This window comes from Elaeis guineensis, chromosome 5 (genome assembly GCF_000442705.2).
Source record: "Elaeis guineensis isolate ETL-2024a chromosome 5, EG11, whole genome shotgun sequence".
NCBI classification, from domain to species: Eukaryota; Viridiplantae; Streptophyta; class Magnoliopsida; order Arecales; family Arecaceae; genus Elaeis; species Elaeis guineensis.
Window position 1 is genome coordinate 112387389 of NC_025997.2, and position 69444 is coordinate 112456832.

Below are 69444 nucleotides of genomic sequence, written 5' to 3' on the forward strand. Positions count from 1 at the left end.
AAAAATATGTTCATAGAGAAATATTTTTAGATTTACCTTCAAATAAATTTTTAAGTATATAGTAATATATTTTTATTTTTTTGATAACATTATTTATTAAATTTTTAGTTTATGTACAGCTTATATTATATTATTTTTACTAATAGAATGAAATATAGTTTGCTATCATATCTGACATTCAAACAATGGAGCTTGAAAATAAAAGTTAGGATTGTAAAAATTTGGGATTCAATAAATTCCAATGTTGATAACCTGCCACTGAGTGTTGATTGTTTCTTGATCTACGAGGAGGTTATGACAACTCTTTTATATTTTTAATCTTTTTTATATCTATAAATTTTAAACTTATATCTTGTATATATTTATTTGATATAGAAACTATTATTCAAGCATCAATCTGCAAAGAAAATGTTGCACAATTCAGGAGTTTGTTCATTGAAGGAAATGTATATATTGTTGAAAAAGTTAACATTGCATCGAAGAAAAAAGTTTTCAAGCCGCTATACATTACTGTATTATTAGACTAATAGATGGACAATCATACAATAAGTTGGTGATGATGGTAGTTCTATACCTCTTTAGAAACTTAACTTTATCAATTTCAACAAACTACTAGATAGAAATTATAACGATTTTTATTTAACAGGTTTGCATAAGCTTTATTCATCATTATTCATAATTTAGGAAAAATACAATTAGATTATATTCTCATATTTGTTTTGTAGGGTCATGTCATAGTTGTTGGACCTCTCGATTAGACATACGTCAAGCAAAAATTGGTTTATAAAAGAAACCTAGAAATAAAAAATTTGAAGTCATGTATATTGACTTAAGTTTATTTTTTTTGTTAGATACAAATATGGACACTTATAAATATTTTTTATTTTTGAATTACATAATATTATTAAATATCTATGTCTATTTTTGTCACGGCTTCGATCCGAGATCATGAGCTAAGGGTCATGGCAACCACCGCATATGTATAGAGAACTTTTTTCATAAACATGCAAGGTATCTCATCACAATATCATAAAGCAATAGCGAAATCAAATTCAAATAATTTATGTTCAACTTTATTTTTAAATAACTAAATCAAATATCTTACAAAATAATATTTCATTATTTTTCATCAACTTTCAATAAATTTTAATTTAAAATAAAATATCAAAATCTACCTATAACTCACTCTCCCATATTGAATCTCCGAATCAAGCTAATCCTCTGAATCTATAAAAATAGTAAAACATATAATAATGAGCTAGACAGTCCAGTAAGCAATATACACTTTAGCTAGATAAATTTAACAATAATAATATACTAAAAATAAGCATACAAGTTACATCAATTCAAAATATACAACACTAATAAATTCATGCAAATACAGTCTTTTCAAAATTTATTTTCAAATTTGTTTCTATTTATAAATCGATTCCTTTCAAAACATCACACGTATCTCGACAGATATGAACTAAATCAAAATACCACTGCATAATCCTCAATAGCAGGATATCAAAGTATCAGTACACAATCTCTACTGGCAGGATATCAAAATAGCAGTATATAATCTCCACTAGTAGGATATCGAAGTACTAACGCATAACCTTCACTGACAGAATTTTGAAATATCAGTACATAACCTCCACTGGTAGGATATCAAAATATCAGTATACAATCTCTACTGACAGGATATCAAAATATCAACGCATAACCCCACTAACAAGATATCAAAATACCAGTATACAACTCCCACTGATAGGATATCAAAATATCAGTATATAACCATTACCGACAGGATATCAAAGTATCAGTGTTTAACCCCCACTGACGAAGTTTGAAGCATAGTCAGACTGCGAGTCAAAATCAATCTCATATCAAACATAAATGCACATTCTAATTCGAAAAGTCATAAACTAGACGACATCGAAATCAAATAATATAATCGATATCAAAATCAATACGATCAATCACAAATTATTTGACATATCGAAAAAAATATATATATTCAGTAATTCAAAATACAATGATCGAATTTATAAATCATAAATAATTCAATATAAAAAATATTTTATAATTTAATGATAAATCTAGAAAAAAAGTTGCATTACTTACCTCACACGTATTCCAACAAATCCACACAATTTCATATTTTTTTCAAAATTTTTAATTCATAGATCAGATCATAGTATCCCTCTGCTGAATATTTTCTTGTTGAGACAACTACACTCCTAAATATAATTGAGTCCAATAATCAGAAACGACATAAATAATTAAGGAAGACATGATGAATCATAGTCATATCCTATTGTTAGGATTGGTCCAATCATGTTAACTTTATCCAATCACAGATGATCAAATATAAAGAATTCTGATCCAATCAAAATAGATGCCAGTATGCTGTTGACGGTCATGGATCTAAAATCTTTACTAAATTAGATCAAAAATTATTAAAATAAAATTTTTTACTCGATCGATCTTAAAGAGATGATTTTTAAAAAGAGAAATTTATAAAAAAAAAAATGAATAGTCTAAAGATATAAAATTTTAGAAAGGGAAAGTAAAATATCTGAACAAAAAAATTGGAGACTAAACTTCAAAGGAGAAAAGGAGGATTTTTTTTTTTCTTCTTGTTTTCTTTTTTTTTTGTTTTTTTGTTTTTTTTTCCCGGGAAAACAGGAAACCCGCGCGTCCTCTTCCCTTCCTCTTCTTCCTTCATGGAAGAGGGGTTCTTCTTCTCCTTGTTCCCAATGCCAAATGGTCCCCCCTCCCAGCCGGTGGCGTCCCACAACCGGAAGAGAGCATCACGACGACACAGGCGGCTTTCGTCCGGTGACCGGCGGTGGTCAAACGGTGCCCAAAAAAAATCAAGAATAAGCCAACACGGATGGTGAATGCAGGGGAACCAGTGAATCAGAATTTCTAAGAAATTTCTATCAAAAAGTTGGCAAAGATTCGAACTTAGGAACCATAGAAGATTGAGAAGAAAAGGATTAGAGTGATTTACCTGGTCTTCGACAGAAATTTCTCCGATTTCTACCGGCCAAAACAAGGTTAAACCGCTGATAATCCACGAAGAAAAGAAGAGGAAAAAGGGCAGCAGATTTTGGAAATTTTCTGGTGAGGAGGAAGTAAGGGATTGAGCCTTTAAATAGATCTCTTCATAGGAGAATTTGAGAACTTTTTTAATTCAAAATCCGAGTGCTTTTAGGTCTCCCGATTGGAAGAGAACTCCTTTGGGAGTTCTTTGTGTGAGCTCCCAATTTCCCAGTGTTCCTAGCACATGCATTGCATGTGCTGGCTATTTTTTTCTATTATTTTTTTTGCTGCTTTGAAATATGTGCTATGGGACTGGATATTACAATTTTTCTATTTTATGGCTTGCAAGATGTATCCATTGTATTTGGGGCGAAATTTGCTGAAGAAATTGATATAAATGCTATTCATACAAAGAAAAGGAAAGGACCAATTATTGCTATTTAGATAGACATGAAATCAAAAATAAAATTGATATTATAATTATCAAAATATAAAGATAATCTTTTCTTTGCAAAAGTATGAACATATAAAGATAATCTTTTCTTTGTAGTATTTTGTACTATGAAAATGGATATCATAATTATCAAAATATTTTATATATTTTATATATATGAAAAATTTATGCTTATTGACATATTCAACATCAAGATTCTACATGAACATAGAGATGCTAGAAATAATAAAGTATTGAAACATGTCAAAACTAAAAAATTTTAATGTTATATTTAATAAAAAAAGAATTATCCATTATACACTAAATGTACTTATAAATTCATGCATAGAACCAAAGCATTGGTTGCTCCAATTAGATTTATGGAACAAGAGTAACAAAATATTATTAATCCTTAGCATGTAATTACCACCAATATGAAAATAAATGAAGAATTATTGAAATTGAATCCGCATGATTTCCAGATATAATCTAATATGCTTATGAAATTATCATATTGTTTTCTAAGAAACTTGAATTATTCTTGTTTTATTTTAGAGGATGAAATTCACATGTAAAGCAAATAAAACGGAGCTGAAATGATTCTTATGATTTCAGATATAAAGGATACTACAATAACGGAGCTGAAATAAAACTTTGTGGTGGCACCTTTTGGTGTAGCCAATACAGTAAAAACGATCAACCTCCAGTACCATAGTAGGACATGATGTCTTCTTAATTATCATATTTTTTATATAAATAAATATAATTTTTTAAATAAATAAAAATAATATTAATCAATCAAACTTTGATTGGTATAAATTGAATGCTATTGTTGAAGATGGTACTAGTATCGCAAATTTTATTATATTCAAAAATTAGTGCAGCAGCTAATTGGTATTCAACTAGAATCTTGTAATGGATGCAAGATCTGATAGATTTATTTTTCCGGTTGTTATCAAAAAAATCTTCAGCAGCACCTACATCTTTCAAATTATATTTAGATCCAAAGTTTTAATGATAACAGCTATAATTTAAAGGTGATGAATATTTTTTAATAAAGTGAATCTCAATCAAGTAATTTATATGGAAGTTCTCCATCCAAATCTTCTTCATCTCAAATTCTGGGAGAACTTATTTCTTCAACTCCTAAAAAGGGAAATTCAGCATGAACTTTTCAAAAGACTACTCCATAAAAAAGCCATCAAGCACAACCTAATAATATATTTTAATTATTAGACTCTCTTTTTTTTTTTCCTTTCCAAAAGAAGAACAATAAATAATTTTATATCATAGAAAACCAATGACAGTGCCATTGGTGAAAAGATTAAAGCCAAATAGGTAATACATTGCCTAGCCGACTTATGACCTTAGGCATCAAAGTTATATGTGATATTGTTGAGGCCACGCGCACCGGATTGGATCGACCTAGATTTTTGATCTAATATCTAATCTCTTTGAGATAATTCACCAAACACATTGCAGGCATAAATAAATAAAGACAAAGAAACCAAGATTTACGTGGTTCGGCACAAGAGGCCTACATCCACGGAGAAGAGGAGCAATCCACTATAAATCCATCCCGAAAAATAGGTACAATATGAGGTATAAGATACCTTTAATCGAAACCAACAAGAAGGCAACAGAGTATCGAATAGAAGGCAACCAAGATTCAATCGGATCTACCAATCTCAGCCTCGGCAATATATCAAGGTAAGATAATACCTGAGGTGAAGATACCTTTCTCAATCCTCGATAAAAAATCAAGATGAATACCTCCTTACCAACCGAAGAAGCATTCAATCATCAGCATAGGGCATCCGTGAAATCGAGAAGGAAGAAGACAGGTAGAACACCAGCAGAGCATCAACGGGAGAAAGTCAGGAAGCAAACCAGCACAAGAGCACCAGCGGGAGAAAGTCAGGGAGCAAACCTGCACAAGAGCACCAGCGGGAGAAAGCCAGGCCAGGGAGCAAACCTGCACAAAAGCACCAGCGGGAGAAAGCCAGGGAGCAAACCCGCACAAAAGCCCCTGGAACCTCTTCCGAGCACTCGCACCCTCTACACAAAGAAGGATGCCGCGGCCTTCTTTTAAAGGAAAAAACAAACTCGAAATAGAGATTCACCATAATAAGAATTCTAAACTGTCACGGGAGATAAATAAGGAAAGAGTAATTTTGGAGTAATATATATAACAATCCTCCTCCTTACGACAAATATTGTACCTTTTATATCAGATGTGGATTTAAAAAAAAAAACTTTTATAACCTCCTCCTCACCACAAGCCCCGCAGGGTATTACCAAATGCTTATACCAATCAAGTTCAGGAAATTCCTGAACTTAATTGCAGGGATTGGTTTAGTGAACATGTCAGCCGGATTATGGGCAGTGTATATTTTCTGAAGCCTGACATCACCTTTCTCTACCAGATCTCTGATGAAGTGATATCTGACATCTACATGTTTTGTTCGTTCGTGATACATCTGATCTCTGGCAAGGTGCAAAGCACTCTGACTATCATAATGAATGTCTAAACAATTCTGTTCAAGACCCAAATCCTGTACTAACCCTTTTAGCCAAATAGCTTCCTTTGCTGCCTCTGTCAATGTCATATATTCTGCTTCAGTGGTAGATAAAGCAACTGTAGACTGCAAAGTAGCCTTCTAACTGACTGCACATCCAGAAAGAGTAAACACATATCCGATCAAAGATCTTCTCTTGTCCAAGTCACAAGCATAATCTGAATCACAAAATCCTGTAACTATGCAATTACTTTGTGCAGTGAATATTAATCCCAATTTAGAAGTGCCTTTTAGATATCTAAGTATCCATTTCATGACCAGTGAGCCTTTCCAGGCTTATCCATGTATCTGCTTACAATGCTTACTGCCTGTAAAATATCAGGTCGAGTGCAGACCATCGCGTATATGATGCTGCCAACTGCGCTCGCATATGGCACTCTAGACATATATCTCTCCTCATCCTCAGTCTGAGCAGAATCTCTGGCAGAAAGTCTAAAATGACTGGCAAAGGGGGTAGTGACAGGCTTAACTGTAGACATACCAAATCTGTCCAAGACTTTTTCAATATAACTATGCTGAGTAAGAAAAAATCTACCTGACTGCCTGTCACGAATAATCTCCATCCCAAGTATCTTCTTTGCCGGTCCAAGGTCCTTCATATCAAATGCAGTACTGAGCTCGACTTTCAGTTTCTGGATGATTGACATGTCCTTGGCTGTAATTAACATATCATCCATATATAATAACAAATAACAAAAGGACCCATCTGAAAGCTGCTGGTGATACACATAACTGTCATATGGAGATCTACTGTATCCATGGTCGACCATAAATCTATCAAATTTACGGTACCACTGTCTTGGAGACCGCTTGAGACCATATAATGATCTCTTGAGTAAGCATACATGATCTTCTTTGTTTGGAACCTCAAAACTAGGTGGTTGTTGCATATAGATCTGTTCCTCTAAATCACCGTGAAGAAAAGCTATCTTAACATCTAGTTGTTCCAGCTCCAAATTTTGAGAAAAACAAAAGCAAGTAACACACGGATAGAAGAGTGTTTGACTATAGAAAAAAATACCTCTTTGTAATCAATACCCTCCTGTTGACTGTATCCCTTTGCTACTAATCTGGCCTTATATCTAAAATCTTGAGGAGTGACTCCTTCTTTCCTTTTGAAGATCCATTTGCAGCCAATTGCCTTCTCATCTTTTGGTAATTTGACTAACTCCCAAGTCTGATTCTTTTCTAGAGACTGAAGTTCTTCAACCATAGCCATGGTCCATTTATCAGCCCGTGAACTACTAATAGCCTCCTGATATGTGGTCAGCTCATCATCAATGGTGTCTGCAATACTCAGAGCATAATAGACTAACTCAGCACAAGCAGAATCCTCAAAATCATACCTTTGAGGTGCTCTGATCTGACGCCTAGGTCTTCGAGTGGCAATACTATCAATCTGATCCTGATCTTGTAATGTCACCTCCTCCTGAGTCTGAATCTGTGCATCTGTCTGTTATTGTTGTTCATTGTAAGTATCTTCACTTGACTGCTGCTATTGTGATTTAACAGTCTGATCAATATCTACAACAGTCCTATCCTGCTGACCCCGATCCTGATCACTTTGAGAAGAATTAGGCTGTAGCTACCTTGAAGCAGTAGCTGTCTCATGAAATGTCACATCCCTGCTGACTAAAAATCCTTGAGATCCAGACTCTATGCACCATAATCTATAGCCCTTTACCCCATATGCATATCCTATAAATATGCACTTTTTAGCCCGAGGGTCCAACTTTTCATCTCTTACATGTGCATAAGCTGGACACCCAAAGATTCTGAGTATTGAATAGTCTGCAGGTCTTCCTGTCCACATCTCTTTCGGAGTCTTCATGCTTAATGCTGATGCTGGAGATCGGTTTATAATATAGCAGGCTATGTGAGCGGCCTCTGTCCAAAAATCTCTACTTAATCCAGAACTAGATAGCATAGATCTGACTCTCTCTAATAGTGTGCGGTTCATGCGTTCTGCCACACCATTCTGTTGAGGTGTACCCACTGTTGTTCTATGTCTAATAATGCCTTCTGACTTGCAAAAGTTATCAAATTCTGTAGAACAAAATTCTAAACCATTATCAGTCCGAAAAATTTTCACCTTTCTTTCAGTTTGTCTCTCGACCGTAGACTTCCACCATTTGAATGTTTCAAATACATCACTCTTATTTTTAATGGTGTATATCCAGACTTTTTGAGAGTAATCATCAATGAAAGTAAGTATATATCTTGATCCACCCTTGGATGTAATTGGGGCAGGTCCCCATAGGTCAGAATGAATATAGTCTAATATACCAGTTATCCTATGCACGCCTGTAGTGAAGCTGACTCTGTGTTATTTTTTAAATATGCAGTGCTCACAGAATCCAAGTGCACCAATCTTCTGACCACTCAGCAGCCCACGTCTGCTCAGCTCCTGTAGACCTCTGTCTGAAATATGTCCTAGTCTCTGGTACCATAAATGTGTCAACTGCTCAAGAGAAGATTGTGCTGCTGATGCCTGACCAACAACTGTACTGCCATCCAGGTAGTAAAGGGTGCCACTTAATTTATCTCTCAATAAAGTTAATACCACTTTATTGATAGTTATAGATCCTCTACCCCATCTGCCCTCATATCCTGCTCTGTCAAAGGCATGTATTGAGAGAAGGTTCTTTTTTAATTTAGAAACATATCTGACATCATCCAATATCACCATGGTATTTGAATTAGATTTAATTTGTATCGTTCCAATACCTTCTATATTACAGATACCATTATCTCCAAGAAGAACAGTACCACCTTCACAAGATCTAAAGGAAGAGAACCATTCCTTGTGAGGTGTCATGTGGAAGGATGCTCCAGAATCTACGATCCAAGTATCAGCATGACTAACACTGCAGGCAGCTGTAAACACTGCATCATCTGGTATACTGCTATGACTTCCTGAAGAAACTGCAATTGATGCTGTATCAGAGATTGTTCCTTTATCTTTTTGTTCCTTTTCCCTTTTAGATTGTAGAAGTCTACATTCAGATTTCCAGTGGCCTGGCTTTTTGCAATAGTGACAAATACCTGATCTTTTGGGCCTAGACTTTGATCTATTTTTGGACTTACTTCTACCCTGTCCTCTCTTTTTCTGTTCATCTCTACCTCTAACAGTAAGACCTTGAGCTAGAGTCTGAGCCTGATGCTGAAGCTGTACTTTTAATCTAAGTTCATTGGATAACAAAGTAGCTTCTACTTTTTCAAGACTTATTATTTCTCTTCCATAAAGCATAGTAGTGGTAATATGCTCAAAGGACTTAGGCAAAGAGTAAATTAGAATCAAAGCCTTATCTTCTTCATCTACATCGACACCAACATTTACTAGATCAAGCAGGAGCTTATTATACTCATCCAAGTGATCCTTAAGTGAAGTTCATTCTATCATACGGAATGTGTGTAATTTGCCCCTCAAATATAATCTATTAGTCAGAAATTTTGTCATATATAAACTGTCTAGTTTTTTTCATACACTTTTGATTGTATCTAGTTCCACAACATTGCGTAGGACTTTATCACTTAAACCTAAAAACAAGGTTCCTAGGGCTCTCTCGTTAATTTCTTCTTTAGCAGCTTCATTATCTCCCGGAATTGAATCCATACCCTTAAGGGCTTTTGCAACACCTTCTTTAACCAACAAATATTTCATCCTTACCTTCCATAGTGAAAAATCTCCCGTGCCATCAAAGACGGCCACTTCATGCCTGATGATGGTGGAGTGAGAGATGGTGGATCATTAGCCATTGAAAAATTTTGTTTCTTATCACCAGCCATCCAAGTGCTCTGATACCAATTGTTGAGGCCATGCACACCGGATTGGATCGACCTAGGCTTTTGATCTAATATCTAATCTCTTTGAGACAATTCACCAAACACATTGCAAACATAAATAAACAAAGACAAAGAAATCAAGATTTATGTGGTTCGGCACAAGAGGCCTACATCCACGGGGCGGAGGAGCAATCCACTATAAATCCATCTCAAAAAATAGGTACAATATGAGGTATAAGATACCTTTAACCAAAACCAACAAGAAGGCAACAGAGTATCGAATAGAAGGCAACCAAGATCCAATCGGATCTACCAATCTCAGCCTCGACAATAGATCAAGGTAAGATAATACCTGAGGTGAAGATACCTTTCTCAATCCTCAGCAAAAAATCAAGATGACTACCTCCTTACCAACCAAAGAAGCGTTCGGTCATCAGCACAGGGCATCCATGAAATCAAGAAGGAAGAAGATAGGTAGAATACCAGCAGAGCACCAACGGGAGAAAGCCAGGAAGCAAACCAGCACAAAAGCCTTTGGAACCTCTTCCGAGCACTCGCACCCTCTACACAAAGAAGGATGCCGCGGCCTTCTTTTAAAGGAAAAAATAAATAAACTCCTCGAAATAGAGATTCACCATAATAAGAATTCTAAACTGTCACGGGAGATAAACAAGAAAAAAGTAATTTTGGAGCAATATATATAACAGATACAATAGGCCCAATTAATAAAATATTACTTAATAATATACCTAGTGCTCTTTTTTCAAAATTCAAAACCTAGCCTACAAACATAGTTCCATATGCTTCACATTTGGTTTGGCTTATTCCAAAAATTATTGTTACTCCATGAATTGATTTTGATGATTACAATACATTTGAGAGGATTACTAATGATTTTGGCATGAAAAAAGATTTATTGTATTTCAGGAGCAAAATCGTAATTTTATCAAGTTCTGATTTGAAAGTCTCAAGAGCAAGAACAGAAAATTTGTGATCTATTGGAGGCAATTTCATACTTTTTGGATGGATATGTTGAGAGAAATTCGAGTTTAAAAAATTGGATCGACCCTATGAGTCGACTCCTGTCAAAAGGGGCTGAACGACACGCTATTTTTGACTGGAACACCCAAAGGGGTCGACCTCATGAGTCGACCTCTGTTGCTGTGTAGGCCAAAGATACAGAATAGTGATTTTCTATTCTGTACCACAGAGGTCGATCCCATGAGTCGATCCCTGTGCAGAGGTCGACCCCATGAGTCGATCCCCTGTGACGGAAACTTCTGTAACGGCTAGTTTTTAGCTCTTTTTGGCAGTATTTAATACTCTTTTAATGATCCCCAATGGCTCTATTTCAGCCTCAATTTCTCTCTACCATCTATTGAAGCTATAAAGGCACCTAAAGGAGAGAAAAAGAAGCAAGATAAAAGAGACTCAAGCATTCATTTCAGCCCGAAGCAAAAAGACCTCTTCAAGAAAAAGAAGCTTTCAATTCAAGTTTATCAACCCCTCTAGAGCTCATTCAAGTCTTCAACCACCTTGAGAAAAATTAGAAAGGCTTTCTTCTTATTGTGCAAAGTGCATTTAAAGTTTTATTTGCTCATTAAAGGAGCTAAATTTATATTTTCGTGTGATTAACTCACATACTCTGTTTTGTCTTGATCTTTAATTTTGGAAGATTCTAAAACTTAAAAAGATTGGTCCGAACCTTGAATCGGATTGTATTGAATTGATTTGTATCTGAAAAATAAGTGTTCTAGCTTGGGATAGCTAGAGTCGGAGGTACCGATGTTGTATTCGTGTTGAATACAGTTTAATGGATTTGAATTCTCAAGTAGAAGCTTGGGGAGTGGATGTAGGTGCAAGGTTGGCACCGAACCACTATAAATTTTGTTTGTTTGTGTTGTGCTTACTTGCTCTCTTTCTAAATTTTCTTATCTACTTGCATTCTTGCATCTAATTTTTACACCTTGCTTAAATCACTCTCTACATATATCCTGCTCATTGTTATTTAATCCTCATAGTTCTAAATTAACGTTAAAATTTTAAAAACCCAATTTACCCTCTCTCTTGGGTTGCATAGCTGGGCAACAAGTGGTATCAGAGCTCGACGCTCTAGTCCTACTTTGATTTAACCATCAAAGAGCTAAAGATTTTTGGCAACTCAAGTTGGTGCTTCACTAGCCGAGGGGCAGTCTACAAACTGATCTCCACTTTTCAATGGGTCAAACTACACCTATTAGAAAGCTCGGATGAAAATTTTTATTCAGGCACTTGACTATGATATGTGGAGTATCATAGTTAATGGATCATACACACCCATTAAGATAATTGATGGTGTAGAATCAACCAAATCCGAAAGAAAATGGGATGAGATTGATAAGAAAATGGCTTAACTCAATGCTAAAGCCATGAATATTTTATATTGTGCTTTAGATGCTAATGAGTTAAATCGTATTTCAACATGCATGTCAGCTAAGAAAATATGGGATAGATTAGAAGTAACACATGAAGGCACTAATCAAGTTAAGGAATCAAAAATTAACATGCTTGTGTATAAAAATAAACTCTTTAAAATGGAGCATGATAAATCAATAACTGAAATATTTACTCGCTTTACAAATATTATTAATGATCTAAAAAATCTTGATAAGTCTTACTCTAACAGTGATCTTGTAAGAAAGATTCTTAGGTCTTTACCAAGGACGTGGGAGGCCAAAGTGATCGCAATCCAAGAAGCCAAAGATCTGAATATTTTATCCTTGGAGGAGCTTCTAGGATCACTAATGACACATGAGCTAAGCATGAAACAACATTAAAAAGAAGATATCAAGAAGAAGAGGACAATCGCCCTCAAGTCCACTACTCAACTCGATGAGAAATCTGAAGAAACAGAAAATGAAGAACAAGATGAAGAAATGGCCCTCATCACTAGAAAGTTTAAAAGATTGTTGAAGAAAAGAAAATAAGAGATGAGGAAGAGGCCACCTACCAAAGGGGAGCATAGCAAAGAGAAGGATAAGGAGCAACCCCTTATTTGTTATGAATGTAAGAAGTCGGGGCACTTCAGGTTTGAATGTCCATAACTTAAGAAGGGCTCCAAGAAGTATAACAAAAAGGTTATAGTGGCTACATGGAGTGATAGTGATGAGTCAAGCTCCGAAGAAGAAGATTCACATCAGCAAGCCAACTTATGCCTTATAGCACATGAAAATGAGGTAAACGCTAAAACTCCTGATGACTTTACTTTTGAAGAACTTCAAAAAGTATTTTATGATCTAGTTAATGATCTAAAGAAGTTAGAGGTAAAAAACAAAGAATTAAAATTAAAGAATCAATCTTTACTAAAAAAAAATAAAATTATTTCAAATGAAAAATTAATCTTGACACAAGAAAATCTAAACTTAAAAAATAAAATTGCTAAGTTAAAATCTATGGTAGAAAAATTCACTCTTAGTTCAACTAAACTTCAAATGATACTTGATAATCAAAAGGCCGTTTATGATAAAGCCGGTCTTGGCTACAACCCTTTAAAGAAATAAAAATTTTTGAAAAATATCTATGCGAACTCATCAAGCAATAAATTTTCAAATATTGCTTACTTTAAATGTGGTAAAGTAGGACACAAATCCTATACTTGTTTCTCTAATAAATCTAAAAATTCTAATGTGAAGAAAATATGGGTTCCAAAAGGAACCACTGTGACTAACCAAAAAGGACCCAAGAAAGCTTGGGTACCTAAAGTAAAAACTTGATTTTTGAATGCAAGTGTGTCTTGCATCCCAAGAAATAAATCGAAAATGGTATCTTGATAGTGGGTGCTCAAGACACATGACCGGTGATGAATCTCAATTCATCACACTTGATGCAAAAGATGGAGGGATGGTCACCTTTGGAGACAATAGCAAAGAAAAGATCATCGGTATAGGTAACATTGGTATCACTCTCTCCAAGTATATTAAAAATATTTTATTAGTAGATGGTTTGAAATATAATCTATTGAGCATTAGTCAATTCTGTGATAAAAGGTACAAAGTCATTTTTGAATCTTCATTATGCATAGTAACTAGTCCCAATGAAGAAGGCATTAAATTTGTTGGGTATAGACATGATAATATTTATATGGTAGATTTGAATGATCTTTTCAAGATAAACTTGCAATGCCTAGTAGCCTTGAATGCTAAAATTAATGAGACTAGTTGGCTTTGGCACCGTAGGCTTGCACATATTAGCATGCATTCACTTTTAAAACTTATTAAAAAGGATTTGGTTATCGGTTTACCTAAATTAAATTTTGAAAAGGATAGAATTTGTGATGCATGTCAACTAGGTAAACAAACAAAAGTATCATTCAAATCTAAAAATATTATTTCAACTTCTAGGCCATTAGAATTATTGCACATGAATTTATTTAGACCCACTAGAACTACTAGTTTGGGTGGAAAATGATATAGCTTTGTAATTATTAATGATTTCTCTCATTTTACATGGGTTTTCTTTTTGACACATGAGGATGAAACTTTTCATGTGTTCTCAAAATTTTATCGAAAAGTTACTAATGAAAAAAAAAATTTATTCAATATATTCGAAGTGATCATGGAATCGAATTTGAAAAATAAGATTTTGAAAAATTTTATGATGAAAAAGGTATTGATCATAACTTTTCAGTATCTAGGACACCCCAACAAAATGGGATAGTAGAAAGAAAAAATAGAACCCTTGAAGAAATAGCCCGTGCCATGCTATGTGAAAGCAACCTCCCAAGGTACTTTTGAGCGAAAGCAATTAACACGGTATGTTACATATTAAATCATGCTTTAATTAGACCAATTCTAAATAAAACACCTGATGACCTTTGGAAAGAAAGAAAATTAAATATTGCATATTTACACGTTTTTGGTTGCCGATGTTTTGTTTTGAACAACAGTAAAAAAAGATTAGAAAATTTTGATGCAAAATCCGATGAAGCTATTTTTCTTGGTTATTCCTCTTCTAGCAAAGCTTTTAGAGTTTTCAACAAAAGAACTTTAGTAGTAAAGGAGTCAATACATGTTCTTTTTGATGAGACTAATGATCTTCCCTCAAGGAAGAATGAAGGTATTGATGATGCAGATCCTCTTATAGAAGGGATGAAGGAGCTCACCCTAAAAGACTCAACAATTCAAAATGAAGAAGAACATAAAACAAACAGGATGATGAAGATGAAGAATAATAAGAACAACCTCAAGGTATAAATGATCTACCCAAAGAATGGAGGTATGATCACAATCACCTCAAGAAACTAATCATTGGTGATCCTACACACGGAGTAAAAATTCGTTCTTCACTTAGAGATGCATACAATCATTTTGCATTTGTTTCTCATCTTGAACCTAAAATCATAGATGAAGCTGAAAAAGATTATAATTGGATAAATGCAATGTAAGAAGAATTTAATCAATTTGAAAGAAATAATGTATGGACTTTAGATTAAGATCTAAAAATTATCCAGTAATTGGTATAAAATAGATATATAGAAATAAACTGGATGAACATGAAAATGTAATTAGGAATAAAGCAAGATTGGTTGCAAAGGGTTATAATCAAGAAGAAGAAATTGATTTTGATGAGACCTTTGCATCTGTTGCTAGATTAGAAGTAATTAGACTTTTACTTGCATATGCATGCTTTATGAATTTTAAATTATTTCAAATGGATGTCAAAAGTGCTTTTCTAAATGGTTATATTGCTGAAGAAATTTTTATAGAACAACCTTGCGATTTTAAAAATCATGCTTTTTCTAATCATATTTTTAAATTAAACAAAGCTCTATATGGTCTAAAGCAAGTACTTAGGGCTTGGTATGAAAGGTTAAGTAAATTCTTGCTTAACAATGATTTTTCAAGAGGAAATATAGATACAATCTTTTTCATTAAAAAAAATTATGATGATATCTTAGTTATACAAATATACATTGATGACATTATTTTTGGATCTACTAATGAAACTCTTTGTCAAGATTTTGCTAAGCTCATGTAGGGAGAGTTCGAGATGAGCATGATGGAAGAACTTACATTCTTCCTCGGACTCCAAATCAAACAAATAAAGAAAGGTATCTCCATCACCCAAAGCAAGTACACAAGAGAACTACTCAAAAGATTTGGAATGGAGAGCTCCAAAGTAATTGGTACACCCATGAGTCCATCATGTAAGCTTGACAAGGATGAAGGAGGTAAAAATGTAGACTCAAAATTTTGTAGAGAGATAATTGATTCTTTATTGTATTTAACTGCTAGTAGATCAGATATTATGTTGAGTGTTTGTTTATGTGCACGCTTTCAATCAAATCCAAAAGAATCATACTTAAATGCAGTTAAAAAAAAATTTAAATATTTAAAAGATACACAAACTCTAGGATTATGGTATTCTAAGGACTCATCAATTGACTTAATAGGATATTCAGATGCTGGTTTTGCTGGATGTAAATTAGATAAAAAAAATGCTAGTGAAACTTGTCAATTTTTTGGAGTTAACTTAATCTCTTGATTTAGTAAGAAGTAAAATTCGGTAGCACTGTCTATGGTCGAGGCCGAATACATTGCAATCGAAAGTTGCTGTGCTCAAATCCTGTGGATTAAGCAACAACTTGAGGACTTTAGCATCAAACTCAATGAAACTCCCATAAGATATGATAACACTAATGCTATTAATCTAACTAAAAATCTAATTCAGTATTCTAGATCAAAATATATTGAAATTAGACATCATTTCATAAGAAAATATATCCAAAATAAAGATATAATTCTTGATTATGTTTATACGAAAAAATAATTGGCTGATATCTTTACCAAAATCTTAAGTGAAGTCAGATTTTGTGAAATTAGAAGAGAATTAGGAATCCTTGATCCTTCAGCTTGAGTATCTTTCTAATTTCAAGTTCAATTTGTCAAAAATTTATTGAACTAAATTTTTTTTTTGAGCTAATTTTACATCTTTTCTTTCTTAAAAGCTCAAAACTATCCTTCAAATAATCAATCTCTCAAATAGACACCCTTCTTTCAAGTTTCAAGCTTTTTTGAAATTTCTCCATTATTTTTTTTTCTTTCTTACCATGAGTCGACCCCTAGGGTCGATCCTAGGATAAACTTATAATTTTTTTATTAAAATCAATCGGACTCTGTTTTATTGGGATTTCATCGATTGCAAAGAGCCGACCCCTTTATCGTTCGTCTTCCCCATTCCACCAAACAAGATCACCTCCCTCTCCACTCTCATCTCAAAATCCCTCTTCTCACTAGATTTTCTCCTTTAATCACCCCTTTAGGATTTAAATCTCTCTTCTCTTTCTTCTTCGTTTGGATAGTTCGAGCTTACCATAGCTTCAAATCTTTTTTTCCAAACTGACGGTCTGTCTCCCCAAAATCTTTGCTTTTTCTCTAAAAATTTCTTTCACTCTACCACTCATCAACTCTCCTAAGCTATTTGCAAGTCTCTTCTATCCAAAATGGCTCCCAAATTAAAGATACCGTAGAGAAAAAAATCAGTTCGAGGGTTAGAGGAAGATGTGTGCAGAAAAAAATGACTGTCGAGCCCTCTTCTGCTCCAACTCCAGTTCCAAGTCCTGCTCCAGCTTCTTCACAGTCTGCACTCAATCCAAGCAAGGTACCTCTCTCCAATCGAAAAGTGAAATTCGGGAAGAATATAGATTTCAAATTTTTTGAAAAAGAAGGGTTCACTGTTGGATCAAAGATTAAAAGTCAAGGATGGGAGTTTTACTGTTTATTAAAGAAAAATATTTATGTTGATTTGGTTAGAAAATTTTACTTAAATTTGAGTTATTGCAATGGAACAGTAAAATCCTTGGTGAAAGGGGTTAACATAATTCTTGATCCATTGCACTTGGGATAAATCTTACACTTGCCTTGTGACGGCTATACTCATATGGAACTCTCAATCAAAGAAGAAGGATTAAGTGCTATTTTAGGGAGAGTATTTACTGAAAACTTGAATAAATTAGAAGCAAAAATTTTTTCAATTGAAATGAGACTTTTGCATCATATGGTTACCAAACTTTTTATCCCTAGGAGTGGCAGGCATGACCTCTTATCTGGTAGGGATATTTGCATCATGTACCATGTGATCACCCAGACCCCCTTGAACCTTTCTGCTTTGATATTTGAGGCCATGAGGGAGACCCTGAATAGGTCTAAGGCTCACTTGCCTTATGGTATGGCACTCACCTTGATCTTTAGGAGGTTCAAAGTCTATTTTGAAGAGGAGGCAATCACCAAATTATCACACTCTGACACCATCAACCACCACACACTGCACTGCATAGATTTCTCAAAGACTGATGGCGGTTGGTCGAAGAGTGTTGAGGAGAGAGCAGAGGAGAGAGCAGAGGAGGAGGGACCGTCTTCATCTCCTCGTGATCACAAAGCATCTCCTGATATTCAGTTCGTATCTGATCACGAGGCTGGTCCCTCAGAGTCAGTGAGGAGGCATGCTTCAATTCCACAGTTAGAGAGCAGGGTACATCCTTCAGAGTTCAGACTTGCAGATGATCAGATTGAGCTGATGTCCCAGCGTGTTGCCTCTATTTTATCTCAGCAGTTTGTCACCTCAGTCTTTGCTCAGAGATCGACATCTCAAGCTGATTCAACCAAACTTTGATCTCTCATATCTCTACTGTTTTTCAGATGCTCACAGCTCAGTCCGTACGACTTGAGGAGCTTGAGGGATGTGTTCTGAGACTGACGGGCAGAGTTCTAAATTTACAGAGATAAGTTTTAGCCTTAGCTCATCTCCAGCCACATGAGGACATCACAGAGGTCTCCAACCTGTCTGCAGAGGCGGCTAGACTTCGAGGAGTTTTGGAGGGTGGATTTGAACTTTTGAGGAGAGAGATCAGGGGTTCCAGTGAGACTGTCTCTACTCAGATTGGTGCCTTGATGTAGTCCATGTCGAGAGCTTTGGAACAATTGGACACCATCAGACTTTCTCTCCTAGCACAGTCCATAGCTTTCCAGGCTCTAGGATCTTCTCGCCCATCTGCTCGTGCTGATACTTCTACCCGTGCTGAGACAGACGTGGTCGAGGACGTGCCCGTGGCCTTGATCTTGAGACTCCTCATCATATTTTCGACTCTTCAGATTCTGATCTCTCTAGCTATGATATCTATTAGATCTAGCATAGTTAGTCTTTTATGTCTAGGTTCTAGATTATAGCCTTTGTAATTATTGGCTGATTGACTCATGGATAGTTGCATTTTTATCCATAATTTTTATATGGCCTATGTACTTTGACTTGACTCGTATGTATTATGACACTTATGTCATATTTTGGATATATACATATATATGCTTTTAACTTCTATGAATATCTTTGGATTGATTTTTATGAATGGCATTAATTGAAATGTCTTAATATGATATGAAAAATACCTCATATATGTGTTATGAAATATTATGAATGGCAATATCTTCTATATGAGCAAATTAAAATTTCTTTATGATTGCTATAATGAAAGGGAGTCTTTTTCATTTTTTTTTTAAAAAGTGGAAGTAATAATCTTAATTGATGTTGTCAAAAAGGGAGAGTAGATGAATAAAATCGAACAATAAGCAAAATTATCTAAAATCGAGCAATAAGCAAACTTGTCTAAAATCGAGTAATAAGTAAAATTGTCAAAGTAAATTTATCAAAAAATAATCTTATAAGCTATCTTAACACTAATCTTCAAACTACTTATGATGCATCTTATTCAAATAATTGACTATAATGTTTAAGTGATGCATCTTCATAAATTTAAAATTCTTGATTAATGCTTTATATATGTTATGTTTTGCTTTTGCTCAAGTGTTTTGTCATCATCAAAAAGGGAGAGATTGTTACTCCATGAATTGATTTTGATGATTACAACATATTTGAGGGGGTTACTAATGATTTTGGCTTGAAAAAAGATTTATTGTATTTTAGGGACAAAATCATAATTTTATCAAGTTCTGATTCAAAAACCTCAAGAGCAAGAACAGAAGATTTGTGATCTATTGGAGGCAATTTCATACTTTTTGGATGGATATGTTGAGAGAAATTCGAGTTTAAAGAATTGGGTCGACCCTATGAGTCGACTTCTGTCAAAAGAGGCTAAACGGCATGTTATTTTTGGCTGGCACGCCCAAAGGGGTCGACCCCATGAGTCGACTTCTGTTGCTGTGCAAGCCAAAGATACAGAACAGTGATTTTCTGTTCTGTACCACAGAGGTCGACCCCATGAGTCGATCCCCTGTGATGGAAACTTCCGTAACGACTAGTTTTCAGCTCTTTTTGACAGTATTTAATGCTCTTTTAATGATCCCCAACGGCTCTATTTCAGTTCAGATTTCTCTCTACCATCTATTGAAGCTATAAAGGTACTTAAAGGAGGAAAAAAGAAGCAAGATAAAAGAGACTCAAGCATTCATTTCAGCCGTAAGCAAAAAGACCTCTTCAAAAAAAAGAAGCCTTCAATTCAAGTTCACCAACCTCTCTAGAGCTCATTCAAGTCTTCAACCACCTTGAGAAAAATCTGAAAAGCTTCCTTCTTATTGTATAAAGTGCATTTAAAGTTTTATTTGCTCATTAAAAGAGCTAAATTTATATTTTCATGTGATTAACTCACATACTCTGTTTTGTCTTGATCTTTAGTTTTGGAAGGATTCCAAAACTTGAAAAGGTTGGTCCGAATCTTGAATCGGATTGTATTGTATTGGCTTATACCTGGGAAACAAGTGTTCTAGCTTGGGATAGCTAGAGTCGGAGGTACCGACGTTGTATTCTTGTTGAATATAGTTTAGTAGATTTGAATTTCCAAGTAGGAGCTTAGGGAGTGGATGTAGGTGCAAGGTTGGCACCGAACTACTATAAATCTTGTTTGTTTGTATTGTGCTTACTTGCTCTCTTTCTAAATTTCTTTATCTACTTGCATTCTTGCATCTAATTTCTACACCTTACTTAAATCACTCTCTATATATATCCTGCTCATTATTATTTAATCTTCATAGTTCTAAATTAACGTTAAAATTTTAAAAATCCAATTTATCCCCCCTCTTGGGTTGCATAGCTGGGCAACAATCATGCATGCACTTTGGCAGGATCTTTAGTTGTTTACATAGATCTAGATTTGCTGATTTCTCTAGAAGATCGTTGAGGTAGTTCGATTACTTAATTAGACTTTTAGAAGAGAAGAATCGTTTGTATAGGCTATGAGAAATTTGGTGGGTTTTGTACATGATAAGAGTCCATAATAATTGATCATGAAGCTTCATTTATGATACAGACAAATCAATTCGGAGAGTTTTAGGCTCTAAACAAGTTTAGGCCCACACAAAGGGAGTCAACCCCATTGCGCGAGGACTGAGTCGCAGGCCCATTCTAAGGGACTCAATTCCCTTCTCTTTACACGAGATAAAGAAGCCATGTGGCCCATAGCAAGTGCTTCCCCTCACTTTCTAGCTCAGTGTGAGAAAGAGAAGAAGCGAGCAGCCAGCTAGGTCCTCCCCCTCAATTAGCGCTAGCCCCTTATCCCTCTCGTACTTTGACCAGAAGAAGTGGATTAAGTGGGACAATAGTTTCCTCTTCCATAAGAAGGGGATAAAGGGGGATTGGATGCTGAACGTAAATATTAGTAAAATCAAAGAATCAAGAATTTGTGAAACCAAAACTAATTGTGAATAAAATCAAAGAAAAATAATTTATGAGAAACTAGAAAATAGGGTAATCTGGATCCTAACACGTGCTAGGCACCACTCTAAGAGCATCATTTCTCCTTTCAAGCTGGTTGAATATCTCTAATATCTCCAAGATACAGTTAGTCTCCCTCTCATTCAGCTCCTCCCTCACATAGCAAGGCATGACATTCTTTAAGCCCATAGGAAGTGTGGGAAAGTCAAGGGGAATTCTTGAGCTAAAGAATAGGATTTTCAATTATGATTTGGATTTGACCATATAAGAAAGGTTGCCAAATTGATAGTCATCAATATTTGTAAGGAGAAAAACTTTAAATTGACATTATAGATAGCCACAAAATACAAACCAGGAAGGTCCAAGATACTTAGAAAATTGGAGAGGTCTAATGTAAAAGATGAGAATTATCAAATGTAGTTTAATTGTTATGGTTGGAGCCACTACTTGTCCCATTTGCTTTTTCTAAGTCCAAGCTTCTTATGACTTGGGAGATGTAGATGGCTAAAAATTAAAAGAGGAAAAGGCAGGTATGAACTTAAGAGAATCTTGGACAAAGCTCAAGAGATCTTATAAGCTCGCAAGAAGAGACAATCACAAAGCTATTTCCAATGGAGCATCAAGTGCAAAGCTCTCTTTGGTACTCAAGACAACCAAGAAGGTGGTAGAGAGAGAATACATATATACACTATGAAGGATAAGGACAGATAAATTATATAAAAGCAAGGACAAACAACAATGACCTAGAAATCACTCATACATAGTGGCAAATCATCCTAGCAACCCCACCACTAACAAATATATATTGCATAAAGTGGAAAATGGCAATTACAGATGGTGTCTGTAGTTGCTGTGCTTTGCTACACTTAAGAATCATATCTTTGTAGAAAATAGATCAAAATTGTTATAGCTTTTCCTCACATTTTGGACTAGTTTCAACTTAAATTTTCAAAAGTAGAAAATATTTGTGCCTTTGAATTTAAGTAGAAAAAGAAAGCAACAAAAAAAAGGTACATTGATAAAGAATTTTAGGAGAAAGAATGAAAGATCAAAAGCATAGATTAGCATGAATTATAGTTTTCTTTTTGAAATCATACATGAATTTTTGATGAGGTGATATTGTCATACCCCTGGCCCAAAATTGCAAGCCAGAAATTATCGCAATAGCCACATATTTAAGAAGGACTCTTTCCATAAGCATACAAAATATCTCATCATGATATCATAAAGTAATAGTGGAAGAAAACATAAATAATTAATGTTCAACTTTAATTCAAATAACAAAATCAAAAGTCTTACAAAATAAAATTTTATAGTTTTTTATTAACTTCAATAAATCCTAATCTAAAATAAAAAATATCAAAATTCTACTTCTAATTCACTCTCCTATATAGAATCATCAAGTCAAGCTAGTTCTTTGAATTTGTAAAATATAGAGTAATAAGCTAGATAGCCCATTAAACAATGTACATTTTAGTTAGATAAATTTAGCAATAATAATATATTAAAAATAAGTATGCAAGGTGTATCAATTCAAAATATATAACACTAATCAAATAAGATTCATGTAAATTTATTTTCATTCATAAATCAATTTTTTTCAAAACATCAAGTTCGTCTCGACAGCCATGAATTAAATCAAAGTACCACTACATAACCTCCAATAGTAGGGTTTCAAGGTATCAATGTATAATTTCTACTAGCAAGATATTGAAATACTAGCATACAACTCCCTGGTAGGGTATCAAAAATACTAACTCACAGCTCCCACGTATAGGGTATCTAAGTACTTGTGCACAACCCCCACTAGCAGGGTATTGAAATACCACCACACAATCCCCATTAGCAAGGTATCGAAGTATCAGCATTTAACCTCCCTTGATAGCATTCGATACGTAGTTAGGCTATGAGTTAAAATGTACATCAGATCAAAATACTGTTTCATATTTCAATTTAAAAAATTTATAAATCATGCAACACTAAAATCAATCAGGCAATCCATATTAAAATCAATATGTTTGTTTATAAATCATTTAGCATTACAGAAAAGAGCATATTTGATAATTCAAGATACCATACATCAAGTTCATAAATCATGAATAACCAATGTAGAAAATATTTTATACTATATCAATAAATCTAAAAAAAATGAAGCATTACTTATCTTACACATATTCCAACAAATCTATATAATTTCATAATTTTTTTAAAAATTTTTAATTTATAAATCATATTATAATATCTCACTACTGAACATCTTCTTGTTGAGATAATTACATCCCTATATATAATTAAGTCAAATAATCAAAAAGAATACAAATAATTAAGAAAGATATGATTAAAGCTGCAAATGGGTCGGGTTGACCCATGATCTGACTTGATCCGATCTATATATATCCGATCTGAACCATTTTGAAGGATCCATGGATTTGGATCAGGTTCTAAAATTGGATCCGTTCTATTTTTTTGGTTAGATCTGGATTTACTGAATTTTTACTCGATCCGACCCGATTTATGGAGATTTTTGGATTGATTTGGATCTTGAAATAAATAATTCGATCTGACCCGACCCAACCCGACCCGACCCAACCTGAATCCATCTCTTATCTTTCTTTGTTCCCATATATATGATTATTAATTTTGATTGAGCTTGCTTTAATATCTGTTGTTCTTGAAAAGGCATTTTATTAATTTTTAAATCTTTATTATTTAAAATTTTGTTAAAATATTTTGAATTTGGATTAACCAAGTTAGGAGCAATGGTGAGAAAAATGTGATTAGACTTTTTGGATTCTTGAGTGAAGAATGTGGGACATGGGGGCTCTAATATTCTCATATATTAAGATTAAAATTTATAGTGCAAATAAGATTTATTTATAAATTTTTTACTTATTGATCTTGTTATTTATAACTCAGATCCGAATCAATCCAGATCCGGACCCAAATCGGATTTATATTTCATGGATCGAGGCTGGATTATATATAGACTCGATCCAATCTGAAGGACCTGTTGGGTCCAAAAATTTGATCATAGACCTTATCCGACCCAATCTGACCTTCTATTGGGCTAGATTTGGATCTAATATTTAGATGTGATTAAGAAATTGGATCGAATTGAGGTCACTCATGATCTGATCTGACCTGATCTATTTGCACCCTAGACATGATTGATGGATAGCCACATCCAATAGTCCAAATCGATATGGTGATGATAATTTTATTCGATCATGATCAAACTAGGTGGCTTGAAGTTTCTTTATTGGGTCAACTTAGACTCAAAGCTACAGGGTTCAGACCCATTATTAGTTTCATAAATCAAGTAGAGAGAGAATATCGAAGAAGAAAGAAATTAATCAAAGTGGAATATGATCGATCAAACAATACTATCCAACATTCCGATTGATCCGATCAAGATGAATTAATCAAATCATGAATGAACTAATGTGTATATATCCAATAGAAATCATTGATAATCGAATCTAAAAGTATTTAATCTGGCTAAGGTGGGTACTGGTATGTTGTCCGATGATCGTGAATCAGGATCCTTCACTAAGCTCAATCAAAATCATCGAAAGAAAGCCCTTTACTGGACTGATCTTAAAAAGAAAAATAATTTTAGAGAGAGAAAGTAAAGAAAAACTAGACAGAAAGTGGATACAAAAAGTGAGAAGAGAAAAGAAGGTGAGAGGAAGAGGGAAGAGAGAGAAACTCTCTCTTTTCTTTTTCCTTTTCTTTTTCTTCTTTTCTTCTTCTTCTTCTTCTTCTTCTTTGGTGAAACAGGGGACTTCCCCTTTCTTTCTCAGAAACCAAAGGCTGAAGGCTACAGCTATCATCACCAAGGATGCAAATCAAAGTGGCACAGCCAGGAGTCCCTTGACTAGTGGCCTGTGGTAACCAGTACCATTGTTGAAAAATTTAGAAAAAAAACCCATGAAAAAAATAGTGAAAACAGGGGATGATTTTTCTCTTCATTATCGAAATAGAGAATAGCCTAGCTGACGATGGCTATGGCCGGCAATGGTTGAGGCTTCGATGATGCAACAAGGAGTACTGCACCCAATGATTGGTGATAATAAATGGTATTGGAAAATCAATAATTAATCATGAGAAATAGAGGAAAAAGAAGGGTTCCATTTTTCTCAAAAAATTTTTGCAATTGTCTACTAGAATCAAGGTTTTAAAGGCTGAGGAAGGGGGAGGAGAGGGTTAATCAATGTTTGCCTGCCTCTTGCCTGATTTTTCGATGGTGGTTGCGTCAATTTTGTCGAACCCGATGACAAGCTTACATGAAGAAGAAGAGGAGAGAAAAAGGAAATTTACGAGCAATCTCCAGTGATGACCCAACGATCGGTGGTAAGAGTTTCATGAGAGACTTTGTCCGTTAAACAGAAGCGGACGGGGGAGGAGTTGGACTCCCACCCAACATCATTCTTCGACTCTGATCGAGAGTCCAACGAAAGAAGACTCCCTATAGGAGTTTTCTTTATTTTTTTCCCTTTTTTGTTTTTCCACCGCTTTAAGGTTCACGCAGCTGTTTTTGGATTGGATTGGGTTGGGATATCATAGATATAGATAAATAATGATGACGATGATGATGATAATGATGATAAGCTCATATATGTAGTCATTTATTATTATAGATACAAACTAGTATGTTTTTTTAGTATCAAATAACATTATTGCCCAAAAATAGGGATTTGGTAATTCTAATGAAATGTATGTGGTTTTAGTTAAAATATGCTCTAATAAAGCTCAAACAGGTCTATACTTTCTTGATGCTACTTAGGTATGCTAAACCAACTAGAGCAAATTGGATAAACTACTAATTCTCATAGGAATGCAAACCATTATACAAAGTCTTGATATGAGTTGACATCTCTTGATTTTGACCTAAAACTTTGATGAGTACTTCAAAATTATAGAATGTAACTCTATTATTAGTTGACTAACATGATCATGATAAAAAACAAGTTTGGTGGTCGAATCACCACCATATGGTGAATGGGTCAAATTTCTATGAAATTATGTGACATAGCCACGATAATTAAGTGGTTAAATAGAAAATAATTTTTTTTATATCAAGTAGATAGTGCTAATCGATTGTAGATTAGAATAAGAGGTTCTAATTTAAAACTTAATAAAACATTCAAAAGGCATGAGATTTTAGGAACATATTAGGAGTGCTTTTGTTAGTCAAAAGGTGCCAGCAAATATGTGAAGATTACTATATTTCTTGAAAGATAGGTTGCTATTGCTGCGGCACTACACATGCTGATTTAATCTTCAACTGGGTATTGCTATATGCAGGGACAATTTGCGACCTCAATAAAGATGGGATTTGCAGCTAGGCTGTGGGTGAGAAAGGAATGAATTAATAAATTCTTGATGAAGATGGAAAATGATCCAAAAACATCTACTATGACATAATACATATATGAAGACTTGAATGTTACAAACAAAAATAAACCTACTGAATAGAATAGATAAGAACATAAAAAAAGCAAATAGAACATTGAGAATGAATGTAGGATAAAATGCATGAAAACTAAATAGTCACAATGGGAAAAAAGAATGGTTTCTAAAACATATGACTTAGTTATTAAATAAATCCATTGCCACTAAAGACAGTAACTTACTTTTCAGGTAGTTTCAGAGCAAGATATTGTTCATGCAAAATTTTCATAATCTCTGAATAGTGAGCAACAATTTCAACTAAACAATATCTTCCACTTGCTGAGGGAACCTCAAATGCCATATATTATTGACAGAAAATCTCTAGTCCCCGAACCAAAGACACTGACGAACCTCGGAGGTAGTCAACCCAAGGGTCAACCATCGACATGTGCATCAGCCACCGACCCATAGATATCAAGCCGCCGAACCCTACTTTGATCGATAAATTTGGAAGGATTGATCAGAAAGTTTCTTGTATCCTTTCAAACCATGTGACTATTGAGAGCAGTTGGCCACGGGCCGAATAAGGCAACAACAACCACCAAATCTAGAAAAATTAGGTTGAAAATTTGAGAATGATGTGTCTAAAGAAATCAAGATAGCCTCCCATAACTCTTCCCTTTTACGGCTCTCGCTTCATTCTATAAATAGAGGTAACAAGGGATCCCAAGGTATGCAATATTTCTCTCATGCGTCCTTCTCTTCTATTTTATAAATTTCTGACTTGATCATCAGATGCTCCCCACAGAGCCAATCCCATTCAGGGACTTATTTTGTAGATCCGATCGCCATTGCCTTGCTATCGACATAAAATTCCATGATACTACAACCCCCATGTCCATGGCAAAGTGTTCGGAGTTGGTGACCTGGTGCTATGACGGTTTGAAGTGTCCTAGCCAAATGAATAAGGAAAGCTCTCTCCCAATTAGGAGGGGTCCTTACCGAGTGGATGAGATTATCAGATTTGGAACTTACCACTTGAAGCAATTGGATGAAACCCCATTGCAACGATACTAAAATTTAGACAATCTAAGGATGTATTATCAATAAATGTAAATAAACACTTTTAATATCTAATCCACAAGTCTTGCAGATAATTAAATACCTCATCTTTACCAAATCATCTAGAACGAAGAAGATCTCGATCGAGCTACAAGTTCCTCGAAGGTGCTTCATTTCCAAACAAAAATAATCATTCATTTTCGAACAAAAATCGCCACAAGTTCCTCGAGGACACTTTATTTTCAAATGAAAATAGCCACAAGTTCTTCAAAGGTGCTTCATTTTTGAATGAAAATAGCCACGAGAAGGGCATTTTATTTTCAAACAAAAATAGCCATAAGTTTCTCAAAGGTGCTTCATTTTCAAACAAAAATAATCATGAGAAGGGTGCTTCATTTTTGAACGAAAATAGTCAAAAGTTTCTTGAAGACGCTTCATTTCTAAATGAAAATAGCCATGAGAAGGTTGCTTCACTTTCAAACAAAAATAGTTAGAAGTTTCTTGAAGATGCTTCATTTTCAAATGAAATAGTCATGAAAATGGTGCTTCATTTTTAAATAAAAATGACTCCAAGTTTCTTGAAGGTACCTCATTTCTGAATGAAAATATTCTTCCCTTTTATAGCTCTCGCTTCATTCTATAAATAGAGGTAACAAGGGATCCCAAGGTATGCAATATTTCTCTCATGCATCCTTCTCTTCTATTATATAAATTTCTGACTTGATCATCAGATGCTCCCCACAGAGCCAACCTCATTCAGGGACTTATTTTGTAGATCCGATCACCATTGCCTTGCTATCGACATAAAATTCCATGATACTACAACCCCCATGTCCATGGCAAAGTGTTCGGAGTTGGCGACCTGGTGCTATGACGGTTCGAAATATCCTAGCCAAATGAATAAGGAAAGCTCTCTCCCAATTAGGAGGGGTCCTTACCGAGTGGATGAGATTATCAGATTTGGAACTTACCACTTGAAGCAATTGGATGAAACCCCACTGCAACGATACTAAAATTTAGACAATCTAAGGATGTATTATCAATAAATATAAATAAACACTTTTAATAACTAATCCACAAGTCTTGCAGATAATTAAATACCTCATCTTTACCAAATCATCTAGAACAAAGAAGATCTCGATCGAGCTACAAGTTCCTCGAAGGTGCTTCATTTCCAAATAAAAATAACCATTCATTTTCAAACAAAAATCACCACAAGTTCCTCGAGGACACTTCATTTTCAAATGAAAATAGCTACAAGTTCTTCAAAGGTGCTTCATTTTTGAATAAAAATAGCCACGAGAAGGACATTTTATTTTCAAACAAAAATAGCCATAAGTTTCTCAAAGGTGCTTCATTTTCAAACAAAAATAGTCATGAGAAGGGTGCTTCATTTTTGAACGAAAATAGTCATAAGTTTCTTGAAGACGCTTCATTTCTAAATAAAAATAGCCATGAGAAGGTTGCTTCACTTTCAAACGAAAATAGTCATAAGTTTCTTGAAGATGCTTCATTTTCAAATGAAATAGTCATGAAAAGGGTACTTCATTTTTAAATAAAAATGACTCCAAGTTTCTTGAAGGTACCTCATTTCTGAATGAAAATAGCCATGAGAATGATACTTTATTTTCAAACGAAAATAGACACAAGTTCCTCGAGGTGTTTTATTTTCAAATGAAAATAGTCACGAGAAGAATGCTTCATTTTCGAATAAAAATAGCCACAAGCTTCTCGAAGGCACTTTGTTTCCAAATGAAAATAGCCACAAGAAGGCTGCTTTGTTCCCAAATGAAAATAGCTATGAGATCCTTGAAGATGCTTCATTTTCGAATGAGAACAACCACAAGTTCTTCAAAGGTGCCTTGTCTTTGAACAGGAGTTAGCCTAAGGGACCCTTGAAAGCCTCAAGATCCTAAGGAGATGGAGTCGCAAAGTTGACCATAGATATGGAGGGTAGTTTAAAGTCCGATATAAAAATAGAAGACCTTGAAGATAAAGCAAATTCGAACAAAATGATATTTTACTAATTTTGAAGGTCAGGATAACCGACTACAATATTTACAAGCCAAACTAGCCAAAAAAAAGGGGGAAGTATAAATCCCTAATCAATCCTAAGCTTCGGACAAGGGCTCAATCCTAATCTAACGAGGTTCCTTATCTCCTTCATTTATGACATCAACGACGACCATATGAAGCTCTGAGTCATCGGGGGTAGCTCTTTGAGGAGATCGGCATCAATCCTAGGGAAGAGCTGCTTAGCCAAAGACTTGCACTTCTTGAAGCCAACCTAGTAGGCCATCAGGGATGCCTTCAACACTTCATGGACGAGCCTGACCTAGTTCGCAGCAAACATTGCCTCCATACGCTCGACTTTACCTTCAACGAAGTTGGCTACCGCACTGCTTGCCGCCAGCTCCATCGAAGCTCTGCCCCTATTGATCTCTCCCTGATGATCAAACTTTCTAAGGTAGCGATTCTCTCCTATGCCATATGGAGTCCATTTTGGAGTCGAATAACCTTCTCGAAGCCGCCCTATCTCACTTCTTCGGCTATCTTGCCTGAATCCAAAAGGTGTTTCAGGATGGCAATCCTCTTTTGAATCGAGTGAAGTTCATTGTGAAGTCGCATGGTTCTATCAATAGCACCCCACTTCATTTTCTCGATAGCCTTATTCAACTTTGCACATAATTCAGCCAATTGAACCTTCTTTAAGGCATATGCCTTGTTAGTGTGCCTGACGTTCTCCCTTAAGTGCTTCACTTCCGCAAGGGCCTCAGTGCAAGTCTTCTCTCTCTCCGAAGCCCTTCGACTTACCTTAGAAGCCTTCTTTTTGGCCTCATGAGCCTCTTTTTGGCCTCACGAGCCTCTTTTCAAGAGCCTCAATTTAGGCGCTAATAGATAGAGCTATAGTCCTTGACAAGAGCTTGGCATGACGACAAATGATCGTACATCCACAAAGCCCACACTGACCAGACTGCATGAAATGAATGCAACAAACATCAAAAAAAAGCCTTGGAGGTAAAAAAGAGTTCCCTTATTAAATAAAAAGTTTATTTTCACATGATGGGCAAAACAAGAAAATAAAATTACAAAATTGAAGCCTATGCGGAGGCATTGAAAATCTTGGACTGAGGGACTTCCCAGGAGCTCACGAGAACTTTTGCCATTTGTTCAAAGGCTTCTTTGACGACCACAAGCTTCAACTGAGATGATGCCTTGGCAATCGTAGGCTCTGACTGAGGTGGTTCCTCAATGGCTGGTTCAGTTGAAGGCTGGTCTTTACCAGTCTCCTTGTCATCCAAGAAAGATAAGTCCAACTCAGGGAGGTGTGCGGCAATTTTTTGCCGAAGCAAATCTTGCCCAATGAAGAAAGCCTCCTCGATGAACTCAACCTTCTCTTTAGCAAATTTTTGAGAGGCACAGAATGCCTCAACTATCAGCCGATTGGCCTTGATGACCTAGCCCTTCATCTTCTTTTCAGCCTCAGCAATCTTTTCTTAGGCCGCCTGGTACTTCTTCTTCCCTTCCAGAAGATCGACCTCAGCCTTCTTCTGTGTAGCCTCGGCCACTGCTCGTGCTACCTTGGTCGCCGCCTGCATAGCCTCAGCTTTCTCTAGCACCTCTTTAAGGTGCTTCATCTTAGCTTCAGCTTTGTTAGCCTTTGTTCGGAGGGTCTCGACCTCTTTATGGACATCGACGACCTCCGACCTTGCCGCCTTTATGGAATTGGTGAAAAGGATGACATAGTAACCTAGCTATAGAAACAAGCATGTCAGTTACTAAAGATATGCAAAAGGGAAAGAAGGATCAAAGAAACTTATCTAGATAACAAAATCAATAGCATCCCTTTGTTGGATGCCCAAACTCTGACCCTTTAGCTTTTCAACATCCATTGGAAGGAGTATGCCCCGAAGCAAGTCGTGGGCCACCCAATGGTCATTTAATACAAAGCTCGATGGTGAGACTGAAGAGATCTTTGATCTCCGACTGGAGGGGGTGACTAGTGCCGAGCTGACCTTCTCGGCTCAAAAAAATGGAAGTAAAGCCTGGGGGCAGGGTCCAAAGTCAGGGGTGGCGGGCAAGCTCCTAGCATCCGAGCCTATACTGGAGAAACCAGCACCACCCTAGTTGGGGGAGAAGGACCCCCCTTGGCAGGCTGCTTCGCTTGGGTAGCTGTGGCCTGACACTTCCTTTTCTAACCGGCAGCACTATAGGTCGAGGCCGAGGCCTTCCTCTTCTTCAGATTCAGCTTTTTTAATTCCTCATGCTCTTCAGACTTCATTTCTATACCAAACCGTAGCAAGTCAAAAAAAAGAGAGAGAAGAGGAGAGGAAGGGAGAAGAAAAAAAAAGGGTTGGGTTGATTGAACCAATGCTCACCTCGAGGGTCGGTTGGGCTGAGATCGACGTTAAGGAGAGTCTATTCCAATAGTAGCTATGATAGTGGAGGAATCTTGTACTTGCACAAGATATTAAAGCACTGAGTCTATGCATCCTCTTGTATAGGAGCTCAGCATTGAGAAAAATACTTTAAGATTCAGTCTACAATAAGCTCAGAACGAGGTCCAGGATGATGAATGAAATCCAACGAGATCAAGATCAGCCCAAATGGAGTCTGAAGGACAGAGATACATGCGAGAGAAGGCCAGCAGTAGATTGGTACGATCCATAGGCCATCGGAAGGGGCCCACAGGCTGGCATAGCCCAGGCCAATGTGTGGGCCAGCCCAAGCACCTGTGGGTCGACTGTAGGTGCAGGGCCCAGGCGGGCGTGGCCCAGCGCACTGTCCCGACCCAACGGGCGTGCAAGCATGCCTAGGTTGCGGTTTCACATGGCTCATGTGGACTGATGGTCCACAGGCATAGAGGCACAATCCATGGCATTTTCCATCCTGTTTCGCATTGTCCATCGTGGATCGGAGTGCGATCCAACGACCGTCGTTCGCACCGATGAAGATCCGATAGCCCAGATTGATTTCGAGGTTGATCAGAAAGCAGAGGATGCTTGATTGCGCAATCGGACAACCACAATTCCAGCCGATTATGTTCAGATGGTCCAGAAGAGTTCTAGAATTTGATTTGAACCCGATATCCAAGTAAAATATTGTTTTAATGATTTTGGAGCCTATATAGCTCTGTTTGACGAGCTGTTTATTGCATTGGATAGCTGGTGATATCCTAATCGTGTAGAGAGACTTCAAGATAGATTTTAGAGAGCTTTTGTAATAATTTTGAGACTTCTTATTGAGAGATCTTAATACAAAGCTTGAGTGGTGAGTTTTTCTTATATTTGTTTGATTTTTTTTCTCTCGTAGTGAAGCTTGCATGCCCCATGGAGGTAGGTTTGAGGCCAATCTACATTACCTTGATTTGTTTATGATATTTTCTCTCTCTTTCTTTTTTCTTTCTCTCTTAACAAGTGGTATTAGAGTACAACAATTGGTATTAGAGCCTGGTTACCATAGATAAGTGGTACCAGATAATCCAGATAGAGGTGGTGGTGATTGAGATAGAAGATGAGGAAGACAAGTACAATCAAGGTGGAGATCAATCGGTTCGATAGAAAAAGCAATTTCTCCTTATGGCAAGCAAGGATGAAGGACGTGCTCATCCAACATGGATTGATCGATACTCTTTTGTACGAGAAGAAGCCGACCACCATAGAGGAAAAAATCTGAAAATGTCTACAGATGCAGACGGTGAGTACCATCCACTTGTACCTGATGGATGAGATCATGATTCATGTACTTGGCGAGACTTCTTCGATAGTGTTATGGTTGAAGCTCGAGAAGTTGTACATGATGAAGTCTCTCACCAACACTCCCTTTTTTTGAAGATAGTTCTACTAATTACGGATGGACGAGCGATAGAGCATGCAAAAGCATCTCAACCACTTCCAAAAGATTTTCATCGCTCTTCTCAATATAGACGAGAAGGTTGAGGAGAAGACCAGGACATCGATCTTACTAGCATCGCTTTCCTCTTCATATGAATCCTTGATGACTGCTCTTCTAATGAGGAAGAGTACCATCAAGATGGATGAGGTCACTACAGTGATTCTTCAGAATGAGGTTCTCAAGTGGAAGAACCAAGCTTCGAGCTCAGATGGTGGTAGCTCAACTTTGACAATTTTTGATGGAGCAGGTGGCAGTAGATGGAGTGATAAAGGATCGTGAGGAGGATGATCTAGGTCCAGGATGAGGGACCCCAGCAAGATCAGGTACAATTGGTGTGATGAGTTGGGATATCATGTCAGAGATTATCCTCAACTCAGAGATCGGACAAGGACTATTGTAGTGACGGTCAGTAGTGAGTCAGAAGATAATATCTTATTGATATCTGACGAGATATCTACTTTTTTTCAGTAGTAGATCTTAGATTCTATATGCATCCATCATTTTTGTTGCAGAGAGGAATTGTTTAATTTTCTAAAGAGCAGTGAGGATACTATTCATCTATCGGATGGATCAAGCTGTGCGATCAGAGGTATCGAGATGGTCAGCTGGAGGATATATGATGGTGCAGTGAGAAGATTGGACTGTTGAAAAATATATTCTAAAGTCAATTATCTATTTGTAAATGATTGAGCTCTTTGTAATATGTATATGAATTATTAATGAATAAAAGTTATTTTTGGCAAGTTCATCATAAAAATACATCTTCCTTTGAACTCTTGTATTATGATGAAGTCTTTAGAATTATAATATAATTGATAAAGAAAGATTTATCGAATAGTTCTTAAACTTATTCACGATCAAATGATATATTGTTAATAAAGATAATAACATTTATCGAGTATAGATTATTGTGTGCCATATAGGTTGGTTATCCTTTTAACCAAGAAATATAGAGATACTGGTATGGCATACAGGTGAGATGTAAGAGTACATCGTCATCGAACAGTAATTTATCTGTGGAGTGCTTTGCTGTCAAGAGCAACTCATAAAGGATATGGGTATAAGTATCCCTCCGATCTGAGATTACTACGATGACTTGCCAGCAACTCACTGTGTTTTGATGTCGGACTATCCGTATTTCTAATATAGTGATGGAAGGCTGTTGGATACAGTCAAATACTTGTGAAGTCTGTGCGTGAGTCAAGATGGGATTGATCCCTCTGAATTACAGGAGTTAATGTATCACCGTATCTCAATCCAGTAAAATCTTGGCTAGGATAATCCTTGTGATGTGTTACAGGATTTGAAAAAGATTAAAATATAATATAGATAACTATTCCAGGGTTGACGGTTAAACCCTAGGTCATCTTGAGTATTGGAGTCAAAGGGATGAATTATGTGGTAATCATATACCGAGGTTCTTGAATATTGCTTTGTAATTATTCGACCTATCTAGATATCGGGTATCATTGCTAGATGGTCACTTTGATTGGTATAGAAAAGGGTTCCTACATTACTAACTTAGTGTTCGAACCTATGGAGTCACGCATAAAGTCAAACAATATAGGAAAAAATTTATTGAATATTTATATATTTAATTTGAAAGTATGAGACTTGATTGAACATATAGATTTACTTAATTGAGAATTAAGTTATGGGTCATACAAAATTAAATACTAACTATGTGCAGCTAGCACTGCATATGAAACGTAAGTTTGATTTTGGGGATGAATTTGATCAAATCTATGATTCAAAAAATTATGAGAGATTGGATTTGAGTCTCAATTACTTTAGATCAGATCTAAGTTAATTGGGTTTGATTTTATTGAGGCTATATTGGGTTAAATATGAAAGTTAGATTTGGATCTAAATCCTAATTATATTAGAATTAATAGCCTTTTCGAATTTGGCTCGAATTGGATTCAAATTGAATCCAAACTTGAACCAAATCAGATTTGATGCACTTAGCCATGATTATCAGGTATTGTCTCATCCATATGGCCAACCAAGATGGAGGAGAGGGTGCTATAATCATAGTATTCTCTCATCCATATGGCCAACCAAGATAGAGGAGAGGGCGCTGGAAACAGCCCCCTCCCCTTGGGCATGTGGCATGGTGAAGGTAGGTGCAAGTTGGCATCTCTCCTACTTCCATTAGAAAATCTTATAGTTTAGAAAATTTGGATTTGATTCAAATATAGAGAGTTCTATTCCTAACCCATGAAGGTATTTGATTTGATCTAGGAACTCTTGTCTATTTGAGGAGGGGTGTGGAGAAGGAAGAGAGCAAGCAAAAATCAGCAAATCAATTGGAGAATTGATTTTGGCGTGAAGGTTTGGAGTAGGCGTCCCCTTCCCTTGGCGTGTCTTCTCCCTTGGGCATCCCCTCTCCTTGGGTGGCATGTGGACTTCTTTCAGGCCTAGATATCAGATCTAAAAGCTCTCTCTTTCTTTTCTCTTGAAGAGTTCTTTATCTTTCTCTCCTACATTGCTTGACGTGCGTGCAAACCACTTCTACCTTGATCAAGTCTTCCATAGCGAATCAAGATGAGATTTCATAAACATTATGAAAATTTTAATTACTAATTTATTCAATTTTCTTTCTGATATCTGATGCGATCGGATAATTTTTCTTCAACTAGTATCAAAGCCAGACTGCATGTCATGATCGCATAGTCTAATTTCTAGATTTTTTATTTGATTTTGAATTAAATTTTTTGATATGATTAAATCTTATTTTGATCTGATATTTTTTATATTTTTTTGATTTGATTTTGACCAGATTATCAGATCAAAATTAGCCCTTGAAAATGATCTATTAAAATCTATTTTAACAAAAATTTTTATGTAGATTTTTGTTCTGATTTAAAATCTGATTATGCATGAATTTAAATCCAATTTGATAGATTTTTTTACATGTATTTTAGTTAGAAAATTGATGTTTGAATTAGACTCAGATTTGAATCTGTTTGATAGAGTTTCATATTTGATTTGAGCAAAGTATCTGCACATATTTGATCATATCTCAAATCAAAAATTTTTTATACAATCATACATATATTTTTAATAGATTTTTTTATTTTTTTAGATCTAAAATTAATGATTCATGTGATGATATGATTAAGATTCAGATCTAAAAATTTAATGTTGTAGTAATAATCTAATTAGATTAGATAAAAATTCTGTATGCTATCATGTTGTGAATATGATATGAACCAGAATTTTTCTTTTTATATATATGATATGTAGTATAGAATTTTTTCTTAGTGGCAAGTATTTGGATTGAGTTGATCATCATGGCTATCCGATCATAAGAAGAAGTAGAGATTAAAATTTCTCTCTTATCCAATCGACGGGTTCTCTTATGATGTATAGGGGTGTCGATGTGATTGTATCTCATGAAGAAGAATGGTGAAAAAAATTTTAGAACTCTTTTAATCATAAATTAAGTTTAGATTAGATCTAAAAAATTTGTGATTTATTTTTTACTAATTTATTCAAAATATTCAGATCTAAAAATTAGTTTCATAATTGGAAATTAATAACATATGATATAGGGTTTGCATGAAAATTTTTATAAAATAGTTTTATAAATTGAAATAGTTTTAATATAAAATTTTATATACTTAATTATGAATTAAGATATGATTATCAAAAGATCTAGATTTGAAAATTAAAAATCTTAAAATACCTCATAAACCAAGGGCCTATGGGCTAGCTTGATTTAGGTCATGTAACTGGGTTAGATCTAGGGTTAGTAACAAATATGGATCAAATAGAGAAACTGATTAAATTTAATCAATAATTGAATTAGATTAGGTCAAAATTTTTCTAAGATCAATCTTAATATTTGTAGCTTGATCAAGTTTATATTTTTAACCATACCAAATGGATCTGATTATGCCTCAATGCCTGAGCCCAAGTCCTTTGGCTGATCAAATCGAAACTAATCGATCAATTTGTGTGTCAGATAAATTCAACAATTCGATCGATGGTTTTTAATTAGAGGTATGCTTATCTGGTCTATATGGTGTCTAAGGCAAGCATTGGCTATCCTCCCATCGATCTCACTTATCTAGCCAATTAGGTAGATTATGTTAAGATTAGGTCACTGAATGATTTGAGTTGATCCATGCTATTAAGGTTAATCAGTATGACTGATTCAGATATTCTTGAGCTAGCTTATTTCTAGTCCTCTTTGATGACTTGATGAAGTCAGTAGAAGGATCATTGAAATACTGGTTAATATCTTCTTTTTATTCTTAAACTAATTAATTAAATCTTTTAAATTATTAAATCTTTAAAATAAAATAGTTATAGGGATAACTGCTTCATAGCCTCCCATTAAGGTGGATGGTAATAGGTCTAATATTTTAGATTAGCATTGAAGGCACCTTACACCTGATGCTTATTTGGATATTAGGATTATCATTCATTATATGATGACTCTGCTGTACTATCTGATGAATGGTTAGATTGGCCAGAGCTTACTCGGACCTAATCATTCATCAGTTAGATTCACTGAGTATGTTCATATTAATGGTTAGATCTAATCGAGATTTTAGTAGAGACACCATATACCTACTGAAAAGGTGTCTGGGGCAAAATTATTACTAAAAATTATTTAAAAAAATAATTGATTAAGAACCTATCTATAGATGTACATGGGTTGGCCGAGCCATACTCGGGCTTATGTGCAGTCTATGTAGATTCTAGTACCTACTAAAGGATTAATGTAATTCCTCAAATTAGAGGTAGAGACTACTAATTCGTATAAAATAGTGAAAGAACTTTTAGACTAAAGTTCAAGTCTTTAAGATTGAATAATTCATATACTAATAAGTGGTATTAAAGTACAACACTCAGAGGGTAGACTTTCTAGGTCAGCCCCAGCAAGCAAATCTCCAGTGTTCGATAGTGGAGCAAAAAATATAAAGGAAGCACTCCTTCCAATAGTGAATAGAAGGAGCACCATGGATCAAGGGAGAAACCTCCTTTTGGAGGGAGACATACCATCAATCATTGACATAAGGATGCCTCTTGAAAGTAGAAAAAGATCAAAAAAGAAATATAGATGACTGGATCTCAGTCAAAAAGCAAGTAGCCAAGAAATCGATAATGAAGCACCAAGAGTTCGAAACCATTGAACTTAAGGCCATATCAAAAAGTTAGAAGAGTTCAACAATAAAAGGGTGGAGCAGAAACCTAAGCCCAGCTCTGAACAACTCCTTGTATAGAGCAAGCCAACTAGGGAGAGGGTTGTAAACCCGGCCACTCAGATCTGGGAGTTCCAAATCATATCTAGGGGGAGCCCCAACTTATGCCCAAAGTGAACTAAGGTCATCCAGATCTAGTTCCAAATGGTACTATCCAGGCACAAAATCCTTAGCCCCAAGCCTGAAGTCCGGTGCCCTGGGGTCACCTCTTGAAGAAGGTTTGGGGGACCAGCTCACTACCATTTTCCCCAAAGCACCCATCCTAAGACTAAAAGATGAATCAGCCCGAGAGAAGAGGTAAAGAAATAAGAAAGAAATGAAGAGACCAACGAACGAACTATCAAAGGAAAGTAAAAATCAACTGGGAAATGGCTGGGGAGGAGCTTGAAAACCAACCTGCTCAGTCAGAAATCACTTTCTCAAGGGGATGGCTGAAAGTTGCCAAGAAGGCTTTGGATCTCGTCGGAGGAGCACTACCATCACAAAAGAAGAAAGAAGCAATAGATGAAAAAAAGAAAGCAATGGAAAGAATGATGGATGAAAATAATGCCCTTATTTATAAATAGATTAAACAACCTTGATCCCACATTGATTTGCCTAAAATCGTTGGATGGCCACCATGTGGCACCATTGAATGGGCCGAAATCATAACTTTGGAAGGCGCATTTATGCGCATGCCTCAAAGGATGCATATGGCACTTTGAATTGACACGCCCTCAACAATAGCTCTTCATTGGTCTTAATGATGTGATGTTTCTACTCACCCAAATGATATAGAGACATTGTTCTAATCAAAGGCCTAAGCTAGTGAGACGTGTCTTTGGTGGATTTGATTTGCTATACTCCCTTCGTCTAACCCTATTCTAGCTCAGACTCAAGAGTAAGGGGCATATGTTATGGGCAGAAAGTCTCTGGTGTCTGAACCAAAGACACTGGTGAACCTCGAAGGTAGTCGACCCAAGGGTCGGCAACCGACCTATGCATTCGTTGTCAACCTATGCATCGACCGCTGACCTCTGGATATTAAGCCATTGACCCCTACTTTGATTGACAAATTTGAAAAGATTGATCAGAAAATCCTGCGTATTCTTTCAAACCATATGACTGCTGGAAGCAGCTGGCCACGGATCGAATAAGGCAACAACAACTACCAAATCACAAAAAATCAGGCCAAAAATTCTGGAATGACATGCCTGAAGAAATCAGGATAACTTTCCATAACCCTTTCCTTTTACGATTCTTGCCTCGTTCTATAAATAGAGGTAATTAGGGGATCCTAAGGTATGCAATCTTTCTCTTATGCATTCTTTTCCTTCTGTTTTACAAATTTCTGACTTGAGTGTTGGAGGGTCTCCATCGGAGCTTACCCCCAGTCAAAAACTTATTTTGCAAGTCTAATCACTATCGCCTTACTGATCACCATCCAACTCCAGCCCATCCAGCCTAAACCGAAAATTTGCAGCAACACCAAAATATGTGCCATGGCAACATTGTTGACATTGACACACCCAAAAGTTGCATTTGGATATATAGAAGATCCTACAAAGGATTCAAAAGGAAGTTGTTAGATTTTAATTTTCTTCCTTCATTAATAAAATAAATTTTGTAGAAAAGAATAACTACATTGGATAGAGCATGCTTATAACATTAGAGTATATCAAAGAGTTCAATAAGAAGTATGGTTTAAGATTCTATATGAATGAAACATCTCCCTGTATATGTTTCATAATTAGGCCTACTGCAGTGATACTAGATATCAGAATAATTATCCAACTTACTGTGGCCCATGTTCAATAAAACCACTAGATCTTCACCTTGCCATTTACCTTAAGAAATGTATTTTGAGAAATGTTCTATTTGTCTTATATTATAAAAACTATGGCATAGAAAAGCATATTCTACTAAAATAGATAAGCTAGAAGAGTTACGTCCTGGTCACTATTTACTAATATTCAGCTAAGATAATACATAACATGAAATTTACATACCATTTATCAACTTCAAAAATTCAGCAGCACTCGCATTTAGAGTAGGTTGCAGAAAAGGACCAATGACCATTGCTAGGTGTATTGTCACCATATTGATAGAATTATCTTTTGAAAACTTCCAAGGAGCCTCCTTTGCCAACGTCTTCGAGAGTAGATACCATAACTAATAGCAACCAATAGGTTAAGAAAAATATTCAAGGTTCTCAAAACATATACATTAACTTTGCACAGTTTGACAAAAATCAAGAACAAGACTGACATCCCACTTGTAGTGCTCTTGAGCAAATATCATCTCAAACCTCTAACATTTATAGAGGAACATAGCCATAAATATTTTTTCAAGCTATCATATACTAATACTACATGATTATTCTTTTATCCGATAGGGAAATCTATCACACTGCATACTTGTATTACCAAAAAGCTTCTTTTTCTATAAATTGCATATCTTTTGGAACTATATATATCAAAAACTTAAATAATTAGATTTGACCAAAGTTTGGGAAAGTCAAATTTGGCAATAATCAGGGTATTTTGGCAATAAACATTTAAGAGTGAAATTATGATAAAAACACAAAAAAATATCAATAAACTTAGGTTTAAGCTATTTTTCATAAATCATCATCTTTATAATAATAATATAAGTTAATTACTATCACATGCTAATAAACAATAAACTATTTATCTCTCATATTGTATAGTGCTTAAAAAGAACATTTTCTAGAGTAAAAAGGAAAAAAAAAACTAACATTCACAATGTAGTATTTAAATTTTGGTGGCTTCAAACCTGATACTATATATTACAATTCCAACCACACATTTAAATTTTGGTGGCTTCAAACCTAATACCATATTTTACAATTCCAACCACACATATAAAATATGTTTGTTATATTCACAAACACATATATTTCTCATAAATTAGTTTCAATTGAAACCGGAAGAATGGGCTTGTATTAGTTATTTTTGTTGATAAATCAACCCGACCATTAGAAAGTGAGCTGCAAAGTAGCTGTGTAGTAGCCTTCCCCCAACTAAGGCCAATGAATTGCATATCTAGATAATAACTAAGTTACTCTTTCTAGCAAATCCCACATTATCAATCCCTTCATACAGTGACCCATGCAACATTGACATATGTCATGTTTGATCCCCCACCATGCATTGCACTTTTTTCACAAACTTCGTATGCATGCCAATAATAAATCATACATAACAAGACTCAGATTCATGATCTACTACAAATAGGACATCTCTCATAAGATTTTGTTGTGTTCTTTGATGAGTATTCTGTAGAAATAAAAAATTTCTTCATGGAATATCGTGAAAAAGGACAAGGTCAAAAATAATTGAGGAACTAGCTATTCTTTGCACTCACATATGCTCTTATGGAATTCATGTTGCAACTATATTTGATCGTACAACCTCCAACTTGTCTCATACCTTTGCCTGCTTACAAAACTCTACACTAGAAAGTCGAAAACCATTTCTCATCAACTAAGACATCAGGTGTTTGTGGTCTTCCAATGTATTTAACAGCAGCCATTGACGATGTTATGACCACCCTATTAATAGGAGTTTTAACACATGAACTAAAAACATTGAGTGTCCCCTTCACTGTTGGGTCAATAAACTCAGTCTCCAAGTAAGATCGAAAGACAAAGCTGTCAAAAAAGTTATAACTTGCCATCATTCGGGATAGCAAAAATAAAAAATATCATAAAGACATATGGGATAGAAACCAAGAAAAGAAGGTCAGAAGATTGTGTATGGTAATTTTGTTCAATCACATATATATTAGCATATTGTAACACAACATACAAAAGAGAAGAAAACTTATTGTTGCAAGCATGAAATATTCAATTAGAATGACAAACATTGCAGCATATAAGCAAAAAGTTAAACTATACTGGATCTTATTATCTAGTAGAGAAAAAGTGGCCATAAAGCAGCATCAAGTGAATAAAGAGGCTAGGTATGAAAGCAGCAGATTGTGGAATTGCATTATTGACATATGGTTTTTTTTTTGGTAAGACATTGACATAGGTTAATACACATAATGGATCATATGATAAGCCTCATTTTATTACATGACAATTTTGTGCATAAATTTAAAAATAAATTGCAAACATACAAAATATCTAAAGACTCAAATACATAGTAAAAATATAAAAAATGAAAAATAAGCAACACATGCCCAAAACTTAGGATCAGTTTGTACATAAAGAGATGGAACCTCTTTCTTCTCTATTTTTCACTTTCTTTTTTGAGTTGTTTTAGAAGTCCATGAATAGTTTAGCTTTCGATTCTTCAATATTTTTAGAATAGTCATATGATTAGTGCCTGTTTAGTATAGTTAAGCAGAGGGAAAATTAGTAATGACTAATTAGAAGTGTACTAGAGAGTTTACATGTCTTCACATGTAGGTTTCCTTAGTTGCATGGTCTTCCAAATCTTGTGACATTTTGCCCCTAATTCATCAAGAAATTATTTTTCTTCGCATTATAATTCTATCTCTTGATGAAGCCTCTTTAGGAAAATAGTAGTTCATCAAGGAAAACTTTCCCCTTTATACGATCTTTTGTCACCTTTGTAATTGGGGGTCCCTTCATTATTTTATATTCATAAAGATATTAATAGACCTACTATGTACTCTAGTATATTATGCAAAATTAATTAACTTCAATTAGAATTTTCAACATAATCTTGCAACATGTCAACAGTTGAGGCAATCCTAGATGATAGACTATCCCAGGTCTAAGAGCTTACATAGATGCCCAAGAGACTTAGTCCAAAGTCGGTAGATTTATTTATTTATTTATTTATACTTTCAGCTATTGTACTATTAATAATCTAACATTTCATATGGATCAAGATATTCAACATAAATATACCATATGAGTGCCACTAGAAGGTTAAAAATATTATCGAGATTTAAATAGTATATTAATTTTAACGCTTATAAGTGAAACATAAGTTCTAACAAACAATATTATTATTTTAGCTCATAAGGGTATAGATTGCTTAGCTACCTTATGGCATCCAATTTTTCAAAGGCTGGAGCATGGATCTATAGTTTTGAATGTACCTATGTGTATGTTGATATTGTGATATTGTTGGGGAAATATAGCACATGTTATACATTGAATGTTTCATCCATTAATCATGCCATATCAGCCATACTACCAGTTTCAAGTATAGTGTACAGATAGCACTCTACTTGTATTGTTAAGTATGCACTAACTAATCCATACTAACGATAAACCAGCATGATACTAGTATGAATACCAAAACGATAATACAGACCATGATATTAAGAAACATTCACTATTTTTAAGTAGTGCTTTGAACATGGTGAATTCAATGTCCATTTTGGATGTGGTTATAGGCCACAGTTTCAACTAGAGACAACAAATTGCCCATTTCTTCTCAGCTATTTGAGCCCTCTACCCTCGCTTCTTTAAACATAACCTCTCCAATTCTCTATTGCTCCCTTAGTCATGCTTGATGCCAAATACCATCTTAAATTATTCAAATGTTGTCTTATCATACTCAACCACAACCCACCCCCACCCACAAAAATCTATTGGCCTCATCTTTAAAACTCCAATGTTGCCACTTCAACCCCTCTACTTTGACCTCAACTCCCCTTTAAAATTGCTGCCTCAACATGTTTTTGATGCCACCTCCATTCCTTCAGTCCAACTACCTCAACCAACTCTTAGTCCCACTGCCTCAACCTCCGTAGTGGAACCAACTTAGCCAAGAAAAAAAAGAAAAATGAGGAGGATCATCAGTTCTATACAACAATTGGTAAACTTTTGCTCCCATTGCCTCACGGGAAATAGAGGACAGTAATTTTTTGCTATGACCTAGTCCAAGTCAATAAGCTGCTAACTTGGATGGTTCAAATAGTTGAGTTGTTCAGTTTATCAATTTGAATAGATAATAGTCCAATGCTAGTTTTAACTCAATTTGGCCCACCATAGCTAGCTGGTGGTCGATCAAACAAGTAGGCCCAACTGATCTAGCTAAATCTCAAAATACTTGTATTATGTACATATACTGGATTACTGTCTTGATAGTCAACATAAAAATTGCATCTACTCCAATAGTAGCTCAATGCTAGCAAATATTTTCCAAAAAATTAATGAAATTATGATGATTCTATTTTTTGTTCTATAAGACTAATAACTTGGGAGCAATTTAAACAATATATCGATGAAAAAATAAACCTATAGAATAAAAAATAATATTATTATTCTATAATTGATAACCAAATAAACTTGTGGATCTGTGGCATTAATATAGTAAGGAGATGCTGTATGAAAAACACCCTCGCACCCCTCAACCACTGAATCAAAAGAGACCTCTTTAAACAAGTTTGCTTTAAGTAGGTGTAGTCTTTCATTGGCTCCTTTCAAGGCACGTAAATGCTCGATTTTCTTCAGATCACCTAATAAACATGACATAAAAAATTATTAGATGAGAGATAAAAATTAGTTTTTCACAAAATTTCAGATCTAGTAGATGTCTTATGGTAAGTGAAGTGGCATCATGAATGTTTGACATAGATCAATCACAGAATTTGCAAAAAAATTGGATGATGATTGGAATATTTCCCTTTTCTCCCTAATCCACTAAAAAGAAATAATAGAAAAAGATGTTTAGACAAAAGTGACAAAGCAGGAATAAATATCAAAAATAAAGAATACAAGAACTTAGTATTTCATATTCTATGCATAAGTCGGATATAGGCACATTTATAGGAAAGACTCAAAGAAACATCATATAGAAAAAAGTGTTATTATTTAAGTGAAAAGTAGAGCGCTCCAAACCTATTATATTTTTAACTAAAAATCAACATCATCCTCAATATGCCTTAACTGAAATAAAGGACCTTGATTGCAAGGAGCCCAAGATGATTCAAATGATGCAAATAAGCTTCAAACTTGTGCTAGAGATAGTTAAGAATATGATTAATCAATGTTACCACAATGAGTCAAAAATATCTTTCATACAAACTCAAAAATATGATTAATCAATGTTGGCACAAAGAGTCAAATGGTGATTAATGGGAAAAAATGTATATAAAAAAAAATTATACGCAACAAAGTCAAAAAAACTTACGAATCAATTAAAACCCTTTTTCTTAATAAGAATTAAAACCCCTTTGATCTTGGATTTAAACACAAGGTAAAAGATCTATCCAACCATACTTATAGCTTGAGGGCTATGAGCCAATGTAAACAAGCAGGTAGGTTTAAGGACTATTCAATAAATTTGGACATGATGGGAGATGAATCCGCCAGCGATGATGCATAATAACTATAATCATTGCAAAATAATCAATCAAATGAGAATAGGTGTCATATCATATAACACTAATAGGAGCATCTCATCACTCCTTATGTATAACTATGTCTCCTAAATAGGAAAGAGGAGAAGAGGGATAGAAAATAGCTATATTCAAACACCCCCCCCCCCTCAAAATAAAAAAAGATAAATTATACTGATCCCTCTTGAGGTTTGAGGTAATTACAGATTTCCATCTAAAATTTAGATAATATATATTTTACTACTTAATTATTGCTATATGCATAACACATAACCACATAGTATTATCTTTCTTTTAAATAAACTAACGAACCTTACTGGCATCATCGCTCTAACCTATTTGAGTCTTAAAATATCTTATGTTCTTTAAATTTATTATTTTTTTTATTATTTGAAATTTTTTTAAACTACAAATTTTTATGTCTTAAAATATCAAATTTGTGATGATGATTAGAACTCAGCCAAAGAAGCATGATTATTAAAATCCAAAATACTTATACATAATTCACTAGTTTTTGGCTTTGAGAGCCTAATTATGTTATGTGGCTATTCATGACTATTGGAATATATGAATAAAAGCAAGCAGTATAGCCCATCTTAAAGCCCACATCTGATAAATTGTATATGTATATATATATATATATATATATATATATATATATATATATATATATATATATATATATATGCGTATGTGTGTGTGAAGCATACTCCTTTCACTAAGTTCTAATTACCATCACAAATTCAATATTTGGAATAATTTGGCTTAACATAAAAATTTCAAGTTTGAAAAATTTTAATAATAAAATGGGTAAAAAATAATAAAAATAAAGAATATAAGATATTTAAGACTTAAATAGGTTTAAATAGTGATGACTTCAACAAGGCCCGTTAGCTTATTTGAAAAAAAAAAGGCTAATAGTATAAGGTTATGTATATATTTATAAAATGCTGAATAAAAATTTGTAATTATCTCAAATCTTGAGAATGTCAGTATAATTTAATCAAAAGAACATCAAAATTAGAGAGAAAGAGGTACCAAGATCCCGAGAGAGGTGCCTACAGTATATCCATGCTGGAGGAGAAGCCCGACGAGCCAGGAAGCAGAGTAGGCAGATGCATTGGTCATGCACACCACCTTCTCACTCCGACTATCCTCCTCTCTTCTCGCTCGTTCTCGCTCCTACTTTTCAATAATTGGGTGTATTTAGATGCATACGTATAGTGGAAGACGGTTTCTGGATGGATGACAAAATGTAAGCACTTGTGGCAGTAAATGGTATACGATGTTTTTATATATGCTTTGACAAGGCAGCCAAGGCGTCAATGTTGATACGTACTTGCCATTCTGCTGAGGTGTTAAATGAATTATCGTAGGGATCAAGTAAGGATCATATCAAATCATGATGGGTCGACTTGATTCAAGTATGAAACAGATTAGATATCCGATTTATTCAATTAATAGATCAGTTGGGTTGATCAAAAAAAAAAAAAATACAGATCACGAGATTCGTGATCGTTCCATTTGGAAAGTGATTTACATATCTCTGAAGATACGGATGATATCACTCTAAAAATCTTTTGAAGATTGAATTTTTTTTTGAATATTTAGATATCGAAATATTTTTTATCTTCTGACTATTTTTTTTTTTTTTGATGAAATCCTACACCATTACAGATGATATATTGCAGCACAGATTCTGTAGACTGATCATGAAGGGGTGGTCGCAATATTGCAGTCAATGTTAAACATGATTGGTCTCAAACGCCGCCGCAATTGCTTACGTTTCAGCTCTTTGCAATTTCATTTTTGCCCCTACTTGCGTTCCGCGTCCAACGGTCTGTCGCAATTGCTTACGTTTCAGCTCTTTGCAATTTCCTTTTTGCCCCCATTTGCGTTCAGCGTCCAACAGTAAGTGCTCACGTTTTGCCATCAACCCGCCACTTAGCTGTACGACCCCACACGAAAGTAAGCAATTGCGGACGATTGCGCAATAAGCGCTTCCAAATCTGTGCAGATGATGGAAAAAAAAGAGATGGGAATACTTTAGCTTTTCGTGCAGGGAGCGATCCAACGGTTGACGTCCAGTGGAGAGCGATAGCGAGAGGGCATCTGGTGCCGTCCTCTGGTGTTCTGCTTCTGGCTTCTTTCTCTATTTATACACCCCCCTCTGGCCTTCTCCATCCATCCAAATACCGAAGAGTGGGAGCGAGGGCGAGCGAGCGGAGAAGGATGAGTGGAAGTGGGAAGGTGGTGTGCGTGACCGGTGCGTCCGGCTACATTGCTTCCTGGCTTGTTAAGCTTCTCCTCCAGCGTGGATATACCGTGCGCGCCTCCGTCCGGGATCTTGGTCCGTCTCTTTCTGTAATTTCGAGGACTAATAGTCATGATTTTATAGCAATTGATATCCCTCTTATCCTCTTTCCTCTTTAGGGAAACAATTGCACACAAGGAGTGATGGAATGCTCCTATTAGTGTTTCTCGTTTACTCTTTATGGTTATTATGGCATCATCGCTGGGGGATTCATGTCCCTGCCTGCTCGTATTTGTGGAATAATGACCTTCAAGCCTCCTTGCGATTCTTTTGTAGCCCTTAAGCGATGATATTGTTGGATGGATCTTTTACCTTGCGTTTAAGACTTAGATTAACGGGGTTGTAATTGTTTTTTTTTATTTTATTTATTTATTTTTTTTTCAAGTTTTCTCGAATTTGAGTAGCATGATTTTTTTTAATTTTTTTAAATATTTTTTTCCATTAATCATCATCGAACACTTTCTGCTAGCATTTATTGATTGTATTTTTGACTTTGGATTTTTGTTGATGTTGTCTTGCCTTGTTCTCGACATATTATATATAATACAGAGGTAGAAATAGAGTGGGAAGTTAGGGTTTTAAGGATGGGTTGGCTGGGTCTTGTGCAATTTGCGGTAGGTCCTATCAGAGCATGAAACGGGAATAGAGGGTTTATGAGGAGCTTTGGTGCCTTTCAATTTAAATTGGTTACAACTTTTTTAGCAATAGAGTCCCAAACATGTAGAATGTGACACCTGTAGCAATCCCCTTGGTCATCACTTTATTCTACAAGTTCTCACTTCTCTAAGGCATTCTATGTAAAACGATGATGCAATTTTATTTCGATTTTTCTTTTCTACTTTCACCTTTCACTATCCTCCATAAATTGGGTTAGAGGTTCTCGTCAGTTATTTCATCAATAAAATCTCCCTTCTTGTCACATTGAATTGAAATTGTCCAATATATATATATATATATATATATATATATATATATATATGGGAACTAGTATCCTATTTGCCAAGAAAAAAGAAAAAATAATCCTAATCATTTTTGCATGGACAAAATTTTGAAAAATTTGAGAAGATAGTAAATTCTCTCTATTCAAACGTGTTTCATGATCAAATTAAAAATGAGTGATTTATTATGAACCATCTGCAGTACAAGTCTGAAGCCTACTTATAGCATTTGAATGATATTGGGCTTCTTGCAAACGAGATCCTCTATTTCAGTTGAGGTAGATTGAGGATGACGTTGATATTGTTAAAATTATAGTAAGTTTAAAGAAGCGCTCCTGCTTTTCGCTTAAGGGGGCATTTGGTGATCCAACTTGGATCACCACGGTGATCTAAAATCACTGGTGATCCAAATCCTGGGGTGATCTAATCTCTAGTGATCTAAGATTATGATATTTGGTTTGCCATAGTGCAGTAATTGAAGATCTCCGGATATGTACAAGCTACTTATTTGGTATGCTATGAAAATTTAAGATCACCAACCATATAATACCAAAAATACCCCTAATAACTTGTTTGGGAGTTGGGATCAAGGATTAGGATAAAGAAAATTTTAGAACAAAATCAAATAGATTTTTTCTCTTTTTGATCAGCATGACGAGAGAAGAAAATTTTCTTCTCTTCCATGGAGATGATGTCCCAAGTAGCCGCACACGAAAAAAAAATATCGTGACCAAAAAAATGGTTTCCTCCGGAAGTTTCTCAATCGTGAGGGTATTTTGGTTAACTTATTTTAATATAAGATCATCATAATGGAGTGATGTTGGATTTTCGTCCAAGAGCAGGTTTTCTATTATCACATTGGACAGTGATTTGAGGAGTGGGGATGGTTTGAAATCACCGTCATGTAGGATCACCATGGTGCAACCAAACATGGTGATCTCATCACCTTCATCCACATCACCCTTGATCCTGGGTAAATCACCCCATAGTAAATGCTCCCTAAATGATAACACTTTGCGATGTGATGTTTCTTTCAGTCATTCCTATAAATATGCCTGTATCTGTCTTACACATCGAACATGAAATCCTAAGTTCTTTTATTCTTTATTTACTTCTTCTTGTTCAGTCACTTTTGTCTGAATAATCTCTTTCTATTATTCTTGTTTTAATGGATCATGGAGAAAAAAGGCAATATTCTGATCATCATCTAATCCTTTTGCAAAATTCTGTCACCACCACTTATCATAGGACATATATAGACCTGAAATTTTGCTAAAAATTAATTTTGGTCTTTCATCTTATACTTTTTATGTCATGTTTATTAGCTGATCCGAAGAAAATCGAGCATTTGCGTGCTTTGGAAGGAGCCAATGAGAGACTGCACTTGTTTAAAGCAAACTTGTTGGAAGAGCACTCTTTTGATTCAGTGGTTGAGGGGTGTGAGGGTGTTTTTCATACTGCATCTCCTTTTTATCACAATGTCACGGATCCACAGGTTCATGTTATCTCTGTTATAGAATAACATTGTTATTATTTTTTTCCATAGGTTTACATTGTTTCTATAATCTACTATTTAAATTTGCTCCTAACTTATTAGTGTTGCAGAACAAAAGTAGTATCATCATAATTTTGTCATTTTTTTTGTGCAATCTTTGCTGGTGTCACGCTACTATTGGAGTGAATGCATTCTTTGTACTAAGTGAATATTGAGAAAGCAATCTAGTTAATACCAGTGTTTGAGGCTTGGCTAGATTCGTGGGGTTTGCATGTTTGATCGGCCACCTACTAGCTATGGTGGGCCGGGTTGAGTTAAAACCTGTATCTAGCTGAAACCCATTTGAACCTATTAACTGAGTTGCTCAACTGTTTGAACCACCAAATCAACAACTTAATTTGACTCAGACTGGACCAAGCCATTTACCCTGAAACTCAATCCGCTGACCTCTCTCCTCTTCTTAGTTGAGGCAATGAGAGCAAAAGATCACCAACAGTTGTATAGATATGATGATCCTCTACGCTATTCTTATGTTCTTTGATTGAAGTTGTTGCACTATAGAGGTTGAGGTGCTGGGAATAAGAGCTGATTGAGGTAGCACGACTGAAGGGATGGAGGTGGGGTCAAAAGTGAGTTGAGGCACCAATTTCAGAGGGGAGTTGAGGAGGTCATGGCAAAGGGGTTGAAGTGGAAACTTTGGAGTTCTACAGATGGGACCAATAGGTTGTTGTAGCAATGATTCAGAGGGAGATCTAGTTGGCATCAAATGGTGATAAGACAACATCTGAGCAGGTTAAGGTGGCACCAATCATGACCGAGGTGGCACTAGAGGATTGGAGAGGATAGGTTTGAAGATGTGAGGGGAAGAGGCCCTGAATACTGCTTTCCTAAAGATAAACAAAAGATAGAAGTAAAGAATGAAGAAAAATAATTCCTTGATAATTTAAGGATGAATATTCAAAATTTGGAGAACCATGGAACTATGGAACCCTATATGTAAAGACATCTAAACTATCTAGTACAATTCTAATTACTAAATTTTCCTCAACCCTACTATGACTTATAGATATAATCATACCACTAATATGAAAATATTAAAGATCTAAAGCTTAAACAACTTAAAAAAGAAAAGGGAAAAAGTCACACTCCCCGTTTGCTTGCATTTATTTGTATAGAAACTCGTCCTAAGTTTAGGGGTTGTGTTACAGATTTTTTTTTCATTTTTTATCTTTTGATTATGAATTTCAGCTTGAGATTTTTTGCATGTTAGCAACCTAGATCCAAATGTATGCACAAAATTTTCATGTAAAAGAGGCTGGCCGTATGGATTCATTATGTTCACTGACCTATATCTATGCAATTCCGCATTCTTCACTTGAAGCTGGTTTAAAATCTGGCCTCTTTACTCACTTGATGCTGTTTTCATATCTAGCCAACTTTATCCATGTAGGATAATGATATTCAGCATTGATTAACTTTTTACTCATATGCTGAAAAATTTGTCTGACTTATTGAACATCTCATGCTTACTGCAACAACAACTGCCATCTTTCCTATGTTGTGTTATAATGCAGTAATACATATGGAACTGGATAAGATTACTGTAGATACACTTCTTGCCTTCTTTTCTTTCTCTCCAATGTGCCTTGGTGATATTCTTTATTTTCACTGTCCCAAATGATGGCAAGCTATAACTTTTTTAACAGCATTGTCTTTCAATCATACATTTAGGCTGAGTTAATCGACCCAGCAGTGAAGGGAACACTCAATGTTTTCAGCTCCTGCGTTAAAACTCCTTGTATTAAAAGGGTGGTCGTGACATCATCCATGGCTGCTGTTGCATATAATGGAAGACCACGAACACCTGATGTGGTAGTTGATGAGACATGGTTTTCTAGTGCAGAGTTTTGTAAGCAGGCAAAGGTATGAACTGATACTAAGGTGTATCTTTCTCCTTTTGAATCATATTTGGATAGAGACATCATGAAGGTTGTATGATCAAACATGGCTGCAACATGAATTCCCTAAGAATATATGCAAGAAAGAAGTATAGAGCTGCTTTAATTATTTTTTGTCCTTATCCTTTTTTGCAATATCTCATCCAGAAACTTTTAATTTTTGTAGGACATGCATCAGAGGCACAACAAAATCTTATTAGTGCTATGCTCTTTGGGGCCAATCATGTTTTTGAGTCTCCTTATGTATGATTTGTTGGTGGCATGAATATGAAGTTTTAAAAAACATGGGATGCATGGATGTGGGGCCAATCATCCATGGCTGCTGTATGAAGGGGTGGATATGTGGGCTTGCTAGAAAGAGTAGCTTGGTTTTGGACTATATACTCAATCCATTGGCCCTGGCTGGGGGAAGGCTACTGCCACTGTGTAGCCCACCTTCTAACATATGGGTTGATCTATCAACAAAAATAACCGATGCAAGCCCATGTTTCTGGTCCCACATTTAAGTAGCATGTGTGTGCATGTATTTCAATTAACTAATGTAAGAGAAGTATATACATTTATGAATATGTCTAGTTCGCATTCTAGTACCTGGTATTATGTTTGGAAATGCCAAAATATAAATAATACTTCATGAATATTAGAGATTTTTTTTAAAATTTTTCACCCTGGAAAATGTACTTTATAAGCATTATACAGTTTAGACATCAGTAGTTTATTACTATTAGCATGTGACATGCAATTAACATATAGTTTATTGAGTAAAATGATTTACTAAAAACAACTTAAACTTAGGGGTATTGAGATTTTTTTGATTTTTGTACTATATTTCACTTTTACTGAATCAAAATACCCTGACTCCTATATCCATGTTTCATCAACTTCAATCTTATATAATCATTTAAGTTATATATATATATATATATATATATATATATATATATATATATATATATATGCAATTGTAGAAAAAAGTAAACTCCCAAATGTTAATGTTTTATTGTTGAGTATCTTTGTTAGAATGAAAATATCATATCCCTGTCAACTATTATTCCTGTCTTTGACAACCGTATGTATCATGAATTGATGATCAAATGCTGTGAAAATATACATTGTGAAGATTGTTGTGAAGGTGAATGATTATTCTTATCTTCTGTTGCTTAGATGATGATCATAGTTGCTAATTGTTTATCCCATTGTCCCACAAATGTAGTTGTATGCTTGAGGCACATGTTCAAAACATAAGGATCTGATCTTTCTGCAAATATACATTTAGATATCAAAAAGTTTTATGTGAGAGTACTTATATGCTTATATGTTGATAATTTTTCAATTTGGACTCTTGTCTTTGTACTTCTGGCCCTATAGATGAATACAATTTCCTATGATGAACCTAAATTCCTTCTCAGTTTGTCTTGGTTTTGGGCTGTGGATTGCTCGCCTGTTGCACGAGCTTGAGCATAAACTGCATAACCGATAACACAGCCTTTACTATCAATTAAGTGGCCTTCTAAGTTTATTGGCAGGGTTTTTTCTACATTTATTGCTATAAGTGTGAATAGCAGAAATATTACACCAATTCGTTGATGGTCCATATAAAATTCAGTTTCCTGTCATGAAACATATTTGTACATTTATTACTCATGCTTTAATTCATAAAGCCAAACCTGTTTATATTGGATAAGGCTTGTTGATTAAGGTACCTTCTATATCCTGCAAGTGAAATGAAATTCACGCAATGCAAAGCATCATGATATATATTGAATTCTTTCAACATGATCTACCAGACCAAATAAGTAGGATAAAGATTGTAATTTGTATTTTTTCCCTTTACATTTTTTATTGCTTGGATTATTCTTTATTTTCATTGTAATATGCTGCGACTTGATTATTAGTGAGGCTATACTCTGTTAAAATCATACAGTTCATAATTTTATGTTCTAGCTAGAGCTTTCTGGTAATACTGGTAATGCAGTGTGATATTTTATAAGACTAAAGAATAATTATGTTTAGTGTTTATATGTGGTAGCTTAAATAAAGTTTATGGTTATGCTCCTCTTTAAATGTTATAATAACTTAGAGGTTTTAGGTGCTATTCAAGAGTATTGCAAGTGGTAAATTAGTCTACTTCTTGAGTTGTATTGTACTAAACAAGGTTAATGGTTTCTGTTTCGAGAATATTTTTTTCTAACCATCAGTCTCTATTAGATGTGGTATGTACTCTCGAAGACTTTGGCAGAGGAGGCTGCTTGGAAGTTTTCAAAGGATAATTCTATTGACATGGTAACAATAAACCCAGCAATGGTCATAGGTCCTCTTCTGCAACCTACACTAAATACGAGTGCTGCTGCAATCCTGAACTTGATAAATGGTATGTAAAATTCATCTTACATGTCATATTAGCTGAATGTAACCAGTACTTCTCTTTTGGTTTATCTACCTATAGTAGAGTGTGTTTTTTTTTTAAACAAAAAGAAACCTGAGCTTGAAAGCATGAGGAAAGATTTTGGCAGTACGTATTGCTATTTAGAATGACTATGGCAAGTCTAGAGGTGCTTGCATGCTTGAAGTCATGGGATTTGAGGCCTTACTCTTTATGCACTCTGTGATCAATGGAACTGTGGTATATTTTGTAAAGGAGGAAAAAAAATGCAACTTTGTTACCAGGGAACTATCAGAATTTTTGTCCAAAATATCTCCCAAAATTTTGTTTTGCAAAGAAATATTAATTGATTAAAGAAAAGTCAGTATCAATGCCCTGTGTAAACTAGCTTATGAGAGGGCTCTTGAACCATGTGCCATTGATCATGTATGAGTTTAGATTGAAAGTGGAACATTGACCTGAGATCCTAATAAAATAAGCATTCAACACATTTGAATTTTTTGTGTCAGTTAAATTCCTTTAAGGAGTTAAAATAAGCTTCTATTAGGGCATTATGCTCTCTTGACATAATGGTCTAGATTTTCCTTCAATGCTAATAACTGAAAAAACATCCAATAGAGCAAGCTGCTCACAACAACAGCAACAGCAATCGTGTGTGTGTGTGTGTGAGAGAGAGAGAGAGAGAGAGAGGAAAAAAAACCTCTTCCGGTGTTAGCTCAACACTCTGCAACAGTATATGAGCTCCTTCCAAAAAAGGGAAAAAAGATGCCAAGAAAAAGAAAAAGCATAAAAATAACAATAAGTCGATTGGAGGAGCATGCAGCAAATGATTAACTGACAACTGTTTAGATACAATATCATAATGTCAAACATGTATGAAACCGATATGGCAAGTTGTTTATGTTATTTGATAAAAGATTGGTTAATAATTTAATGAAAATCATTGAAGTGAAAGTAAGTTGGCTCTTATATTTAAGCTTTGCCCATTGGAGTTTATTAATAGGGCTAGCTACACTGTATCCATGTGCTCTGACATTATGTTTTTGTAACTTCGATTTTTAATCTTTCCAGTTGCAAGTTCGAACCCTACATATAAAATTTGTTTCATATCTGATCTTTGATATAGCTTTTTATAATTTGGATTGGAAAACTGTGAAAAGCTATTCATATTATTAACTGGAACACTAATTACTAAAGCTAAACTAAACTCTACTCACCTAAGCCTTAATCCCAAAGTAGTTGGCTTTGGCGACATGAATCCTTTTCATCTGTTCCACTCGATTTAGAGCCATACTTTCTGAGAGATGTTGAGATAAACTAATAATTAAACTAAAACTGTAAAGTGCAAATAGAAAAAGTTGTGATAGACATCAAGTTTACCAAAAGAAAGGTATATAATATAAGACCAATAGAACATTTCTCAAAACACGCATCATAAAATTAATTAAAAAAATGAAGAAAGTGAATGCCAAGGTGACGATCTAGTGGTTTTATCCAAAATGGGCTAAAATAAGTTGATAATTGTTATGATGTCTAGTTTCATTGCTGTAGGCCTAATTATGAAACATCTCCAGAGACAATTTTCATTCATATAGAATTTTGAACCATGCTTCTCGTTGAACTCTTTGATGTACTTCGTTAGTGTTATAAGCATGCTCTATTGAATCTAGATTATTCTTTTCTATAAAGTTTTTTTGTTGATGAAGGAAGAGAATTAAAATCTAACAATTTTCTCTTGAATAATTTATAGGATCTTCCACATATCCAAATGCAAGTTTTGGGTGGGTTAATGTCAAGGATGTTGCCAAGGCACATATTCTAGCATTTGAGGTTCCCTCAGCAAGTGGAAGATATTGTTTAGTTGAAAGAGTTGCTCACTATGCAGAGCTTGTGAAGATTTTGCATGACCAATATCCTGCTCTTAAACTGCCAGAGATGTAAGTTACTGTCTTCAATTGCATTGGATTTATTTAATTGCTAAGGCATATTGTTTTTGATGAAAATAACTTTCTTGTTAATTGCTAATTGTGTTATTTTTTTTTCCTCATTACAACTATGCAGTCTCTCTGCATTTTGTCCTATATTCTTTCTCAATATTTCTGTCTTGCGTTTTTATGTTTTTGTCTGTTCAGTAGGTCTATATTGTAAAAGAAAGTTTTGTACAGCCGAGTGTTAGAACATGTATTGCTGTTCGTGGATTATAACTGCATATCATAGCTAATGTTTTTGGATCATTTCCTATCTTCATCCAGAATCTAGCAATTCATTCCTTTCTCACGCTTAGCCAAGCTGCAACCCCATCCATATGAGGTTGCAACTTGTCGCTGCATATAACAATACGCTATCAAAGATGGGATTAGCATGTGATGTGTCGCAGCGAGGAACCTATCTGGTGAATAATGGAGTAGTCTTTACATTTTTGCTGACATCGTTTGTTTAACAAAAACATTTCTAATATGTTCCTCAAGTATCATGACATTTGATGCACTAAGTAAATGTTTTATTAAGTTTTAAGCTCATAGACATAACTTCTGATTGTAATCTGCTATGGGTTGGCACCAACTACTGGATATATAAATTTTGTTTTCTATTTTACTGCTTAATTTTGTAGCAGGCTCACATAAGTTCATGGAAATCTGACACATCCACCATATGGTGGTCATTCAACTACCAAATTTGCTTTTTGTCATGATTGTGTGAGTCAACAGCTGTAGAGATACATTCAATTATTGACCAAGTATTCAATTAAAGATTCAGCTCAAACTGAAGAGATGTCAAATCACATTACAACTTTGTATAATGGTTTGAATTCCTGCTGAGAATTACTAGTTTATCCTGGTTGTTCTACTTGGTCTATCATACCTAAGCAGAGTCAAGGAAGTATTGACATAATTGAGCTTTATTCAAAGCATATTTTGACTGGAACCACAGATTTCATCAAAAAAATCTAACCCAAGTTTTGTGGGGGCCAACATTATTTCATACTATAACTTAATAGCTTTTGTTCTTGTCTACAATAATAAATGGTTATGTATGAGCATATTTATTTTTTATCTATATCACCTTGTCAAAATATTCAAGCATGATTCCAAGAAGAAAACTGTAATTCATGCTCCCCTATGTTTTAGATCTTTCATTCTTTTTCTTAATTTTTTTTTTATATGTACCCTTTTTTTGTTTCTTTCTTTTTCCCTTTACTTTAACTCAAAGGTATTAATTTTCTAGCTTTGGTAAATTTAAGCTGAAACTAGTCCAAAATGTGAGGAAAAGCTGAAACAATTTGACATACTATCTACTAATACGTGATACTTAAATGCAGCCAAGCACAACTGCAGACACCATGCTTAATTGTTGTTTTCCACTTTATGTGGTGTCTGTTTATTAGCAACAGGGTTTTTAGGACATCATGCTGCCATCTATTGGTGATTTCTCTCTCTCTCTTGGTGTGTATCTTCTCTCTCTACCACCTTCATGGCACTACTGTATTTGTCTCGAGCACCATAGTTATAGATACTACTTCATGCATGATGCTTCATTGGACATGGCTCTGTACTCGTCTCGTCTCATGAGCTTGTTGGACCTCGTGATCTCTGTCTATGATTCTCTTAGGTTCAAACTTGTCCTCCTTATTTTCCTCATTTAATCTTTAGCCATCTACATCTCCCAAGTCATAAGAAGCTTTGGCACAGAAAATGAAAATGTAACAAGTAGCTCCAACCATACAGTGGAAACTAGATCTGATGCTCTCTCTTCTTTTACATTCGACCATGTCAATGCCCTAAGTATCTTGGACCTTCTCCAGTTTTGTGTTGTAGCTGTTTATAATGTCAGTTTAAAATTTTTCTACAAATATGGATAACCATTGATTGGCAATATTTCTTGCATGGATCGAATCCAAATTTTAATTGAACATCCTATTCTTTAGCTCAAGTTTGCTACTGCTAGCCTCTGCTTAATCTGTAGCATTAATGTTATCTCTCCATTGATGGAAAAATCTGTATACCTTATTGATGAAGATTACAGCCATGTGTCTATAATTAAATGTATGCCATCTATCAGCTATAAGTTATTGATTAACTAATGAATGTGTTTCGAAACATTTTTCAGTTTTGACACTGTGATATAAAGCACAAGCATCATGCTTGATTACTGTTCCTTAATCATCTATTATTCATATCTTTGAAGTATCAAATAAATGCTGAAACACTTCTCCAGAGCACAGATATATATTTTTGTATCCACCTCTACTTTGACGCCTCTGTCAACTTGTTTCTCTACCTTTTCCACTCTGAAGAGGTTTAATGCTGCTTTTTATTCAGTCGTTCCAATTACTAGAGTTTTAATGAGTTATCCTTCAATCTAAATTTACATATCTACTTAGATGAAGCTCTCTGTTTCAAAACTTGTTCTCTAAATGTCAAGCTCCATATGCTGGCAGGTGTGCGGATGATGAGCCCTTTGTGCCAATATATCAGGTCTCAAAGGAAAAGACAAAAAGCTTAGGGATCGACTATATTCCTGTAGAGACAAGCATCATGGAGACCGTCGAAAGCTTAAGGGAGAAGGGATTTGTTAGTTTTTAAAAATTGGCAGTTGCAAATTAAAGCTCACCCAATTTGTTGGGATAATGCTTAATGGTATTACAGAGACAGCGAGACACTTCAGCTCCACTGAACCAAGAGAACTTTCAACTTTGTTTTATGCAATTGTGCAACCTTTTCTATATTTGTCATGGAGACATCTTCTAGGAGATATTTTTGTAAGTCTTCCATGTTTCATTTTGTTTCTGTCTGGTAGTGGTGTTTCTTTGACCATTGACAGGCTAAAATATAGTATGCAATGAATTCCTCTTGACTTTCCTACATTTCCTATGACTGAATGAACATGCGATTCTTTCTCTCTGCGATTGGAAGGTTTCTATGTCGATGCTGTCTCATTAAGGTATCATGGTTATTACCAGTTTTTTCGGATGTTTATGGTTTCATTCTTGGGTTTCATTATGTTCTGTCCTATCCACATGGGTCTCTTGTTTTCATTTATGTTTTATGTCAATTCTTTGCATGTTGACCATTAATTTTTATTTTGTTTTGTCCTTCCTATAAGAAAAATATATTGTACCAAAAAATATAAATATATATTATATAAACATGAAGTATTTGTGCAGGAAGTCTTTTGTTTTTCTAACAGAATCTTATAAATTTTAGTTGTTCAATAATCAATGGAGATGCTACCACTAATCTTATTCCAATTGTACACCCTCCGAATAACCTAGGTTTTTTCAAGATATATTATCTTTTTTTATTTTAGATTACCAATCTTTTATGGCAACTGAAGATTAGTGCAATGTATAAAAGTCGAGTGTCAAGCGGAGTCCACTCCTAGGATGGAATGTCAGCATTTGTTCATCACTCAGCAATTTTGTTATTTAGTATTTTTTTAAAATTATAATAATAGCATGAGGGAAAAACAATGGACTGAGTCGGTTGGTAGGTGGTGTTAAATAATTTGAGACTATGGTATCAATAGTAGGGTTGCATGCTGGCCTGAAATTTGTTATTAAATAGCTAAATGCTTTTCACATTATTCTTGAGGGGATTTTGTGATCAAGTTTATCAAATACAGATAACAGCCCCTGCTAGAGAATGGGAGCATTTTTACATTTGTTTGAGATGATACATGTTTATAGAGAAGTAAATAGTGAGGACCAGATGGCAACATTTGATTTTTTGTCTATTTTATTTTTTAATTCTCATGGCTATATTTACTCTAGAATTGATATAATAATTTCCAATTTATCAAAAAAAATAAGAAGAATAATGTTTTAAAATTTAGTAGTGCTATATTGCTGTCGTTTTAATTCAAACAAGCTGAATAAATTGTCAAAGGGAACATTTTATTGAAGTGTTTTGAAAAAACAAGGGTGAGAATATTTATTTTATTGATATATTACATAATAGTTGTAGCTAGATATACAGAATGAAGTTCAGATTGTCAAGCATAAAGGAGAATATTGATAAAGATTAAAATAGTAAAAATAAAATAAAATTAATGATTTACTAATTTTGAGAAAAATTTATTTTCTAACAATTGTATATTGTATTAAACAAGTTGTTATGCCCTAAATTCGAAATCACAAATTGGAGTCATAGCAATCATTGCATATTCATAAAAAACTCTTTTCACAAATATATAAGATATTCTAATATGATATTAAATGTATCACAGTAGAAATAATTTAAATACTAAAATAAAAAATTTAAATAATTAATAAATTTAACTAACACATAAAATTTAGAGAAAATTACAAAGATATCTTTTGAAATTTTACTTTTTTTACACTTAGATCTCAAAAAAATATTACAAATGCCCCCAAAAATTTCTAAACATTGCAAAAAGCCTCAGCCGTCAATCTTCGTTACACTGCATTATGATGTTAGGGTCAACTAAGAGGTTAACTTTATAAAATACCATAAGTTTCCTTACCAGAGTTTCATAGTTTTGGCACGAAGTGGAGTGGAGAAAAAAAAGAGTCACATGACATACATATGATCATCATCCTCCCTCTTTTCTGGCTGTGCTTTGTTCCCCATCTATTACAGACATAAGTGGCAAAGGAGGGGGAAGGGCTTCGATCGTCCAGAAAAAAGAGGGATCGTACAAAGGTAGAAAGGAGAACATAGATCGAACGGAGAGAGGGAACCTGGGCGGTAATAGCTTTGACTAGTAGCAGCCATGCCTCCGCTTAACCTTCTGGCCAAAGCTTGATGGTATTTTGTGATATGGGTTGAGGGTATCCACGAGGACCTTATGGACTACGACTAATCTTGACCGAAGATTCTTTGGCTAATCTACTTTTAAGGTACGGGCCTTCTCATTCCTTTTAGATTTTCTATCATCCAAAGCCCACCTATTTTTTTAATTTCTTAATATAGGAAAGAAGAAGATGATGTGCATTTTTTCAATGATATGATCCCCCACCATCACCACATTCAAAAGACATCATGAATAAACTAATCCAAAAAAATTAGAATCTGAAGGCTGAGCTTCATATCGACAGAGGGTGGAAGAAGTATTTGGCATGGTGTCTGTTTGCTTCATGAGTATTCATTGGTGCACTCTTGGCACTGAAGTGGAGTACTGAGAGGAGGATGTGAGACAGTTCAATCCGTAGATATGGCCAGCAAAGGAAGAAAAAATATAATATTTTGAAACTTTTGGGGTCCATGTGTTCGTTAAGATAACTTTTGAGATCTTAATGTACATATTGAAAACTTTTGGAATCTTTATGTAACCAATTTTTATTACAAAATGAATATGCGTATTTATTTGTTAGTGTCTTAAATGTCCTGATATGTTTCAACATATACCACAGAAGTGAATAATTTGTCAATGCAATGGAAAAAATGTTACATATCCATAAATATCACTTCTGCTTAAAATCTATACAATTATCTATACACATCCACATACCATCATATACATTAAACCACCGAACAAAAAATGCTAATAATCCATACAATCATTTGTATATACAAACATCCACACAATCATATACATTAAGGAGCCGAATAAGAATTATCAATAATTTATACAATCATCTGTATATATAAACATCCACATATAACCATACATATTAAGCCACCAAACAAGAATTGCCAATAATCTATATAATCATATGTATATACAAATATCCATACAACCATATATATTAAGGCACTGAACAAGAAGTGCCAACAATCCATATAATCACTTGCACACATCCATACATGGGAAACTTGATCACTTGTACAATCCAAATGATTATCATTTTCACCATGCACAACATACAGTCAACTTTATAAATCTATCAATCATATTTCAAACATATTTTCAATTAAGAAGCAGGCAAAAACAATATATCAATTAACATGTTCACAACAACATAAAAGAAAGCTATATATCATTCCACATACTCAGAGCAATATAAAAAGCTCATATATGTACCGACAAATAAACAACAAAAAGCTGTGTATTGGTCATATATTCTCCCATACAATGAATGTATACATGTATCAACACAAACAACTTCAAAATCAAAAAAATATTGTACAACAAAAAATAAGACAAAAAATTAATGTCAAGATCTCCAAAGGGATCATTGGGCCGGGGTTGCAGAAGAAGCTACTGTTGCTGCTGTGGCTCCTACTGGAGCTGCTGCTACTATTAGGGTTGCTGCTATTGTGGATGCTGATGCTACTGCTGAGCCTTGGAGTGCCTACTTCTTGACTCTGTAAGCTTGAGTTCTAGAGATCTGTATCTTGACATTCCTCTTCATCCTTGAAATAAATCTTTTAACATTCCATTTGGTATTATCGCTAATATCTTCCATGTAGGCTTCAGACAACCATCTAAAGTTCACAAGGTGATTATCAAAATATCTCTCACATTTATGTGGGTACCCTTTGTAGGGGAGAGGTATGTATCCTCCAACCATAATTTTTCTTGCACACTATAGTTATTCTAACTTTTTCATTATGCTTATACTCATAGTTAAACCCATGTTCTATAGCATATTGCCTCAAAGCCTATCTGAACACTTTGATCAAAGCAAAAAGTATTTCCAACTTCAAATCTATAGGCTTTGAAAAATCTATGATCTTATTAAACTTTGGAAAGCTAGACCTGTCCCCTTCACCATCTGATGAGCTACCAATATTTTTGAGTTCATCACTATCAACAAACTTAGGCTCTTTCTTAACTGTCTTCTCTTCCTCTCACTCCTTTCTCTTGCCTTTCAACATTTGTATTAGCAACTGAATCATCAACATACTCCTCAAACAACTCATTTTTCTCCTCATCAAAAACTAAAAAGTCACTCAAGGGTTGGCTACGATTACTATCAGAACTGATTATGTCATACCTTTTTTCATCCATAGGCCTTTTATCAGGCCTTCCACTTTGTTCTTGCTGTTGCTCCTGCTCCTGGTCATGCCTTTGTTGCTGACCCTGTTCTTGATCCTGCCCCTACTATTGACCCTGCCCCTTCTCTTGCTACTTTTCAGCTACCTCATCAATATCTTGGATGGACGGAAATGCAAGGGATGGCTTAGCTATATCCAAATCAATCTCATTAATTATATGTTCTACATAAACTGCTATATGCCTCTCCCCCATACAAATAATCAGCATTTGTAGCACATCCTGATTAGTGTACAGAGGCTTCAACCCATCTTCCAAAGGTTGTCGAGGGACTACATAATATAGTTGTTCTATCTTTTGGTAGCTAAGCTCATTCATCATATTTTTTAGCTCTATAGAACTCATTAGGTTAGGGTCATAATTATCAAAATAATTGATAGAGCCACCAATGTATTGTATGCTAGGGGAGAAACGAAGATATCCCCCATGGTAGATCTTTAGTGTAAATAGGTCATCCATTCTACGTACATATATAAAACTTTGCTAATGTAATATTGTTACATTGCAATGGCATTAGCTAACTTAGTTAACATACAAAATGGTTGCCTGAATTATCTCAAAATAGAACATTATTAGAATGCAACATTACAATAAGCATAAGGATTTAATTATTTGGATTTAGCTCCCTAAGGATGGGGTTTCCATTCTTTAACTTAGATAATACTGCTACTTTTATTAATTAATTATTATCTCAAAAAATATGATTAATATAAAAATTAAAAATTAACATTCCATAATGGACAACTATAGTTTAACTGCTCTAACCATCCATATAGACATGGGTTGTTGCCTTTCTGCCGTATAATGGCTTTAGGATTTGGGTTAGTGTAATGGTCCCCTCCCTTCATCACTTCTAAATGCTTTAGGTCCACTATCCTTATACTAAAATAGCAAATGCCTTCCAATGTATTTGGACAGTGGCTCCTAAAAAGGCTTTCCTACTTCAGTAGAGTAGAATCCCAATGCCAAAAATGAACAATTTCATACAAACCCCAAACCAGAATTGACTATAAAACTCCAAAAGTTGTACACATTATCAAATACAAACTATTTAAAAGCATAAAAATACAATAAATCAATTGTTTTAAAAAAAAATTGAATGGCAAATTTCTTTCCTTTCAAGCACAAACACAAAAAAAATTTAAAATATACCTCTTCAAATTACCAAATCTGTTGAGAAAACCGTACCTATGAACTGGTGGCTGATGAGGCTATTTCTTAGTGGATTTAGAGATTAATGGGGGATGGCAAATTTGGAGATTAGGGCTCTAGTGAAAAGGAAAGAGCTCCGGTGGTTTTTCCTCCAAAAAACAAACCCCTTAATAGCTAAAAAGTATGGAGGGCATTGTGGTTATTATTCATTTTTTGTTGACACTATTAAGATGGAGACTGACGGCTTGGACTATTTGCAACATTTAAAAAGTTTTGGAGGGCATTTGCAATTTTTTCTTTTGGGATCTAAGTGTAAAAAGGTAAAATTTTAAGGGATATCTCTGTAATTTTTTTTAAATTTAAAAGTCTATCAATTAAACCTCAAATAATAATTTTATAAAAAAATTAATAATAAATTTAAATCCATACTATGTTGATATTATCAAATTTTTCTTGTAGTCTCACTTCCATAACAATACACATATTTGCAAAGTTCTGAATTTGAAAAGAAAAAAGAGATAATGAGCCTGTCAACCTAGTAAATAATAAATATCTTAATCAGATAATTCATGTAGTAATATAAGATTCAATAGACAAATACAAATTCTCATGAATCAATGTAAAAATCTTAATCAATTTTTTTTAAAAAAAATATAAATCTAGTAAATCCAACATCTTTCAAGAATTCATATAGATATATTCATAAATCCAATTTAAAATAAATCTTATTCTATTCAATGATTTTTAACTATGACCATATTCATATCCTATGGTTAGGCCAAAAATAGAACTACATTTAATATCCTACGGTGCAGACTAGAATACTACACTTCGACCTTGTGGTAGGGCTAGAATTAGAATAAAGAGCTCAATAATTATCAAGTGTGACATATATCATCAGTCTTTTTACAAAATAATAGATATAGTATAATCCAATAAAGTATGTATCTAATATATATATATATATATCTTAAAGGCTAAACTATCATTTTAGGATATGAACTTTTAGGTAATATTCACTATAGGACATTAACTATTCGAGATCTCAAATAAGGACAAACTCTTTTAAAAAATTTTCAGATAACAATGAGAGCTAATACTCTTAGAGGATGTTAATAGAATGGGTCACATGACGTGCACATAAGTCTCTTAAATCTGATGTGGCATGGCTCCATCTGACGTAGCAAAATAAAAAAAGATAGAAAATAGGGAAAAGGGGAGAGAAAAGGGCTTGGAGATGAAACGATAAGGAGGAAAAACACAGACGTTGCACTCGAACGGATGCTGAAGTTTCTATCTTGATCTTTGCATAGCAACCAAGACAAATTTAGATGAAATTGGTCTCATTCTCAAAAGATTGACAAAAGCTTGGGAGGGTATCTGACGGTTGGTGAACTTGAAGCGACGTTCTTCGATCGGTGAGAACTAAAATTGAAATTAGGTTTTTGATTTTTGATTTTGGTGAGAATAATTAATTTTTGATTATAATATTTCATCGAGAAAATCTAGGGATCTATTTTACAGGGGAGTTTAGGGCACATCTGTCAGATTTTTATTGAGTGATGAGATTACCTGTTATTTTATTGTTTCAGGAATGGCAACTGATAATAAGATAGAGTTAAACTTTCATCATGGAAGGAGATTTGTTACCAAGAATAATCTGAGGTTTTATGATGGGGGTAGAGATGATTTGGTAGCTATAGATCTTGATTACATATCATATCTAGAGATCATTAGCACAATCAATAATGATCTTTGGTATTATAATGTTAGGGATGTATACTATACCGTTCCTTGGGGCACGCTGACTCATGGCCTTAAGGTTTTAAAGAATGAAGCAGATGTGCTTTATATGGTCAATGTGCATGCTGGTGATGTTATTCAACTGTATGTGGAGCATGGGGTGGAAGAAGGAGATGTGGGAGGAAGGGCAATTGATGATGTGCCAACTAATGTGACAAAACCAAAGATACATCAAGAAGATGTAGGGCATGTAAGGCATGATATGGAGGGACAGAGGCTGGAGTGCAGTCAAGCAAATCCCACTAATTCTGAAAGAGGCACTGGGGTTGGTAACCAAGATGATGAGAACCATGAACAACATGGTAATCAGGAGGAAGGTGAATTAAATGACCAAGAAACATAGTGTAGAGATTCACTGGGGAGAAGAACTAGGATTAGTAGGGTTCAACAGTGGCTACAAAGGCACCAAGATGAGAGTGCTAGAGGAGAAGGATGGAGATTCAACAATGCTACAGGTCCATCTACAAGGGAGAGGTATCAATCAGATTATGAGAATAGTGAGGATGATCTACCTACCTTGGACTCAAGTAGCAACGAAAATAATGAGAATGGGAATAATGGTAAGAAAAAAATTGGTAAGCCTTTCAATACAAAAACAGAGTGGGTGGACATTAAGTTTGAATTAAGAATGCAATTCACTGATGTAGAAGCTTTCAAACATGATGTTACATGCTATGAAGTTGCAAATGGATTCAAGTTAAGATTCATGAAAAATCATGCTGAGAGGGTGATTGTTGAATGTAGGAAGGGTGTCCTTTTTATATGAATGCAACTCACTTCATATGAATGTAGGGAATGATGTCCTTTTTATATGAATGCAACTTGCTTCAAATAAATTCAACTTTTTATAAGAATATAAGGAAGGGTCTCCTTTTTACATGACTTCTTGTATATTAATCTCAATAACTCTAATTCAATAATGAGAAATGTATGTAAACAACATTGCAGTAGATAGACAACATCCATTCTGGCTAAATCTTATAATTTCATTGATTGAAAATATATTTGAGTACAAAAGTCAATCTGGTCAAATATCTAATACTTATATATGAAATTCCATATCAATAAACCACAAACTATCACAAAAGAAATGCATAAAGTAGACTACAAGTCTTTTTTTCTCATTCTCTCTATTGCAAGTTTAATCTGCAGGTCAAGTAGCTACTCTTTTAGTTTGGCATTCTAATTGCTCTCATTTTCATTCAATTGACCAATTACATAATTGGAAGAAGCATAATTCGATCCTTCCCCTTGCCACCTATTTTCACCAACTTGCTGCAATCTTGTAATTTTATCTTTCATATTCAGAATCTTCGATCTCTGCCTCATTATAATATCTTTAGCTTGTGCAAGAAGAGGAGGGTCAACCCATTCAAAATATTTGCATGCTGCAGATGACTGGATTCAATCCAAATCAGTGGCCGCATAAAAAAAATATATATATATATTTTCATGAAAAATGCATACCAAAAATTTTGGGCATCCATAAAATCTCTGCCCTATACTCCATGGCTTGAAGCTTGTCCAGCATCCTGCGACTATCTCACACATGCAAATCTTCTGCCCACTAGTAGCGTTAGTTGATTATTCAGATGTATAAGTCTCATCCATGACCCTAGCACCTATGCGTGATGGAGACTAGAAAAACTCTTCAATTTGATGGAATCTACCATCCCTCGTGGTGGAAGAAGTAGAAGAACCATAATTTGAATTTTTTTCTCAACGCCTCCAAAACCCCAATCCTGAGTTTCGGCCCTCCTTTATAACAGTCATTTTTTTTTTTTATGGGTAATAACTTAAGCTATGCCACGTCAGATATAAGAAGAGTAACCTGGATGCCACGTGATCTATTCTGTTAACGAATTCTAACACCGTTAGGGCTCCATCCTTGTCTAAAACTTTTTTGAAAAAAATTATCCTTTTTATATTTTGAAGAGTTAATATCTTAAAATGAACATTACCTAAAAGTTCAAGTGTTAAAATGATAGTTTAGCCTATATTAAAATGGAGGTCTCTGCATTG

The 69444-nt window shown here is 34.8% G+C and overlaps 1 protein-coding gene and 2 pseudogenes across 1 annotated transcript; 1 reads left to right on the plus strand and 2 right to left on the minus strand.

Moving 5' to 3' along the window:
* Nucleotides 1–27160: 27160 nt before the first annotated feature.
* LOC105032908 (phenylacetaldehyde reductase-like) lies at nt 27161–48354 on the minus strand (annotated as a pseudogene).
* A 234-nt stretch (nt 48355–48588) lies between these two features.
* LOC105032902 (phenylacetaldehyde reductase) lies at nt 48589–60373 on the plus strand. The gene is made up of 6 exons (XM_010907492.4): nt 48589–48771; nt 50999–51168; nt 52900–53091; nt 55335–55497; nt 57260–57446; nt 59948–60373. The coding sequence occupies exons 1-6, from the start codon at nt 48654–48656 to the stop codon at nt 60090–60092; spliced, it is 975 nt and encodes a 324-aa protein (XP_010905794.1). The 5' UTR covers nt 48589–48653; the 3' UTR covers nt 60093–60373.
* Nucleotides 60374–69315: 8942 nt separating this feature from the next.
* The window catches only part of LOC105032907 (ATP-dependent Clp protease proteolytic subunit 2, mitochondrial-like), an 808-nt pseudogene continuing 679 nt past the window's right edge, over nt 69316–69444 (minus strand).

Bases quoted from the DNA above. Each gene is read 5' to 3' on its own strand.
- LOC105032902 (XM_010907492.4), top strand. From the start codon at position 48,654: ATGAGTGGAAGTGGGAAGGTGGTGTGCGTGACCGGTGCGTCCGGCTAC. The intron at 53,092-55,334 runs GTATGAACTGAT...AGTCTCTATTAG, and splicing joins AGTTTTGTAAGCAGGCAAAG to ATGTGGTATGTACTCTCGAA. The intron at 55,498-57,259 runs GTATGTAAAATT...AATAATTTATAG, and splicing joins AATCCTGAACTTGATAAATG to GATCTTCCACATATCCAAAT.